Source organism: Zingiber officinale, chromosome 8B (genome assembly GCF_018446385.1).
Source record: "Zingiber officinale cultivar Zhangliang chromosome 8B, Zo_v1.1, whole genome shotgun sequence".
Taxonomy (NCBI): Eukaryota; Viridiplantae; Streptophyta; class Magnoliopsida; order Zingiberales; family Zingiberaceae; genus Zingiber; species Zingiber officinale.
This window is the reverse complement of record NC_056001.1, coordinates 67,851,002-67,923,090: the sequence shown is the minus strand read 5'-3', so window position 1 is coordinate 67,923,090 and position 72,089 is coordinate 67,851,002. Positions and strand designations below refer to the sequence as shown.

The 72,089-nt window shown below is 39.1% G+C and overlaps 2 protein-coding genes and 1 pseudogene across 3 annotated transcripts; 2 read left to right on the top strand and 1 right to left on the bottom strand.

Moving 5' to 3' along the window:
* Window positions 1-34,621: 34,621 nt before the first annotated feature.
* Window positions 34,622-37,223, top strand: LOC122017332 (protein TIFY 6a-like). 2 transcript variants are annotated; one of them, XM_042574915.1, is made up of 7 exons: window positions 34,622-34,836; window positions 35,244-35,410; window positions 35,502-35,719; window positions 35,820-35,910; window positions 36,000-36,369; window positions 36,586-36,640; window positions 36,776-37,223. In XM_042574915.1, the coding sequence occupies exons 1-7, from the start codon at window positions 34,764-34,766 to the stop codon at window positions 36,918-36,920; spliced, it is 1,119 nt and encodes a 372-aa protein (XP_042430849.1). In that variant the 5' UTR covers window positions 34,622-34,763; the 3' UTR covers window positions 36,921-37,223. The 2 variants fall into 2 exon arrangements, with proteins under 2 accessions (XP_042430849.1, XP_042430848.1); XM_042574914.1 differs by having other exon boundaries at window positions 34,623-34,836; window positions 36,583-36,640.
* Window positions 37,224-37,454: 231 nt separating this feature from the next.
* On the bottom strand, window positions 37,455-62,425 carry LOC122016678 (annotated as a pseudogene).
* A 174-nt stretch (window positions 62,426-62,599) lies between these two features.
* LOC122016677 (WD repeat-containing protein 75-like) lies at window positions 62,600-71,139 on the top strand. Its single transcript, XM_042574059.1, has 16 exons — window positions 62,600-62,838; window positions 62,939-63,127; window positions 63,652-63,822; window positions 63,993-64,401; window positions 64,645-64,763; window positions 65,947-66,024; window positions 66,133-66,273; window positions 66,379-66,423; window positions 67,364-67,530; window positions 68,376-68,454; window positions 68,533-68,618; window positions 69,055-69,184; window positions 69,278-69,410; window positions 69,826-69,971; window positions 70,335-70,527; window positions 70,648-71,139. Exons 1-16 carry the CDS (start codon window positions 62,719-62,721, stop codon window positions 70,875-70,877), a joined length of 2,436 nt encoding a protein of 811 aa, XP_042429993.1. The 5' UTR covers window positions 62,600-62,718; the 3' UTR covers window positions 70,878-71,139.
* Window positions 71,140-72,089: the final 950 nt, after the last annotated feature.

Here is a 72,089-nt window from a genome sequence, read left to right as displayed (position 1 = left end):
TTGAGAATAAGAATTGTTATCTCATGAGGCCTCTCCTCCCCTTCTTTTATATTACTTGCCCAAGGCAAATAAGGAAAAGATTTTTACAAAAAATTAAAATCTTCCTCTTATTTTTCCTTTTCCCCTTTTATTTTTCCTTTTCTTTCCTCTTGATTGATTCAATCACCAATCATTGATTGGTTTAATTGATTGAATCTTTTAAAGGATGATTGGCCGACCCCTTGCTTGGGCACCAAGCAAGGGTGGCCGACCACAATTAAAAGGAAAGAAATAATCCTTGTAAAATTTTATAAGCAAAGAAAAAAAATTCTTATAAAATTTTACAAGCTCTCTTTTAATTTTCTAAAGTGAATGTTAAAAAAAGGAAAGTTTTAAAAATTAAAACTATGTTTTAAAATTTAAAACTTCTCTTCTAAAAATTTCTTTTTTTAACATGGTTACAAAAATAGAAAATTTAAAATTTAAACTTCTCTTCCTTTTTTCTAAAACCATGAGGATGGTTAAAAAAGGAAAGTTTTAAAACTTTTAAAACTCTCTATTAAACCATGTGGCATAATTCAAATAAGGAAAGTTTTTCATTCTAAAATTTCTCTTTTAAAACTTTTAGTTTTCTACAAAGAGAAGATTTTAAAAATTCAAAACATCCCTTCACTTTTGAATTAATATGGTCAGCCCCTTCTTGCTTGGGCACCAAGCAAGGGGCCGGCCCCTTAAGAGAAGATGGTGGCCGGCCCTTGGCTTGGTCACCAAGCCTTGGGCCGACCCTCTCTTGGACACCAAGAAGGGCTTTTATTTGAATGGACTTGAGGCTTTAATGAGGCTACGACAGGGACCTAGAGGAGAAATTGGTTTTGGTCTTCCGATGAGCTTGAGTATCCCGTGTTCGCCCCGAACACACAACTCAAGTTCATCAATAATAACTCATTCCACTAGAGAGTTATTATTGCACTACCGCACCAATCCCAAATTACATTATGGGCTCCTTCATATATGAGTGTGTTAGTCTCCCTGTGTTTAAGATATCGAATGCCCACTAATTATGTAAGTTACTGACAACTCAATTAATATCTAACTCCAAGAGTAGTACCACTCAACCTCATTATCATGTCGAACTAAGTCCACCTGCAAGGTTTAACATGACAATCCTTATGAGCTCCTCTTGGGGATATTCTCAACCTAGATAACTAGGACACAGTTTCCTTCTATAATCAAGAACACACACTATAAGTAATATCATTTCCTAACTTATCGGGTCTATTGATTTATCGAACTAAATCTCACATTTTGATAAGTTAAAGAAATAAATACTAAATATATGTGCTTATTATTATATTAGGATTAAGAGAGCACACTTCCATAATAACTAAGGTCTAGTTCTTTTATTAAGTCAGTATAAAAAGAACTTACTTAAAATGATCCTACTCAATATACTTAGAGTGTACTAGTGTAATTTGTTAGTCAAGATAAACTAATACATAATTACACTACGACTATTCCAATGGTTTGTTCCTTTCCATCTTAGTCGTGAGCAACTGTTTATAATTTATAAAAAACTGATAACATGATCTTTTGTATGTGACACCACACACCATGTTATCTACAATATAAATTAATTGAACAACTACACTTAACAAATAAAATATAGACATTTGACCAATGTGATTCTTTTATTTCATAAATAAATGTTTACAAAAGCTAGGCTTTTAGTATACACTCTAACAATCTCCCACTTATACTAAAAGACTAAGTTATCATATCTGCTGCTATACATCTGATTCTCATCCCCTCCACATGTCGATCAAAAGCTTTCGCCGGAAAAGCCTTAGTGAAAGGATCTGCCAGGTTATCTGCTCATGATCTTGGCGACGACAACTTCTCCTCGCTTGACGATGTCTCGTATCAGGTGGTACTTGTAAATGTTTACTTGCCTTATGGGCTCGTGGTTCCTTCAAGTTTGCAACTGCACCGCTATTATCACAATAAATTGTGATAATTTTGGGCAAACTAGGAATCATATCCAAATCCATTAGGAAGTTCTTGAGCCATACAGTTTCTTTGGCTGCCTCAGAGGCTGCTATATACTCAGCTTCCATGGTTGAGTCTGAAACACATTTCTGCTTGACACTCCTCCATGCAATGGCTCCACCTCCTAAAGTAAACACATAGCCTGATGTAGACTTACTATTGTCCCTATCTGATTGGAAATCTGAATCCGTGTAACCCACAGGGAGCAAATCGTCTACTTGGTAAACTAGCATATAATCTCTAGTCCTTCTCAGGTACTTCAATATATGTTTTACAGCAGTCCAATGTCCTTGTCCAGGTTTACTCTGATATTTGCTAATCATGCTCACGGCAAAACAGATATCAGGTCTCGTACACAGCATTGCATACATTAGGCTTCCCATAACCGAAACATAAGGAATTGCCTTCATGTCCTCTTTCTCCTTTGATGTCTTTAGAGACATCTCTTTGGATAAAGCTACTCCATGCCTAAAAGGTAAGAAACCTTTCTTGGAGTTCTGCATGCTAAAACGAGCAAGGATTGTATCTATATATGAAGCTTGAGATATGCACAACATCATTTTCTTGCGATCCCTTATGACTTTGATCCCAAGAATGTGTGCACATTCTCCTAAGTCCTTTATATCAAATTGTTTGGTTAACCATACCCTTATGTCCGATAACACTTTGACATTGTTGTCAATTAACAAAATATCATCTACGTATTGTACAAGAAATACCACCATGTTTCTGTTACACTTCTTGTATACACAAGACTCATCCATACACTGAATAAGTCCATATGACTGGATTACTTCGTTAAACCGGATGTTCCAAGATCTTGAAGCTTGTTTCAGTCCATAAATAGGCTGATTCAGCTTGCACACTAGATGCTCTTTGCCCTTTTCAATGAACCCCTCTAGTTGCTTCATATGGATATTTTCTTCAAGACTTCCATTAAGGAAAGCTGTCTTGACATCCATTTGCCAAATCTCATAATCCATATGAGCAGCAATGGATAAGAGTATCCGGATAGACTTTAGCATAGCTACCGGTGAAAAAGTCTCCTCATAATCGATTCTCTCTTTCTGAGTATACCCTTTCGCAACAAACCTTGCTTTGAAGGTTTCTACCTTCCCGTCTATCCCTCTTTTCCTTTTGTAGATCCACTTACATCCAACGGCTTTTACACCATCTGGTGGTTCTACAAGCTCCCAGACCTTATTAGAATACATAGACTCTATTTCAGAATTCATTACCTTTTGCCAAGATACTACATCTATATCTTGGAGTGCTTCATCATATGTCCGGGGATCAAGTTCATGTTTACCCGGAATTAAGTTCGAAGACTCTCCCAAAAACATGAATCTCTCTGGTTGCCTCACAACTCTTCCACTACAACGAGGCATTGTCTGTGGTTGTGTATCATGTGTGACACGTGTTGCAGTCTCTTATGGTACTTCATCTTGTACTGTTGGTACTGAAGTAGATGTGTCCTCTCTCATTTCTTCTAAAATAATTTTACTTTTGGGCTTATGGTCCATTATATAGTCTTCTTCTAAAAACTAGGCATTGGTGCTAACAATGACCTTCTGGTCTTTAGGACTATAAAATAAACCACCTTTCATTTTTCTAGGATAACCTACAAACACGCGAACTTTTGTACGAGATTCTAACTTATCAGCATCTGCTTTCAGCACATGTGCTGGACTATCCCAAATCTGAATATGTCTTAGATTGGGCTTTCGCCCATTCCACAATTCTGTGGGAGTAGAGGGTACTGATTTAGAAGGTACTAAGTTTAGAATGTGCGCTGCTGTTTCCAAAGCGTATCCCTAAAACGAATTTGGTAATTCTGAATAACTCATCATCGATCTAACCATTTCCATAAGAGTCCTATTCTTTCGTTCTGCCACACCATTCTGTTGGGGTGTACCAGGTGCGGACAACTGGGATTCCATTATAGTCTTGCTCAATACACACATAGTGTACTAGTGTAATTTTATAGTCAAGATAAACTAGTACCAAATTATACTACAACCATTCCAATGGTTTGTCCCAATCCATCTTGATTGTGAGCTTCTATTTATAATTTATAAGGAACTGATAACATGATCTTCTGTGTAGCACCACACACCATGTTATCTACAATATAAATTAAATGGACAACTGCATTTTACTAAATGCAGACATTTGACCAATGTAATTCTCATTTCAAAATAAATGATCATACAAAAAGCTAGGCTTTTAGTATACATCCAAACAGCTGCAACATTTAGAAGCGAAGCAAAGGCGCTGCATCTTTACAAAATAATTTCAAATAATTTTTTACGAAGTTGATATACATGAAATTAACTATTTGTAGGGGTAATATCTGTTAGAAAATATAGCTACCAAATAAATGACTTACCAAGTGGCTACTTCAACATGTAGTAGCTAACCTGCAGCCCACTTGGCTGTAGCCTGCAGGAGTTTATAGTCGGTGTCGTCCCTGCACGTTATAGCATTAATCCTTCTAATATATGTAGGCTATAATGGTGTGGAATAATAAATTAAAATGAAATGAATTACCATTGGGAATAGAGAGAGGTGGACTGGCTCTCACAGCAGTTGTAAGGTTGAAGATGCCGATGAAACTTTCTCGACGGAAGCGTGAGGTCCAACGGACGACGGAGACGGAGAGAGAGAGAGAGAGAGAGAGAGAGAGAGAGAGAGAGAGAGAGAGCGAGGGAGAGAGAGAGTGGCGAGGGAGAGATTTTAATATTAAACTTTCCTAGCGGCTTGTGAGGTTGGTCAGACGACGGACGACGGAGACGGAGGGAGCGAGAGTGGGAGAGCGGCGCGGGAGATTTTAATTTTAATTTGGGTAATTTCCCACGACATGATTTTGAACTGCATCTGGGAGGAGAGAGAATAAATGGTATATTTTATTTGTAGGGAAATCGAGCTGGCAACGCCACGTCTGTGTGTCGCTCACAGTCGCGCACAAAACGTCGCCTAGCATATCAAATCTGTATATATATATATATATACACACACGTGTGTGTGTGTGTGTGTGTGTGTGTGTGATGTGGGGATGGATAAGAGTCATGTGGAGAGGAGAGATTTTTTCCCTTCCTCCCTTAAAGAGGAATACTTTTTAGACTTCTCTTCCTCCTTTAACAAACAACACCTCTTAGACTTTTTTTCCCTTTCCCCTTAATGACATCCTTTAATGGGATGCAACTCTTGGCTGGTCCCCTCTATATAAAGGTTAGGGAAGGGAAGAAATGGAAGGGGGAAAACCAAAAGGGATAACTGTTTATTCTATTTTATTCTAGTTTCTGACACACAAGCCATCTCCGGCCCATGAGTCGTCTTCAGCCTCCAGCGGTCGACGCTGCTTGTAGCTGGTCGGCGCTCACAGCCGGATGCCACGTCTTCAGTTGTCCTCTGGATCATCATCGTTACCATATGCCCTCAGATCCAGCCGACTGTACATGCCCGATGATGATCCAGCATTCACTCCTTTGATATAGCCTATCTCCGGCCTTTAAGCCACCAGTCTATTTCGGCCATCAAGCCGTTATTGTATTCCGGCCTTCAAGCTATTGTTGTATTTCGTCCTACAGGCTATTGTCATATTCTAGGGATCCAGATCACATCCAGCTCAGTGCCGACAAACCCCTGTTGCATCTGGCTCCATGTCATCAGGTCCAGTTCTATGCCATCAATCCGGCTCCTCCGGCTCACATTCATCTACTCTTCCAGATCACAACGACTCGATCAGCGTCGCGATCAGCTCACCAATCTATCCTAAGACGCCCTCTGAGTCAGGGTATGTCACTGTACTCATTCTTTATTCATTTTATAATTCTACCATTAGTATGTTCCTTGTATATCTGTGGGATCTGTCTCAAGCATCGGGGTGCTAGGGACCGGGGAATCTCAGGCCCTGCCTGCAGGTAGCGTTGATCAGAGATCTTCTGACGACTAGGTCAATATAGAAGACAGCTCATCACACTCTCCCTCTAGGTCATGGCGACTTGGTCCGTGTTCCAGCCACATCATTTCGACAGTTCCATCTTCTCAAATTTCCGACATGATAATATATATCTATATATATATATATATATATATGGGTAAAATATTTTCCATGATTTATCTCCATATATCTCAACATGGGACTAATAATACTGACCTCCTATAATGTGTCTCTTAAAATTAGAGCCTTTAATTTAGATTGAACGGTAGAGAATTCTAGAGTTGTCAGACGGGCCAATCCGTGGCGGGACGGGTCGGCCCGTGACGGACCAACCATTTGGTGGGGCAGGGCAGACCGACCCGTCAACATGGCAGGTTGGGAAATTTTCAACCCAACCCAATCAAAGGCGGGTGGCGGGTTGCGGGTTTGGCGGGTCAACCCGCGGGCCCATCAAAATTTTTTTAAAAAAATAAAAAAATATTTCACATCTTTAACGTTTTACTTCGGAAAGGTTTCATCAATTAAATGTATCCATAAATATACATTTTAAATATAAATGGACACAAATATATACTTATGTTGGATGAAAAATACTATTTTAATTTCAAAATTATAACAAAGAAAGATAATAAAATGACATAAAATTTAGTTTACATGTGTTTCTCAACCAGCGAGCCAACCCAAGCCCGTCGCGGGTCGACCCGCGTGGGTCGCGGGCCTAGGCGGGTCAGCTCACGGCGGGCTTGGGTTGATAAAGTTTCAACCCAACCCGCTTAAATTGTTTGGCGGGGTGGATCAACCCGACAAGCCCAACTCAAATTAACGGTTCTAGAGAATTCAATGATTGAATCATAATTATAGAAGAATCCACTAAATAGATAAATATTTGACCCACATAGGGTTAGTAGAGCCAAATTTTATTCAAATTTATTTGATAAACTAATTGAGTCATTCAAATCGAGCCTAAAATAAATTGAAATAATTATTGAAACTTGTTTTTTTTATGAGTTTAAATTTAATTCATTAAAATGTTATTCAGCTTCAGGCAAGCTTACTTGCTTGTTAAAATTTTATAATTTTAAATTTAACTTACTTGCTTGTTAAAATTTTATAATTTTAAATTTATTTGATTAGTTATTAAGGTTGATAATATAAATTTATTTATTTTACCATCTTTATACTTATTATATATACTAGTGTGATCATGCACACGCGTTGCGTGTGTAATATAATAATATATAAATTATTTCTAGTGTCACCCTTATGAACCAAGAAATCAAGAATTAATTATTTGGGTAAGATTCGTCAGACCCATGCAATAATGACACTAGAGAATCCGAGCAACAAATTACGAATCCGAGCAACAAATTACTATAACGGGCTTCCTTATGAAAAAAATTATTTTAATTTAATATTATACTTGTCTTAGTAAAAAAAACTAAGAAAAGTATATTTTTTAACATCATCAGCCTAATATATTTATAGAAGATTCTTTGATCATAGTGTTGTCAATTCTAAGATATGGGACTAAAGAGAACTATATTTTTTTTATATAAAACAATCAGAGAAAATTAATGATGAGAAAAATTTATAATAATACGCTATAGCTGAGTCTCGAACTCTAGATCACTGATTGTTTCGCTTGTGGAATTACTAATAAACCTTGGAATTATTTTTAGTGTGAATAGAAAAAAGGACATTAACGTAAATGCATTTTAGGCTTCACCAAAGTTAGTGAGTAAAGGGGGGAGATTTTTAATAAAATAATAAGATATAGATTATTTATTTAATTTAATAGTGTGATAACTTTTTAATTTAACTATTTTATGTGTATCGGACGACTATAAATAAATTTTTATTGGATTAAATTATGTGATCGGAGTAATCAACTACCTAGTTGATCATTTTTTTCTCTATCATCATTTCTCTTATTATTATTATTATTATTATTATTAAATTTTATTTTTGGTAAGATATTCAAGTTGTCATTCAGTCATCCATGATTCAATCTCTAGATATGACATATTTATTGAATAAGTACTTCTCAATTTATTTTAATGATTGATAAAAAAAATTTATAGATCTAAACCGATCACTTAGGATTAATCAAGATTCATCCTATTATTAAATTTCTTCTCGTGCATAATTGTGTGCTATCATTTATTTTTCCTCTTAACTTTAGTTCATTTTATCCCTTTTCATGTACTTATTTTGTACTTCCCCTATTACTATTTGAATGATAGGTACCAAACAAATTTAACTACTACTGTATAAATTGTTTCATTAATCGAAGCCCGATTAAGGCTCATGAGCCCTGATACACACGTGGAGGCCCTAAACTTTTATATTTAAAAAAATATTATCAAATCTAATTAGTTTCTCATCTTTAGATTGTTTTGGATACTTCTAAAATTTGATTGATAGACTTTTTAATATTTAACAAAATAATAAACAGATAATTATATATGTGAAGTACAAAAGGTCCGATCCTTTTATTACTTAACTATTCATCGTAAATGATCAGCACTGGCTTCATTTGATTTGATATAATGTAATCGAGTTTATAATATAATTAAATTTGTAATGTAATGTAATATAATTTTGATTATATTATTATATTTGATAATATAATATATGTAATCTTGATGATTAAATTCTTTTATTTGGTGTTCATTATTTTTTTATAAGGAATGTAATTCGTTTTATTATAAAATGATAAAAATATCTTGCGACTTCTACCGGCGACTGTTGCACCTCTGCTGAAGCTTGCGATCGTCGCTGCCGACAACCGTCGACTACCGTCGCTGGCAACTGTCGACCGCTGTCGGCAACGATCGACCGTCGCTAGTGGGTGATGACAACGGTCAGTGGCCGCCGCCGCCGGCAATCGTCGGCCGTCGCCAGCGGGCAACAACGACGGCTAGCGGCGGCTACAGGGGTGCCAACGATCGACAGGCGGTGGTGGCGACGAGCGGCAGTCGAACGACGACAAGCGACGGACTAGGGGTATATTCGATATTAAAATTTTGGTTAAACGATGACCTCGTAATGTAATCGAATTATATAGTATTTACTTTGTAATCCAGATTACAAAACTTCATTATCATTTTGTAATTAAGATTACATTACGTTACAAGTTTAAAAGTAAACTAAACAAAATAATCAACCTTGTAATATAATCCTGATTACATTACAAGACACATTACACCCTATCAAATACCACCTAAAGTCTTTGTCTAATCCGTAATTGATTCAAAATTGAACTGATTTTTTAAAAAAATAGTTTTTATTTTATTTTAGCGTTATGTAAAAATATCGAAATAATTGATTATATATAATTTCACAAGTTATAACTTCACTACTCAAAAAACAGTCTATTTTCAAGATTTAAATTTATAATCTTTTGGTCACAAAGTAAAAATTTTATCGTTGCACCAAGGCTTCCCTTCTCTTTAACTTCACTATTATTTATATTTATCAAAGTCTTTTGTATTGTATTACTCTATTTATGTGTAGTGTAGGAAGTAATTAATCATATTTTATTGCAACATAATTTTAATTGAATAAAATATTTTTCACCACTAAAATAAAATAAATATACTATAAATATCTACCAAATACAATCCAAAGTATATTCACAAAAGACATGTTTGACCTCTAAGTCCCTTGCGGCCGGTAAGGGGGAGGGGGGTGAATTACCCTGCACAATAAAAAACAACAATATCTTTCTCAATTCGATTGAATTTTAAAATAATTACACACTTAAAAAAAATATTACAGAATAAAAAATAAGTAAGAGACAATCAATTTACTTAGTTGGCAATGAGAGGATTACTATTCCAAGGCAAATGAGCTCACTATGAAAAAAAAAATTTCGAACAAAGCGTCGGAAGCGGGGAAGCCTTGTACACAGAAATTAAACTTGTAAACGAAAAATAGAAAAAGAATTAAAGTACAGAGTGTGTTGTTCGAAAAGGAGAAGACCAGAGCTCTATTTATATCCAACTGGTTGAAATGACTGTTTGTTGACGTGACACAGTCCGAGCACCCCTTGCATGACTAATCTTATCGTCATGTAAACGGTTATGCAATGGGCGTGGGATAAAATTTTATCCTGCTCGGGGCGCTCAGACTCTTGTAGATCTAATCCACAGCACCGAAGAGATCGAGGCACCCTAATTGGACCAAACTAATCTGGGCAACCATACCAGAGTTAACTCCATGTTGACTTTGTGTCCGGGTCTTCCGCCCCGGCTATGCTCGCTTGTGTGATTTCGGTCATCCGAAATAGGGCTCACCTGAACCTATTTTCCGGCCTTCTCAAGTAAGCTTCCGCTCCAGCTTCTCGTCCCTCAGAAACATCGTATGTTGCCTTCTCGTCTGTTAGTGTACTTTTCTGCAGCACCTCGTCCCTCGAACTTACCGAGCCCGTCAACTATCTCCCATGCGATCCTTCTGACTAGTCGCGTCTTTCGCTCGACTTCTTGTGCTCCTAAGTTCCTACACACTTAGGCACAATGATCAAACCATAGCAGGACCTAACTTGACTTGGTTGATCACATCAAAACTACCACGGGGTACTTACAATCTACCCCTTTTTTATGTGAACAAACCAAGTTAAGTTAGGATAAATTAAAAATTAATAACAGAAAAAATAACAAGTATATAATTTGCAATTAATAATATTTAATGCAAAAAGAATGCACCTCCCCTAAACTTAATTTCTAATTCTCCCCTTTGAAAAATAGAGGAAATATTAGAAAATAACTTTGAAACAAATCTGAAATAATCTATACAAATCTAATATTCAAAAAACTTAGAATTTTCAAAATTTTAACTTTTGTAATTTATAAAGTATTTTTAGCTAAATAATTTTAAAATTAATGTTATGTGTTGAAAATTTTTGAAAATTTATATAACAGCATATCCAAAGTAGTAATAAAATTTTCATAAAAATTTAAAAATGATTTGAACAGTAATAAATTATTTTTTATAGAAAGATATAGTTTTATAAAAAAAATACTTTAAAATAATTTTTAAGCTTGAAAAATCAAATTTTATGAGAATGTAATTGAATAAGTATTTTTTCATAAAAAAATAAATTTTCAAAAATTAACTCTTAGAGAATTTTTTAAATTTTAAAAGTTAGCATTTAAATAAATAATTTATATAAAATTTAATAACAGTCAAAAAAAAAATTTAAAATTTTTTTTCATGGATATAGAACATAATAAATTTTTATAGAAAAATAAAATTTATAAACATAACTCTAGGAAATATTATTTAATTGAAAATTATAATTTTTGTTAAAAATGCATAAAAAATAATTAAACAGTACAAAATTTTAAAATTTTTCCTACAGATAAATAATGAAATCCTCTTTCTCAGAAAAATTAAAGATAAAATGAATTTTAAATAGAAATTATACGAAACAATTTATTTAGATAATTCTAAGAAAAGAAAACATTAAATCAAATTGAAAGTACAACATATATAAAAATTTAATTTAAACATGATTTTGAAACTCAATATAGGTTCCTTCCAACCAGATTAATCAAAAAAATTTCGAGACATATTTTGGTGATAGTTTTCTAATTTGATCCTTATGATATTTAAAATGACAATTAAGTCCTTGATAATTTCTAAAATTTGAAGTAATAAAATTTGAATATGCAGGATTCTTCAAATTTTCTATCTTTTCTTTTAATTTTCTATTTTTTCTTTTTATTTTTATTTTTTCTTTTTATTTTGTCGAAATTTTCTAGTCGACATGCTAAAGTTCCTTTTAGTTCTTTATTTTCCATTAATAATTTTTATTATCCTTTTCTAATTGACCATTATTTTTTGATAATATTTTAATAAATTTAAATAACTGGTTAGGAGGTAGAGATTGTATCTGGCTTACCTTATCGATCTCATTATCTGAAGCTCCCCTTGTATTGCTACTTCCTTCTGAAGTGGCTCTCCCTTCATCGATGCTCTTTATGCTTATTTCGGATGAGCTTGCTTCTTCATCCTCTTGGTGACTTGCCATCAGTGCAAGTCCAGCATAGTCTACGACTTCCGAATTTGATGACAACGTTTTGTCCCACGCCGTCTTTCTATTCTTGTGCTTCTTCTGGGTCAGTCTTTTGTCCTTATCCTTGTTTTTGTCCATGTTCTTCAGTTTTGGACAGTTGTCTTTGGCATACCCTTCTTCATTGCAATGATAGTGTTGGTGCAGTTAGCACTGACGGTCTAACTCAGGTTTTAATGAATGATAAAGTAGGTTAAGTTAGTTTCGTTGTGATCTAACACTTTGACTAAGTGTGCAGGAGAAGCCCAGCTAGGTTGATGGGCCGACCGGATAGCTGGCACGAAGCCCAGCTAGGTCGACGGGCCAACTAAATAGTTGGTACGAAGTCCAATTAGGTCGACGAGCTGACCTGAAAACTGGCACAAAGTCCAAACTGGTCGATAGGTTGACCAGATGTCCGACACGAAACCCAACTAGGTCGACGGGCCGACCGGATGTCTGGCACGAAGTCCAGACAAGTCGACGGGCTGACCGGATGTCTGGCACGAAGTCTAGCTAGGTCGACGGGCTGACCTGATATCTAGCACGAAGTCCAAACAGGTCGACGGGCTGACCTGATGTTTGGCAGGTCTAGAAAGGTCGACGGGCTGACTGAATGTCTGGCAGGTAAGTTAAGATAAGTCACTGGAGGGGGGTGACTTGGTGAGGACACGTTCCCCGTTAGAGGGAACAGTATGGGTCGATCTAACTTAGAACCATTTTGGGAATCTAAGTTGAGATGGTGACTAGATTCCGGTCTTGGTGAGATGGAATCTAATTACTACCCTTTTACTATAATTGTACTAACACTTTGGTTTGCAGGGTAGTATAAATTTACATTTGCCTCGGATTAAGATTTTCTTGCAGGAAATGGATTGCTAAAAAATGGTGGTCCGGGTGCCCAGAAGGGATCCGGGCGCCTGGAGTGCAATTCCTATCTCGACAACTAGGCGAGAGCTGATTGGCTGGCCGACGTCACGGTCCAGGTGCTCAAAAGGGATCCGAGCGCCCGGAGCATGCCTATAAAAGAAGGCCTCCACGGAGCATCAGAACAACAACTTCTTCTACGACTGCTCCATTGCGCTTTGCTCCTGCGACGCCGCGAAGCCTCTCCGACAACCTGTGCTCGATTTTCTTTCTCTGTTGTCGGTATTGTTTTGATTATTCTTGTACTTACATTTGTAACATCTTGCGAATTATTAGTGATTGCCCAACGAAAGCACTCGACGAGTGCGGACCTTGGAGTAGGAGTCGACGAAGGCTATGAACCAAGTAAAAATAGTTTGTGTTAGCATTGTCATTCGTATTTTTGCTGCATACTTAATTTGAAATTTTAAATCGCTATTCCCCCCCCCCCCCTCGAGCGAGCTCTACGATCTAACATATAGCACCTCACTTTCCTTTTTATTCTTTTAGCTTACACTTGATTGAATTTATTAGTTTTAACAAACTTTTTAAACTTTCTTACCATACACATCATTTCGTCATCATCGAGATATATTTAAGAATCTGGTTCGTCAATCTTTCCCTTCAAGGCAATGTTGCGCTTCGAATTCTTTAGATTTGCACATTTAGGCTCATGAATTTTAAAAGTACAAAATAGTTCTTCTAAATTACTTACCTCTAAATCTCTAGAGATGTAATATACATCTACTAGAGATGACCATTCAAGAGTTTTAAGAAAAGCGTTAAGTGCATACCTTAGCAAATCTTGATTGGTTACCTTTTCTCCAAGATTCATGAGTTTGGTGACTAGCTCCTTTAGCTTGGCGTGCAGTTGAGGAACTATTTCACCTTCCTTTAGTTGTAGATTCGTTAGTCGGTTCCAAAGTTGGTCTCTCCTTGCAAGCTTGGCTTCGATGATCCTTCGTGAAGCTCTAGGAATTTTTCCCAGATATCTTTTACAGACTCATAGACTTCGATTCGGTTTATCTCTTGTGGTGGCGGCGCGCTTAGCAAATGGAATTCTGCTTTTCCATTTGCCACAAATTCAGCTTATTCCTTCTTCATCCAGTGTTCTTCTTTCTTCAACTTGCCGTTGCTATCGGTAGGTACTACAAAACCAATTTTTAAGATAGGAAATATATCAAAATCAATTTTGAAATAAACCTCCATCTTCTTCTAATGTGCAAAGTCTCCCTCGAACGTTGGCGGGTGGATGCTTGTTCTGGCCATCATCTTTTGTGCTTCGTTCGACGGCTAGTCCTTCTGAAGCGATTGGGCTCTGATACCAATTGTAGATCCCTTGCGGCTGGCAAGAGGAGTGAATTCCCCTGCACAATAAAAAATAACAATACCTTTCTCAACTCAATCGAACTTTAAAATAATTACACACTTAAAGAAATATTACAGAATAAAAAAAAGTATGAGACAATCAATTTACTTGGTTGGCAATCAGAGGATTGTTATTCCAAGGCAAATGAGCCCACTATGAAGATCTCCTTCTCGAACAAAACGTCAGAGGTGGAGAAGCCTTGTACACAAAAATTAAGCTCGTAAACGAAAAACAAAAAGAGAAATGAAGTACAGAGTGTGTTGTTCAAAAAGGAGAAGACTAGAGATTTATTTATAGCTCACTGGTCGAAAATGACCGTTTATTGATGTGGCACGATCTGGGCTCCCCCAGCATGGCAAATCTTATTATCGCGCAAACGGCTACGCAATGGGTGCGAGATAAAATTTTATCCTACTCCGAGCCCTCGGACCCGCTCCTAGCCCTCGGACCTGCTCCGGGCACCTGGACCTGATCCGAGCACCCGGACCCGTTCTGGGGGTCGAGACCCTCGTAGATCTGATCCACAACGCTGAAGATTGGTCCAGGTGTTCAGACCAGAGTCAACTCCATGTTGACTTTCTGCTCCAGCTCTACTCGCTTGGGGTGATTTCGGCCATCCGAAATAGGGATCACCCGAATCCATTTTTCAGCCTTCTCGAGTAAGCTTTCGCTCTAGCTTATCTTTCCTCGAAAATGTCACGCACTTCCTTCTCATCCACCAGCGTACTCTTTCGTAGCACCTCATTCCTCAAACGCACTGAGCCCGTTGACTCTCTCCCGTGTGATCCTTCTTGCTGGCTACGTCTTTCACTCGACTTCTTGTACTCCTAAGTTTTTGCACACTTAGACATAAGGATCAAACTACAACAGGACCCAACTTGACTTAGTTGATTATATCAAAACTACCACGAGGTACTTACAAATTTCTAAATACAATACAAAAATTTATATCACAACGTATACAACCCTTAGGCACCCACATAGAAGTAGACGAATTTGTTCTATTCACTTCTTACTTCATTATACTGAAATTGATTGTAATAGTGATTCTTGATTGATGTTGCAAACTGAAACATTAATTGAAGTCAAAGAAAGCAAATCGATATAAATTTTGATAAATAACATGAATATAATATCTTAACACCGACAACAAAAATCCAAAATGAAATTGAAAGAAACATGATTTATGACAACTATTTAGTACCATTGTTTAGGATTGAACTATGACAATTAAAATTTATTTTATTATTATTATAGTGGAGGTCTCCATGTGGCAGTATGAGGGTCAAGAGTCAAGGGGTTAGTCATAAGTCAAGCTAGGGGGGACATCGAGGGGATCTGTGGCACATTGCGCCAATATGGTCTCAAACTAAATCTGAACAAGTGCATGTTCGGAGTCAAGCATGGTTGTTTCCTAAGTTACATCATAACCGAGCAAGGAATTGAGGTCAATCTAGAGAAAGTCCAAGCATTGCAAGATATGCCCTCACTAAAAGCCTCAAGCAGACTCAGAGATTAGTTGGGTGAATAACCACACTCTCCTGATTCATATATAGATTAGCCAACAAGAGCTTGCCCTTCTTCAAGGTTCTCTAAAAGTTAGCTCAGCTTGAGTGGGATGACAAGTGTGAGCAATCCTTCATGGAGCTCAAAGCATACCTGACCAAACTTCCTCTACACTCTAAGCCTATCATAAAGGAGACACTCTGGTTGTATTTGGCAGTGGCCGAAGGAACATTTAGCTCGGTTCTATTTCAGTAGGAGGATGACACCCAACACCCCATCTATTTCACCGCTCACCTTCTAAAGGATGTGGAGACTAGATATTCCACTTTAGAGAAGTTGGCTCTGGCCACAACAGCACGCAAATTGCGATCGTATTTTCTATCCTATCTTATCCTATCCTATCCTATCCTATCATCGTGCTTACCAACAACACCTTGAATCAGACATTGACTAACACCAAGACCTTAGGATGACTCATCAAATGGAGCACTGAACTCAATGAGTACGACATTCAATACCAGCCCCAAATAGCTATCAAGGTGCAAGTGTTAGCAGACTTCTTGACCAAAACTCCATGTCTGAAGTCAAAGGAGACTTAGAGGATCTTCGTCGACGAGTTAGCTATGAAGCAAGGTAGTGGGATGGCATGTTATTGATCTCACTCCATGAAGAAGTGTTACAGGTTGTCATACAATTGAAATTCCGAATCTCTAATAATGAGACTGAGTATGAGGCATTGTTAGTTGGTCTTTGAGCTACCAAACAAGTTGAGGCTTCCCATGTGATCATTCACTCGGATTCCCAATTAGCTATACAGTAGCTCGAAGGGACTATCGAAACCAAGAACGATCAACTTCGAGGTTATGCGCAGGCTTTCAGAAAATTGAAAGTGGGATTCCTTGAATTGTCATCTAGAAAATATCTAGAGTTGAAAACCAAAAGGCAGACGAGCTAACCAAAATAGTAAGTGTCTTGGCCATATAAACCCTGAATGACTTGGTTGTCTGAATTATGTTAGTTTCACAAATAGAACAATGCCCTACACTCAGCGAGTTAGTTGATTGCAAGCATCCTTCATCTCATTTCTGAAGGAAGGGACCTTACCCAATCACTCGAATTAGGTTGACTTCTCAAAAGATTGGCAACTCAGTTCATTCTAGTTGACGATTCTCTATACAAAAAGGTTGTCTCTCACCCTCTACTCATATGCCTCGACCCTAAAGATGTTGAATATATTATACAAGAGCTCTATCAAGGCAGTTGTGGTAATCACAGGTGGTCAGACACTGGTCATAAATGTCTTGCTTACAGGATACTTCTGGCCCACTTTGCAGGCAGGTGTAGCTCAACTAGTTCTCACTTGTGTCAACTATCAAAGGCATCAAAGCCTCTTTTGAGCCTTACCAAATTACTAAAGGCATCCATTGCAGCCCCTTTGATCATTGGGAAATGAACATCATGTAAGTATCCCGGATTAGTTATGATGTGATCAATCGGGTTAAGTTAGGCTCTACGTATTTGATGTCTTATGTCTAAATATGCAGGGACTTAGAAATATAAAAAGTCAAGCAAAAAATGCAGCGAGAAAGAAGGATGACACGGGAAGCAAGTCGACGGATTTGGTACATCCGAGGGACAAAGAGTTGCGAAAAAGTACACTAGCAAATGAGAAGGACGCACACGGCGCGTCCGAGGGATGAGATGCCGGAAGAAAATCTGCTTGAGGAGAAGGCCGAAGTTGGGTTTGAGTGAGTTCAACTCTGGATGACCGAAGAATCACCTAAGCAACCGGAGCAACAGCGGGACAAGTCAACACAAAGTTTACTTATCCAAGCATCTGGACCAATTCCAGGCGCCGGAACTCCAAGCTCTCGGGCTAGTTCAGGTTCTTGAACCAACTTGGGTCAACAAAGGCATCCTTTTGGAGACATTGCAGCGGGGATAGAATTTAGGTCCACGTTGGTAACATTCCAAGCACCTGGATCGATCCAGGCACACGGGCATGGATAAGAGACTTATCATAAAACTATTGTGGAGCCGTTGCAGAGCGAATAAGGTGCCATAGTGGAAGCACCCGAAATCCGCCACATCATCAATGGCTATATTTTGACCAGTGAGCTATAAATAGAGCCCTAGTCCTCTTCATTCAAGATAAGACACTGTATTCGAATTTTGTTCGAGTGTTAACGTCTATAAGAGTCTACTCTATCTTCACCGAAGAAGATCTTCTAGTTAATCTTCCATTGTCTAGGATTAGCAGTCTCTCCAGTTGCAAACCAAGTAAATTCTTTTGTGCCTATACTTTTTAATTAATGTTTATGTTTTATTGTTAAACTAATGTGTTTTCCTTACTAAGTTTTGAAAGTGAAAGAAGTGCTAACTTTTTTTCAAGGCAATTCACCCCCCCCCCCCTCCTAGTCGACCTCATCGGGACCTACACATCGTTGTTCCTTTCCCGATAGGACCCGGCCAAAAGAAGTTTCTATTAGTAGTGTTTGATTATTTCTCCAAGTGGATGGAGGCTGTGTTGGTTGCTACTCGGAAAACCCAATGGCTCCACTGTACAAAAATTTTGTACGTGATCTGAACATTTCCTAGCTACCATGTGTTTTTTTAAGTTAAACTTGTATCTCCTGCGGAACTTAACACGTTTGATTCCAAGTTTAACTTATATGTTCTTTTAGGTTTAGATTTGGATCTCCTGCGGAACTTAACACGTTTGATCCAAATCACCTAGGTTATAAATTTAATTAAATATTAGTTTCCAAAATTGACTTCCAGTACTGAATGACGAGACACTTGGCCTTCTTGAATATGGGAGCAACCACCACCGACTAGACAAAGACTTTTAAGGAAAGTTAATATTTAATTTCCTTATATAACTCTAGGTTAACCAAAAGGAACAATCAAATCACAAGGAAAAAAGAAAAAGAACACAACATCGAAATTAAATTAGAAAATAAGAATCGAATGCATCTTGTATTTGGTATTTATACAAAGAAAAATTAACTAGTATGATGCGGAAATTAAATACTAGTTATACCTCTTCCTTGTATGCTAAAAACATCGAGATCTTCTGTCGTATCCCTCGCCTCCTCTTAGACGTCATGTGGGCGACGACCCTCCAAGACGAACACCACCTGGAAAGCTTCTCCTCCTCCTCTAGAATTCGGCCACCACCACCACAAAGGAGCAAAAGAGAGCAAAGGGAAGAGAGGGAGAGGGGTCGGCCACTTGATGATCTCCAACACCACAATATCAATTGTTGTATTTTTCAAGGCCTCCCCTTCCCCCCTTTTTATATTAGTTTCCCAACAGAAAATTATGGAAAGAGTTTTATAAAAAATTAGACTTATTCCTATTTCCTTTTAATTTTTTTCTTTTCTTTTCTTTTAATTAATCAATCCTAGATTGATTTATTAATTAAATAACTATTTGTTGATGTTTAATTATTTGACCGGCCTCTTGCTTGGGCACCAAGCAAGGTGGTCGGCCACTTATTAAAAGGGAAAGAAAGAAAAAAAAAATTTATAAAAGAAGAAAACTTCTAATAAAATTTTACAAACTTTTTTTTTTTCTAATGTGGATATTAAAAGGAAAGTTTCAAAATTTAAAACCAAGTATTAAAATTTAAAACATCTCTAATAATATTTCTTTTTAAAAGAAAGTTTTATAAATTTTACAACTCCCTTTTAAAACCTTGTGGCCTAATTTAAATTAGAAAAATTTTATAAATTTTTTAAAATCTCTCTTTTTACAAATTGTAAATATCTGAGGAAATTTAAAAATTCAAAAACAACCTTCCTAATTTAAATATTGCGGCCGGCCCCCTTGCCCAAGGCAAGGGCCGACCACTTCTAGAGAATATGTGGTCGGCCATTGCTTGGTCACCAAGTAATGAATCGGCCCCTTCTTGGACACCAAGATAGGCTTTTCTTTGGATGAACTTGAGGCTTTATTGAGGCTACAACAGGGACCTAGAGGAGAAATTGGTTTTGGCCTTCCGATGAGCTTGAGTATCCCGTGCTCGCCCTGAACACACAACTCAAGTTCATCGATAATAACTCATTCCACTAGAGAGTTATTACCGCACGACCGCACCAATCCCAAATTACATTATGGGCTCCTTCTTATCATGAGTGTGTTAGTCTCCCTGTGTTTAAGATTACGAATGTCCACTAATTAAGTGAGTTACTGACACTTCATTTAATTAATATCTAGCTCCAAGAGTAGTACCACTCAACTTTATTGTCATGTTGGAGTAGGTCCACCTGCAAGGTTTAACATGACAATCCTTATGAGCTCCTCTTGGGGACATTCTCAACCTAGATAACTAGGACACAGATTCCTTCTATAATCAACAACACATACTATAAATAGTAGCATTTCCCGACTTATCGGGCATATTGATTTATCAAGCTAAACCTCACCCTTTGATAAGTCAAAAAAATAAATATTAAATATACATGCTTGTTATTATATTAGGATTAAGAGCACACACTTCCATAATAACTAAGGTCTAGTTCTTTTACTAAGTCAGTACAAAAAGAACTTACCTAAATGATCCTACTCAATACACTTAAAGTGTATCAGTGTAATTTATTAGTCAAGATAAATTAATACTTAATTACACTACGTCTATTCTGATGGTTTGTTCCTTTCCATCTTAGTCGTGAGCAACTATTTATAATTTATAGAGAACCGACAACATGATCTTCTAAGTGTGACTCCACACTCCATGTTATCTACTATATAAATTAATTGAACAATTACATTTAACAAATAAATATAAACATTTGACCAATGTGATTCTTTATTTCAAAATAAATGTGTACAAAAGCTAAACTTTTAAGTATACGCTCCAACAGGCTGAGCCCTTAGCGTTGATCATAGAAGAAATCATTCTAAAATTCCTATGGAAGAATACCATCTATTAGTATGACCTCCCTCATAAGTTGGTATTTGACAATGGTCAGCATTTCCAAGGGCACAAACTCAAGGAGTGTTACGAAGACTTTGGTATTTAACAAGCCTTCACTTCTATCGCTCACCTCTAAAGTAATAGGCAGGCGGAGGTAACTAATCGGAGGTTCTTGTAAGGCCTCAAGATCAAGCTTGACCAGGTCAGTGGCGGCTAGGTAGAAGAGCTACCAAATAACCTTTGGGCTTACAAGACTACCCCTTGGGAAAATATGAGAATGACTCCTTTTCATCTGGTTTGTCTAGATACATGTTCAGGTAAAAGGAGGGGTACTCGTCCCTTTGAAATTGATGTGAAATCTACTCGGGTACAAGCCAACGATTCTAATAATATCGATAAATGACTACTAGAGCTCAATCTCATCACTAAAACTTGGGAGAGGCAACAATGTGACTAATAGCCTACCAACAATGAATGTGCCAAACATACAACAAGAGAGTCATCTCTCGTATTTTCTGTGTCAGTGACTTTGTATGGAAGAAAGTCAAGCCCGTTGGTGATATGGGAAAGCTAGTGTTGGTGCAGTCAATGCTGATAATCAAACTTAGGTTTTGATGTATGACAAAAGATTAAAGTTAGATATTATGTATTCTAACCTATTTACCAAGTCTACAGGACTGGAAGACTTGATGGAACTTGATACCAAACTAAAATCAAATTAGGTCTGGAGGACCTGATAACTGGTAGGAAACCCAGATAGGTTGACATCTGGCAAGAAGTCCAGTTTAGTAAATGGGGATCTGACAACTGACTAAAATCCAGATGGGGCATCTGACAGAAAGACCTGGTGGGTTAATAAGGTAAGCATTGGAAGAGAGAGATCCTGTGAGAATGCATTCCCTGTTGAGGGAGCAGTAAGTGTTGGTTTGACCTAGGGTTTCATTAAAATCTAAAGTCAAGACCAGACAGTTCCGAGACTGTCTAAATATTTTAATACTTATATTTCTTATTATGTCTATTTTGTTAACTCTAGAAAATCAAAGTTGGAGTTAGGGCATTCCAAGCGCCCGGAAGGGATCCAGGCACCTAGATGTCCAAGCGACTAGATAAGTGATGTGTGCCCGCAAGTGCACATTGTCATCAAGTAATAAAAGATTATCGATCCCACGAGGACTGATTATAAGTGTTGGTGTGGTTCGCACTAACGGTCTAACTCAGATTTTGATAAATGACAAGTAAGTTAAGTTAGGTTTTGTCGTGATCTAACCACTTGATTGAGTTTGTAGGAAATCCAGCTAGGTCGACTGGCCGATCGGATAACTAGTACGAAATCCAGCTAGGTCGACGGACCGACCGGATAGCTGGTACGAAATCTAGCTAGTTCGACAGGTCGACCAGATAGCTGGTATGAAGTCCGGCTAGGTCGACGGATCGACCGAATAGTTGGCAAGAAGTCCAGATAAGTTGACGGGTTGACCGGATGTCTGGCAAACTGATAAGTTAAGGTAAGTCACTAGAGGAGAGTACCCAGTGAGGACGCATCCCTGTTAGAGGGGCAGTTAACGTTGGTTCAGTTTGGGTCCATTTGGAATCCCTAAACTGAGATTTTGACTAGTTCCTAGTCCTAAGAGGATAGGAACTAATTACTAGCCTTTATTATCATTTATTATTTGTCCTAATACTTGTTTTGCAGGCTATTTGGACTAACGTGGTTTTGCAGGATAAAAGGAGCTGATATACCTTCGGATGAACACGAAATTATTTGGACTAACGTGGTTTTGTAGGCTATTTGAACTAACGTGGTCTTAGGTTTCCTTAAGGAGCATGTTAGTTTATTTTTCAGATTTAGATAATTTTTTATTTAAACACGAAATTATTCTAAAGAACATTGCATTTTAAATGGATATTACCTCATTGGAACCTTCGGAAATGAGTATGGACTCGTGACTTGATTTATATTCTGACTCGTCTTCTTGATCTGAGTCACTCTCTGACTCGAGTGTGGTTGCCATTAGTGCGAGGTGGCTTACTTGCTTCCGATCTTCTATGTCCGACTCTTCTGAGGAAGATCCGTCCCAAGTGGCTTGGAGTGTCTTCTTCGTCATCCTCTTGGATTTGTCTTCCTTTCAATTTGGACATTCATGGTTAAAATAACCTTTTTTGTTGCATCCGAAGCACGTAATTTTTGTCTTCGCGTTGTTAGATACTGATTTGATCACTTTTTGTAGGTCCTTCTTTGTAAAGTTGTTCTTTCTTCTAGTGAATATTTTTCTGACCATGTTCACTAGTTGCTCTTCTTCATCTAATTTTGAGTCAAATTCATCTTCAAACTCGGGCGTGGTTCAGGTTCTTATTTTCAACTCCTTTGATGAGCCTACAAGAAAAGTTACACCTTTCTCGACCTGATTTGAGTTAGTCCATTCATGGACTTAAAGTTCATAAAAAAAACTCATCTAATTTTAGTTTATTTAAATTTCTAGAAACTTTATAGGCATCTATTATAGATGCCCACAATGCATTTCAAGGAAAAGAGTTTAAGGCATACGTTATGACATCCCTACATTCCAGTTGATGGCCAATCAAATGAAGTCCATTCAAGATGTCTTTGATCCTCGCATATAGCTGAGTTGCTATCTCTCCATCGTAACATTAAATAAATTATTTAACAACAGATCATGTTTCGTTACCTTAGCATCGCTTGTGACTTCGTAACTTTGATTAGCTTGTCCCAAGCTCCTTTGCATTTTTGAATGGTCTGACCTAGTTGAGTTCTTCCTTTGTCAATCCACACTAAAGGGTGTTCAGTACTTTTGAATCAATTTGGACCTTCTTCTTGTCTTCTGGATTCCATTTCTTTGGGGGGTCGAGAGGTTAGTTGCATCATCAATTGGCGCGCACCTTATATCCTCGTCGAATTGAAAACCATCGGTCAATATCTATTTTCAGGTATACCTCCTTTCTTTTATTCCAGTAAGGGAAATTATCCCCGTTAAAGAATGGAGGGCGAGCAGTATTGTAGCCTTCGCCTTGAATCATTTGGATCAACATTTGCACAAGAGAAAATGCAAGAAAAGACTTGTCAATATTAGGTCTTAGATTAGTAGTGTGGAAGGAATATAATGCGAAAACTAAATTAGCTCGAGTGGTGTTGCACCAACTTCGAGCAAGACGAAGAAATCAAAATGACGAAACTTATCCGAAGAGGTGATAACACCAATTTAGATTAATTCGAAAAGGCTCAAAAACTAAAACAAAAAAAGAAACTCTTGCTCTAATGGTGGTTGCACCAATTCAGAGCGAACCCACTCTGATACCAATTATAGGGTCATAGACACATGAGAGAGGGGGTGAATCATACGATTTTAAAATTTGTTTCTTTTTTGAAAGCTTTTAAAAATAGTGCGAGTGAGCAGTAAAATAAAATGAACTAAGAAAGAGTAGAAATGAAAAATCGAAAATAAGGACAAGTTCAATTTTGCTTGGTTCAGAACTTTCGGTAACTCCTACTCTAAGACCCAGACCCCTTGGATATATTGATGGGAAATCTACTAAAATCCTCTACTGGTAAACTCCCGATAGAATAATCGAGTACAAAGAATAATAATAAGAGGACAGTATTGTTAGTGTAGGACCTAAGAGCCAATTATGAGATGATTAACAAAGAAATTTTTATATCATATTTCATTAATAAAAGATAATAGTTATTATATTTACTTCAAATTTATACCCGATAAATAAGTATAATAATATCCTAGGGTAGTAGGTTCTAGTCTATAATATATCAATTAGTTGAATTGATAATGAGAAGTTGTATATATATATAGAATACTACTCTTAACAATTTCTAGTCAAACATTAATGATCCGGATATGTGAGGGGGCCAAAGGCAATTAAGGGAAAGAGGAAGGGCATTTTGGAGATTTACCCTCAATTAGGTTTTGGGTTTTTAAGTGGAGGCACTGTAGCAACCAAGGGGTGGGGGTGTTTTCCGCCGTCGCCAGGGAGAAACGGAGGAGAGGTTTTTGGTTCATCGCCGCCGCCAAGCACATTGGGCACTTGGTGTTCTTCGAGCCGCGACCACCGCGAAACAGGAGGGTGGCGTTCGTGTTCTTCTCTTCTGCCGCCGGCACCCTCATGAGCTCTCCCCTTTTCCCCCCTCGCCGGAAGCCATGATCTCATGCACTGTTGAAGTCGCCGCCTCTCCTCTCCTCTCTGATCTTCTCCGCTGCCTTGCGCACAGGGAGCGCTTTTGTTGTCCGCGACCACCATTAGGGAGAGAAGCAAAGGATTCTTCTTGATCCCTCGCTATCGCTGCCGGAGAGATCCGCCGGTGACAGAGGGCCACCTCCTCCCTTCTCCTCTTCACAACGCCGGAGACTCCTCTACTGCTCCTCATAGTGCCAGCAAAAGCCACCACATCCTCCGGTCGTCAGCCACTACCGTCGAGTCCAGCGATCACCGCTGAGTCCAGCAGTCACCATCGCCGGGCCCAACAGGCGCCATTGCCTCCTCCCGCGACCACAGCCGCTGCCGGCATCCGGTGTCATCTCCCCCAATGGCCAGTGGCATCTCCCACCACCACTGTCGCTTCCAACGGCTATGGGTGTCGCCTCTTCCTCCCTTAGCAGCCTCTGTTACTCTCTGGACAGCCGCAATATGGCGAGCTCAGGTTTGTTTACTCCGGCCTTCAGGCCAAGATGATGTTCAGCCTGCGAGCCGATGTGATTCCGGCCATCAAGCCGTGGTATTTCATTCTTCGCACCATTATTATGCTTGTGAGTTATCTGTACTATCCGTCCTGCGTGTCGCGTATCGACCTACAAGCCCTTGTTATGTCCCATCCTACATGCCGCTTTCCGGATCCAGGCTGCACTAGATTCCGTGCCGTCACCCTCAGATTTGGTTCCTCAGTGGGTTCACATCCATCCACTCGTTAGGGCCGTGACGACTCAATCAGCAGCGCGATCAGCTCACCGATCTATCCGAGGGTGCCCCCCCAGGGCCAGGGTACGTCACCGTGCATATCTTGCATTTATGTTGCTATTATATTATTATTCGACTGCTTACATATTCGTGGGATCCACTTCGAGCACCGGGGTACCAGAGACCGGGGCAACCCGGTCCCTGGCTACAGGTACTGTTGACCAGAGGACTCCGGGCGACTTGGTCAACACAGAAGACAACTCATCAGCCGAGTCATGGGGATGCAGTCAACCTTCCAGACACGTCACTCCGGCAGGTTCGTCTTCTCAGCTTCCCGACATGATCAAATTGGCGCCATCTGTGGGAATGCACCTGGTCTGGAATGTGAAGACGGACGACCCGGAAAGTTCCGACATCCTCATGGCCTTGAGGGGTTTCGATGAGTATATCGTATCCTCCTCACTCCACGGGTATTCGAGAGTCGACAAATTGAGTCAGATCCTCTGTTGGTCGGCAGGTTAGTTTTTCAGCTATATTCTCTTTCGGTCATAGAATTTATCATAATTCTCGAGCTAAGACCCCATGCCGGTCGGCAGGGCGTATAATATCCGAGCCACCGGCTCGATGTCGAAGACCCCGTGTCGATCGGCCGGGTGTATATTATCCGAGTCATCGACTCGATGTCGAAGACCCCGTGCCGGTCGGCCGGGTGTATATTATCCGAGCTATCGGCTCGATGTCGAAGACCCTGTGCCGATCGGCCGGGCGTATATTATCCAAGTCATCGGCTCGATGTCGAAGACCTCGTGCTGATTGGCCGGGCGTATATTATCAGAGCCACTGGCTCGATGTCGAAGACCCCGTGCCGATCGGCCGGGCATATATTATCCGAGCCATCGGCTCGATGTCGAAGACCCCGTGCCGATCAGTCGGGCGTATATTATCCGAGCCATCGGCTTGATGTCGAAGACCCCGTGCCGATCGGCCGGGCGTATATTATCCGAGCCATCGGCTCGATGCCGAAGACCCAATGCCGGTCGGTCGGGCGTATATTATCCGAGTCATCGGCTCGATGTCGAAGACCCCGTTCCGATCGGCCGGGCGTATATTATCCGAGCCATCGGCTCGATGTCGAAGACCCCGTGCTGATCGGCCTGGCGTATATTATCCGAGCCACCGGCTTGATGTCGAAGACCCCGTGCCGATCGGCCGGGCGTATATTATCCGAGCCATCGGCTTGATGTCGAAGACCCTGTGCCGATCGGCCAGGCGTATATTATCTGAGACATCGGCTCGATGTTGAAGACCCCGTGTCGATCGGCCGGACGTATATTATCCGAGCCACCTGCTCGATGTCGAAGACCCCGTGCCGGTCGGCCGGGCGTATATTATCCGAGCCACTGGCTCGATGTCGAAGACCCCGTGCCGATCGGCCGGGCGTATATTATCGGAGCCATCGGCTCGATGTCGAAGACCCCGTGCCAATCGGCCGGGCGTATATTATCCGAGCCATCGGCTCGATGTCGAAGACCCTGTGCCGATCGGCCGGGCGTATATTATCCGAGCCACCGGCTCGATGCCGAAGACCTCGTGCCGGTCAGCGGTGCGTATATTATCCGAGCCACCGGCTATATGTCGAAGACCCCGTACCAGTCGGCCGGGCGTATATTATCCGAGCCATCGGCTCGATGTCGAAGACCCCGTGCCGATCGGCCGGGCGTATATTATCCGAGCCATCGGCTCGATGTCGAAGACCCCGTGCCGATCGGTCGGACGTATATTATCTGAGCCATCGGCTTGATGTGGAAGACCCCGTGCCGATCGATCGGGCGTATATTATCCGAGCTATCGGCTCGATGTCGAAGACCCCATGCCAATCGGTCAGGCGTATATTATCCGAGCCATCGGCTCGATGTCGAAGACCTCGTGTCAATCGGCCGGGCGTATATTATCCGAGTCATCGGCTCGATGTCGAAGACCCCGTGCCGATCGGCCGGGCGTATATTATCCGAGTCATCGGCTCGATGTCGAAGACCCCGAGCCAGTCGGCCAGGCGTATATTATCCGAGTCATCGGCTCGATGTCGAAGACCCTGTGCCGATCGACCGGGTGTATATTATCTGAGTTGCAAGCTCATTGTTGAAGACCGTCGAGCGGCGACGTTAAAATCTAGAGTCGAACCGGCGACTATAAAAACCCCGGCTTGAAGACCGTCGAGCGGCGACGTTAAACTCCAGAGTCGAACCAGCGACTATAAAAACCCCGGCTTGAAGACCGTTGAGCGGCGACGTTAAACTCCAGAGTCGAACCAGCGACTATAAAACCCCGGCTTGAAGACCGTCGAGCGGCGACGTTAAACTCCAAAGTCGAACCGGCGACTATAAAATCCCCGGCTTGTAGACCGTCGAGTGGCAACGTTAGACTCTAGAGTCGAACCGGCGACTATAAAAACCCCGATATTCACAGATCAGCTTATCAGTTATTTCATCTCCCCCGTTCGGGGCCGAGTGGTCTTCACTGGTCTCGGACCAGCTTCAGTTTTTTCATCTCCCCCGTTCGGGGTGGAGCGACTATTACTAGTCTCGGACCAGCTTATTAGTTATTTCATCTCCCCCGTTCGGGGTCGAGTGGTCTTCACTGGTCTCGGACCAACTTCAGTTATTTCTCATCTCCCCCGTTTGGGGTCGAGCGCTTTTCATTGGTCATAGACCAGATTATAAGGGCATCTTATCTCCCCCATTCAGGGTAGAGCTATCTCCGATGGTCACGAACGAAGAGTATCTCTATTGGTTTCGGACCAGAATATAGGGTATGTGCCCGTTCGGCTCACGACTTTCACTTCCACGCGCCTTCGATTCACGGGCTACGTCCCAGTTCAGTTCACATACAACGCGCCCGTTCGGCTCGCGACTTTCGCTTCCATGCGCCTTCGATTCACGGGCTACGCTCCAGTTTAGTCCACGTGCGATGCGCCCGTTGGGCTCACGACTTGCGTCTCTGCGCGCACTCGATTTCACGGGCAATGCTCCCGCTTAGTTTTCGGACCCCACTCCTACCCAGCGCTACTTCGTCTCTGGCTCGGTATTTATCCAGGTGCTCACTGGTCGTTCGCCCGATAGCTTGCCTGGCAGCCGCGCGACACCATTTTTCGTCACTCGGTTGACACTTTGAGAGCCACCTGATCCTACGCCCGATCCTCCCACTCAACGCTACTTGATTGCCGCCCGATTGACTATTCTCTGAGTCGCTCCGTCAGCACTCTCGTAGTCGTTCGACCGATATCGCTCGACACCGATTATCGACTTGATCCGCTCGGCATCGTTGCTATCTCATGTGACACCGTTATTATAGCGACCGCTCGCGTGACAGTGTACATTGTGTTCAGCAATTTGACTTTGGTATCGAGAGCGGTTCAGCCCTTTGCGATGGATTGTCCAGTCAGTCGGACTTGCGCCTCCTTCGACTAGACTTGAGGGGGAGGCTTGTGATCTGGATATGTGAGGGGGCCAAAGGCAATTAAGGGAAAGAGGAATGGCATTTTGGAGATTTGCCCTCAATTAGGTTTTGGGTTTTTAAGTGGAGGCACTGTATCAACCAAGGGGTGGGGGCGTTTTCCGCCGTTGCCAGGGAGAAACGGAGGAGAGGTTTTTGGTTCATCGCCGCCGCCAAGCACATTGGGCACTTGGTGTTCTTCGAGCCGCGACCACCGCAAAACAGGAGGGTGGCGTTCGTGTTCTACTCTTCCACCGTCGGCACCCTCATGAGCTCTCCCCTTTTCCCCCCTCGCCGGAAGCCATGATCTCATGCACTGTTGAAGTCGCAGCCGCTCCTCTCCTCTATGATCTTCTCCGCCGCCTTGCGCACAGGGAGCGCTTTTGTTGTCCGCGGCCACCATTAGGGAGAGAAGCAAAGGCTTCTTCTTGATCCCTCGCTATCGCTGCCGGAGAGATCCGCCGGTGACAGAGGGCCACCTCCTCCCTTCTCCTCTTCACAACGCCGGAGACTCCTCTACTGCTCCTCACAGTGCCAGCAAAAGCCACCACCTCCTCCGGTCGTCGGCCACTACCGTCGAGTCCGCGATCACCGCTGAGTCCAGCAGTCACCATCGCCGGGCCCAGCAACCGCCATTACCTCCTCCCGCGGCCATAGTTGCCGTCGGCATCCAGCGTCGTCTCCCCCAGTGGCCAGTGACATCTCCCACCACCACTGTCGCTTCCAACGGCTGTGGGTGTCGCCTCTGCCTCCCTTAGCAGCCTCTATTACTCTCTGGACAGCTGCCATCTGGCGAGCTCAGGTTTGTTTACTCCGGCCTTCGGGCCAAGATGATGTTCAGCTTGTGAGCCGATGTGATTCTGGCCATCGAGCCGTGGTATTTCATTCTTCGCACCATTATTATGCTTGTGAGTTATCTGTACTATCCGGCCTGCGTACCGCGTATCGGCCTGCGAGCCCTTGTTATATCCCGGCCTACATGCCGCTTTCCAGATCCAGGCTGCACTGGATTCCGTGCCATCACCCTCAGATCTAGTTCCTCAGCGGGTTCACATCTATCCACTCGTCAGGGTCGCGATGACTCGATCAGCAGCGCGATCAGCTCACCGATCGATCCGAGGCACTGTGCATATCTTGCATTTATGTTGATCAGTGGCAGCCCCCCCCCCCCCCCCCGGGCCAGGGTACGTCACTGTGCATATCTTGCATTTATGTTGTTATTCTATTATTATTAGGCTGCTTACATATTCGTGGAATCCACTTCGAGCACCGGGGTACCAGAGACCGAGGCAACCTGGTCCCTGGCTACAGGTACTGTTGACCAGAGGACTCCGGGCGACTTGGTCAACACAGAAGACAACTCATCAGCCGGGTCATGGGGATGCAGTCAACCTTCCAGACACGTCACTCCGGCAGGTTCGTCTTCTCAGCTTCCCGACATGATCAATTAATATACAAGGGCAATATTAATACATTGAGACTAGTATGTAGGTCAATTGATGACTTAATCTCACAAGTCATGGATATAAGATATCAAGTTAATATATGTGTACATATTAAAGAATATGTACTAAATTGATCCACCATGAAAATGTTTCATAGATTGCTATATGAGTGTCATAAACATTCTCATAGTGACTATTGGTATGAATAGTCCTTAGACCTGAAGTCACTACGGTTCTTTACATAAGGAGTTGTGTGCTTTGGTATCGGGAAACGTCATATGTAACAAGGTGTACTATAAAGTCAATTACTAGATATGCAATAAGTTATGCGGAGGGATGCTAGTGATGTAGATGGGATTTATCCCTTCCATATGACGGAAGTGATATCTATGGGCACGTTGATTAAGTGGAACTACTAAAATGCATGGTCATGCTCAAATAATTCATATATGAGATATTGAGCTTATTTGGTTAAGTAAGTCTACTTGAAGATCAAGAAATATAAAGATTGATAAGAGAATGACATAGTCTATGCCTCATTGATCAATCAAGATATCAAGAATAGAAAGACTGAATTATCCAATATAATAGGCACAAAAAGATTATGTCAGATCTTGACATTTTCGTCACTTGGGTAGTAATAATGTATTGCTAGATACTACATATTGCTTATGCATTTAAAATGTTGTTTTAGAGACATTACCAATACTATGAGAATCTATTATGTCACACACAAAGAACATATTGATTTGGATATGAGTTTATTTTAATTTGACTAAAATATGATGGAGCCTAAGATTATGGGGTTAAGTCTAATCCGAATTAGACTCATTGAGTTAAACTCAAATGAATTCAGATTAGACTCATTGGATTAATGAGTTAGACTCATTGGATTAATGGATAAGACTCATAGGCTTATTGAGTTAATGGTTAATCCAATATACTAAAATTCAACCCATTAAGAAGATTAATGTAGATTAATGAGGATTAATTGGTATCATTAATGAAAGAACACCAAAAAGCAAACTTTTGGTATTCTTTGAAAAATATAAAAGGTCTTTTGAATAAGAATTTTATGTGAGACTTTTCATCTTCTTATTCCTCTTCTTCTTCCCTTGGACGAACATCCTCTTGTTGCTAGCACAACAAGGTTATTCTTCTCCGAATCTAAGTTCGTGTAACAAACGTGGAACGTATTCGTGTGGATACCGAAGAGACGCAACCACTCTGATCACATTGAGATCCAACGAATCAAAGTTGTTGTCGGGATCGTATCATTCACACAACAAAGGTAACTATTCTATCTTGATAGAATAAAATAACATGTATATTGTATTCGCATGTATCTCTGGAGGGATCGTTTTTTCGCTACGTATTTTATTATTTTTCTCAAAAGATTCCTACAAGTGCAAAACCCTACACTTTCTTTAAACAGTAATATAAATGACTTAAATTAAATATAATTACCAACATAAGGATGATGAAATCGTTAGCTCCGAAGTTGGAGTTGGTCTGTCTATAGTGGTTGGGTGAAGCAACTTTATAGGACAGCAGCAGAACGAGGTTGGAGCAGCAAGATGATCGAGAATAAGCGTACAAGAGTTGTGTGTTGAGGGCTGCCAATGACCTCCTTATAAGCAATGTTGGAGGCGCCTCCAATAGCCCGAGGCACCTCCGACAACGCCTATCCGATCCGTAATCGTCGGTTTCTATCCGTGCTAGGGCACCTCCAATGCGCTCCAGGGTGCCTCCCAGTAGCGAAACTCTATCCTCAAACTTTATTTGCACGAGAGTGCCTCCGCCCCTATACAAGGCACTTCATTCAGCTCTGAGGTGCCTCCCTACAGCTCTTAGGCACCTCGGACACTATTCATCCGAGGCTGATTTTTACACTTAACTCCTGTAAAAGCTTGTTAGTCCAAATAACAAATGTACTCTACAAAATAAAGTTAGTACAATAAAAATAACACAATATTATTAATTAGATCCTATTTTGCTAAGACCAGGATCTAATCATGGTCTCAGCTTAGATTTTCAAAATGCATCTAAATTAGATCAGCGCCTACAGTCCCACTGAGACTCGTCCTCACTGGTTTAATCTCCTCAAGTACTTACCTTATTTACCATTGCAGGCTTACTTGACCTTGACCCACTAGGATTTCATGTCAGATGCCCCATCTAGACTTCAATCAATTGTCAAGTCTCGTGGACCTAATTGGACTTCCTACTAAATATCAACCTATCTGGTCTTCTCGTATCAATTATCAACTTAATTGGACTTTAGTCTGGTATCATCTCATCAAGTCTTTCAGTCTTATATGGACACGTGATAAATAATTGATTAAAAAATATAATATCTAATTTTAATTCATTTGTTATTCATCAGAATATGAGTTTGATTATTAATACTAATTACATTAATAATCTGCTCTCGCACACGGGCACAGGTATACACACATACAACCATATGAAGTTTTTAACTGCTTTATTATTTTCATCTTCTCTTAGCCTTGAGTTAATTTGAATATCAGAATGGTCATCTCGAATTCAACTTCAGTGTCTATTATAATCTCTTAAGTACCTGCAGAATCTTCGTGCAATCCTCTAACATCATGTCACCTGCAATCTTTTCCATAATTTCTTTTCACTAACTCACCAGATCTCAGTCTTTACAGGAATAGTAGCTATGACCCTAATTTATATTAATTAATTTGGATAAGTTTAAATAATTTTAAATAAGTTTATTGAATAATTTTAAGTAAATTGGCATGCACTAAACTAAACGTCATGTTGCACCCGTACTAATTGCACAAAACTTTGTTTAATTAATTCCCAAAGATGACTAAAAAAACCCAATTACCATTTAAATAATCCCTTCTAATTAAGGTTGTTACCTCACCTGAAACCCAAATCGCCTATCATTATTTACACGAGTCATTTTATTAGAGAATTGTGGTGCACATGTAGTATACATGAACACAAGAGGATAATTAATAATAAAAAAAAGCCATTGGAACATAAAAAATATTTGAGAAAAAGATGGGTGGTAATTAAAAAATATTTAAGTTTAATTATATTTGTGTGGAGTTGCACTTAATGGAGGTGTGCCTTCCATCTTTGACTATTTGCAAAATTTGATGATAAATTAATTAACCATTATCATTAATTGTATTATGATTGGATCCCTTGTGATGTGATCTTTTTTTATAAAAAAAATATTCATTTAGAATATTGTGCAATTGCATACTTATTTGCATGATGGTGCATGAATGTATATCACTATCCAAATTTAATTAAAATTTTGATAATCTCCTATGCATTCTTTAATCTTCAAATAAGAAAATTAAGAAAAAAGAGTATTATAAATTCGAAATCATTAATTTTGGCATGTCCAACAAAATTAAAATTTAAAAAATTAAGGCAAGTGGTTGTTGATCATTCATGCAACACATTGGATGTTGAGTCTCCGTGCTTATCCTTGGGCTTTCATGAATGTCACATGATTACAAAAACAATTGTAAAAAAAGAAAAATATACACAATTGTTTTTCTAAAATGAATTATATTTAAAAAAAAATCATCGAAAATAATAAAAAAAATTGTATATATATATATATATATACTTCCCCATTCTGTACGCCACGATTATTAACAAAATTAAAAGCGTGGAGGGGCACGTGTTGGTCTTGGACTGCTCACAGTAGCAGGGGCCCACTTTCTGTTTGGCTTTTCGATCCCCGAAACACTACCTTATTTCTGATTGGACCTAACTTTCCGTGACGCGATAAACAAAAAGGTGAACCCGCGGGTGACTGAATGCCCTCCGATATTCGGCTTTCGTGGGAATCTATCTGATGGGCACGAGCCCGTGGGCCCATGGCTCACTGGGCCCACCTCTTTTTCTTTTTATTTTTTCTTCTCATAATTATTAATTTTGGGGGCTATTTATTAATCACGGCATGCGAATTTTGCCTCTTTATTATTATATAATTATTATCAATTATATATATTAATTATAATTTTGATGAAGCTCCGTTGTCATCCTCCAGGGATGAGGGCGGCGAGGGGAGAGAGTAGTATTAATAGGGAGGAGGAGGAGGAGGAGAAGAAGAGGCGGTGCGAAGCTATCGAGGTCTCTGTGAGAGTGGGTGCTTTGGGAAGGGATTCTTTGTATTTGTGATGGAGAGGGACTTCTTGAGCATCACCGGAGGTGGGGCGGAGGAGGAAGCGAAAGGCAGCCGCCATGATTCAGGTGAGTCTTTTTAGCTGATTTCTTTGGTGGTTTTCTTTTTTTTTTAAGCACAAAAATGACATTTTTAATCTTATATTTGTATTTGGCACTCCTAGGAGGTATTTTCCCCTCTTGTTTCATGTGATTTTACATATTTTGCTTTGGATTTATCACCCTGCTCTTGCTCAAGATGAAGGGAAGTGTCTTAATGAAATTGGAGATAGGTTGATTAAACTGTGTAGTGGTGAGGAAAGGTAGTATGGCAGCATGCTGTTCTTTTACTTTTCATGTTTTGATTCATCTATGCATCTAATCTGTTCTTTTATAATAATTCTCCTTTTAGAAAGAATTTGATTAATTGCAAGTTGAGATCGATGGTATTAGATTTTGTTCAGTTGAGTAATTGGTTTGCACATACAACTGAATAGGTTGGTCCAGGCAGTGGCCTTCGACAAAGAATGCATCTTCTTTGCAGCAGTTCATTCCCCTAAAGGTTGCACAAGAGGATAGAACAAACAGTTTCAGTTTTGATCTAGTATCCTCACCCATGTTTCAGCCTATGAAAGTTGCTAATTCTCCTGCGTCTACACAGCAGGTTTGTAAACTTACTAGTACTATGGATCAGATCATAATCTTCCGAGTGATTTGCCAAATTTATAGACCTGACACATTCACATTTCTTCTAGAAATCATTCAGTCTGCATGATCTTCCACTTCAGATCACTGCTGGCCTTAGTGCTTCCTCTTGCCGTGCAAGTGGAACCAGAAGTTTTCCAATGACCTCATCTAATTCCGATGTGAATAGCGACCCTTTCTTCAAGTTCCATAATGAACAGCATCAATTTGGAGGAGCTACGTTAAACAACCCTTTTGTTAATATGAACATTGGAACCCTTGCACCCAGGTAAACTGGATGCAAAATTTTGCAGAATGCATTGGTTTAATTGACGAATATTCTGGTTTTTAACTATTATTGTTATAATTTATAACTAATTTTCTTGCAGCAATGTGCCGGTGGTGACAAAAATGATGGCACAGTTAACTATATTTTATGCTGGTACAGTCCATGTATACGATGATGTTTCCTTTGATAAGGTACTGTTTTGGATGATTTTCCTTAAGGTCAATGTTGAAGTGATGATTCCATGGTTGTGAAGCTATTTTCTAAGAACCTTCACTTTTAGGCCGAAGCAATCATTGCATTAGTGAGCGAAGGATCAAATTCAAAAGGAACTTTAAATGCTTCAAGATCCAAAGCACCTTTCAAGGTCACAGCTCCGGTTCCAACCAACTTTCCTGCATCCGATAGTTTAAGTACAAAACAGATCCTATGCCCTACTCCACTTCGGGTGGTATCACCCTGCTCAGGCTTCTCGAACCCTATGTTAGTGACTCCTGTGGCAGGGGCTAACTCAAGAAGTAGTTTTAGCACGCCAAGTGATATAGTTGGTGCCAATATTATGAGCTCATTGTCTCCGTCAATAAAGCAAGAGCCTTCCAGAACTTTGCCTTCAGCTTTTGGCTCTACAGTTTCTGTGGCCACTTCTTCTCGAGGTATACTTGCTTTCCTGATCCAAAACTTTTATTTGACTGATTGTTACAGATTGCATGTAGAACTATTTCACTTGTTGGAGCAATAGGGAGAACTTAGTTCCGCTCCACAAGAAGCATCACGATTCTTCATACTTTTACTTTGAAGAACTCGTATATTAATTAGTTTGTTAATTGTTTTAAGTAACTAATTAGATTGGTGATATTTGTCTTCAGCAGTACCTCAAGCTCGGAAAGCATCACTGGCACGATTCCTTGAAAAACGGAAGGAAAGGTAGGTTAATCATGGTTGACGAATCGAAGAACTAGTAATGTTTTGATATACGATACTGTCAATCAAGCAATTCTTTGCCTGCTTGTCAGTACTGATTATCCTTTGATAGCTTGCTGAATGGTGTCTGCTTTACAGGGCGAATAATGCCATGCCCTACTCCACCTCCAAGAAAAACCATGATACAAATGGTGATCTTGAGAGTGCTAATGCATCGAACATCTCTTGGTCACCTGATGTCAATCTTTCAAGTAATTGGTCAAGGATACCAAATTGTCCTTAATTGGTCAGATTTATGAAATGGTTGTATGAGTAAATGTGATTGGAGCTGCTCAATCACAAAAGGAAGGAAGCCCTGCTGCAAAACTAAAATTTGTTCCCCTATCCAGCTTCATGATTGTGTAGTCTGGATAAGCAGCTTACTGCTATAAAAAAGCTGATCGATTTTGGTTTCTGTTTTCGTGTAATTCACCATCTTGTCACTATCATTAATGTTCTTGTCACCATTCTCCTAATTCTGCTTGGCCGAGTAGTATTGTAATAAATGGTACGAGCTTATTATATCATTGTTCTTTTTTTTGCTGAATCTTTAGCCAAGTAGATTGAACTCTAGATATATTCTATGAACCTGAGTAGATTCAATCTGCATAATTGTTCTTCGAATTTCCAGGATTAATCCTACATTTACCAAGAACTATTCATCATCATCATTGAGATTACATAAGAAGTTCTCGCCCTCCTTTAAGTATTTGGTGTTTGATGAGCAGAGAAATCTTTCTTTTTCTCAACCATAAATCATTAAGAATCTTATTTTTTTTTAAAGAAAAATTTGTGCAAATTTACGCTCGAACTATAAGCACATTACATCAGTTGCAATTTACAAAAGTCACTCCACCTGAACTACAAAATTTTTAGAATATTTCCGATGTATACAAGGCATTTACCGTGAGCAGATAAATTTTAATGCACTGTTCTTCCATACAAAGTCCTCTAAGCTCATAAAATACTCTAACACCACTCAAATCTATAATGCGCTTTCGTTAAAACCTAGTGCGTATTTACATGCACAGCGATCAGACTTCATGCAATTTTGTGCATATTCAAAGATCTGCATCTATTATCATCTCATTGCTGTTCTCCAGCCTTTTCTCCATCAAGGATTCGAAAAATGAGGTGCAGAGCTTGGTCAGCGGAGGTAGAACATGGGAAGATCCACTGAATATGGTTTCCCATGGTCTTTCACTCGGGACAAATGGAACTTCTTGGAAATGGTTGTGCTTTGCATTTGAATTAGACAGATCTCCATAAATTGATGTATACCCAAGCCTCTCTGCAAAGTAACCAACACAATCCAAATAATTAGATCTTTGTTGTTCCTACAACTAAATTAGCATGTAACAAGAAACAAAGCAAAGTCTTCCAAGAAAGATGAGTCTGATATTATTTTACCTGCTTCATCCTGTGCACCTTGACTTTTCCGAGAATTCTTGCTAATTATGTCCTCTTCCTTGTGTGGATTGAAGATGGTGTATTCATGCTCGCCGTTCATAAAAACAAGCAAAAGTTGATTTACGCCATTTCTAGCTGAGCTTTCGTGAAGCGAAGGATTGGCAAGTAGAAAGGCTAGGCTACCGCCTTTTGCCTGAATTGAAGGAAACAATAAGGCCACATTGAACTCTTCAATCCACACATCAAAGGAGTCGTAGTTTAACAACAAATCTAATTCTAAAACTTAGTAATGTTAATAGAGAAGTCAACATGAAACTAACCAAAAGGAGGAACCAAAGTTATTATAACTAAATGGTTTGTTTACATGGATATACAAGTAAAACAAAATTATGGGAAACAAAAAAATGCTGTGTGGAACTTCTGTTAGGTTGCAGTGATTTGATATCTAACAAGAAAACGCTCACACCATTTGACAAAAAAAAAAAAGTTTGCTGAATGCAGGCAAGTGGCATCAACAACCTCATCGGAATTTAGTTACAAAGCAAAGAAAGGGATGTAGACACGCTACCTTTGTCACTGTCCAAGTTGCCACAGGAACAGGAGCTTCCACATGGAAGAAAAATATTACCCCATTTCCTTTTGCATCAGCATCACCTGGTGAACTGAGAAGAGCTAAGACGGCGAATTGAGATTCATCATGGGAACAGCTTACGGCTGTAGAAAAAAGGGAACCATCAACAAGGCAAAAGATTTCAATCTTCTAACTACTCAAAGAGAAAATAGTATAAAGTTAAAGAAATATAAAAAATTCTATAAATATTTGACGAAATGTGAGCTTTGTTTGTAATCACACACCATTCGCAAAGCCACGGTAAGTTTACACTGGTCCAACAATGGACTGGTTCTTGCTGCCTATTTTGGACATTTGCAATTTCTTAATATTAGTGCCGGTATGCTAGAGACACTTGCAAAATAAAAGCTTTAGGACTCAAGATTGTCGTTGTATGAAACTGTTGACATGACATCTAAATTGCCAAAAATGAACTGGTCCTTTTTATTTCATTTTAATTTTCTTGTTATTTTAGTCTTGGATTTATAGTACGATCATTTAAGAGCCAAAAAAATGCACACCTTCTGTAACGATCCCATGAGACCAGTACAATGCCAAATTTGAAGTACTCCAAACTGAAAGTTGTGGCTTTAAACCGTGTGTATAGGACACCAGATATTCTGATTTCCCAACAAATGAAAGCTTTGTAATTGGCTGTACAAGAAAAAGGAAAAAAAAACAGATGTAAGAGCATTCGTTGCCATTTCGATTTGCCAGATGACAATATAGACAAAATGATGATTACCGAAAATGTATCTCCAATCATAGCCACAAGAATATTGGAATCCGGATCCCATAATGTAATCATAGTCTCAGCTGCAATAGCAAGGACCGATCCATCGTCAGAAAAAACAGCAGCTGTTAATGGTTTACCCCTGCCATCAATTCAAAGAAATTAATTGCATGGGAGTTCCACTGTGTAGCAACAGCGTATGATGGGAAAAGAAATATATGTAAGCAAATAATTTCAAAAAATAGTTTAAAGGTTTTGCCAATAATTCAATTAAAAAACAGGGCATCCTTTAAATTAAGAAACAGTAATTTTTTTTTGTAATTAATGTATATACAAAATTGCAAGTTCCATACGCCCAATCAACTGGTTCAGCTCTAAAGTAGCATCAAATACAAGTATACTTTAAATATCTCTGCTTGATTCGAAAGCTGTCTGCTTCCACAAATTATTTCAATTTCATTCAATACAAATAATTTTTTATGTTAAAATAAATCATAAAAAATAAAAGGCATCATATGGGTAATGATATTAATATACTAAAGGAAAAAACATTTCATTGGCAGAAAAATTTAATACTTGTATGAACCAACAGATTGGCATCTCCAACCAGTTCTCTGCATTGATTCATTATTTCTATCGTCATACGAGTAACTGAAGCATTTTCAATAAAGATAGGGTTACATCAAGGATCAGCTCTAAGTCCCTATCTTTTTACACTAATTATGGACGAACTCACTGCGCACATTCAAGACACAGTACCGTGGTGCATGTTGTTTGCAGATGATATTATTTTGGTAGATGAGACACGTGAAGGAGTAAATGTTAAGTTAGAAGCTTGGAGGGAAACACTAGAAGGGAAAGATTTTAAACTTAGTAGATTAAAGACGGAATATATGGAATTTAAGTTTAGTAATATTAGAAGTAATGAAACAATTGTTAAGATAGGAGAGGACGAGTTGCCCGGAACCGAGAGATTTAAATATTTAGGATCATTTTTACAAAATGATGGAGGGATTGAGAGAGATGTCTTACATAGAATACAAGCAGGATGGGTGAAATGGAGGGGAGCGTCGAGTGTTTTATGTGACCGTAAAGTACCTCTTAAACTTAAAGGTAAGCTCTATAAAATCGCAGTTAGCCCTGCTATGTTATATGAAGCTGAATGTTGAGCTATGACTCGAGCACATGAGCAGAAGATGAGAGTTGCAGAGATGAGGATGTTAAGATGGATGTGTGGACATACGAAGATGGACAAAGCATCTATTGAGGAAAAACTCCGAGAGACGCATTTAAGATGGTACGGACATGTACTTAGACGACCAATAAATGCTCCAATTAGGCGATGTGAAACTATAATAAATATGCATATCAAACGAGGAAGACCAAAAAAGACTTGGTTAGCAACAATAAAACAAGATAAAATTTATTTAAATATAGATAATAATATAATAGGAGATAGAGCTCAATGGCGTAAAAGGATTCATACAGCCGACCCCACCTAGTGGGAAAATGCTTGGTTGTTGTTGTTGTTATGAGAACCATGAACCCAAACCTGCAAAATAGATTACTCGTTTAGTCATTATATACATACAACGGGGCAACAGAAAGAAAAGAGCCTAATAGACACTACCTTGAAATCACCACCATAAGATGATGTGACAGCCATGTTGTGTCCAGGGCGAAATGCAAGAGATGAAACTTGAGCATCACTACATCAGAAAGTAAAGAACATATAAAAAGGTGTTTTATTTTTTCTGTTCCAAATTGTATTGAAGTACTACCATCATAGTTAGTTGAAGATAATAAAGATGATGGTTGCATGGGGAGAATTACCCTTGAAGGTCGTAAGTTCCACTGACTGCCTTGGAACTTAGTGGCTGAATGTTTAGTTGCATCAATTGCTTTGACCCCCTTTGACCGGAGGTATTCCGCAACCTTTTCAACTCGAAATGCAAATCCCACGTTTGGAGTATTTGATAGTCTTGCGGTGATACTTCTTGTCACAAGCAAATTAGCTTCCGCTCCTTCCCATGACTCATATCCATGGGTTTGAATGGAAATCTGAATATGCCTAAAGAAATCTTTAATCGTTAACATAATGTCAGGCATAACATATATAAGCTGGTGTCCCTCAGCAAGATCAATCTCCATTGCAGCAATAATGCTTCTATCATCAGTATTCCATCGAGTGTCCCTGAATACTATGAGAGCCATAGTCCCCGCATAGCGTCTATGGAGGATTTGGAAGCGTACCTGTAATATCCCAAGATGGATATATTCTAACTCTGCTTGAGCCAGGCGTTCATAAGAATCTTCCATTATGAAAGTACGGTCTTGCTGGTCTGAGCCAGTGATCAACATTCTTTCTTCAGATCTATAATGATACACCCTGTGATGTATATTATCTCTTCGGGTCATGTAGAGAACTTCCGCAGGTACCGTTCTTGCACGTTCATGCATAGATCGCCTAAGTTCAATTTCAGGGTTCATTAGTAGGGCTAGGGTGTGTTCCCTAGGTTGCCTTCCTACTATAGATCTTCCAAGGTTGGCGATACTTCGACCCATTCTCTCGGCTTCATATCTGGCACGGGCAGTACGTCTATAGTCTCGAATTTGTTCTTCCACAAGGGGAACACCGGGTCTTTGTGATGTAGTTGCTACTTCAGTTCCGGTGATAGGAGGAAGATGTGCTTGCCTGGTATTCATTTTATATTTTTCAAAAGATCAAATGGATTTTTGAATACCTTGATTTTACCTTTCTCCTTGATAAAGGCTGCACCTTGAGAACTAAGATGTGTTCTTCTAAGTTGTTCCGTAAGCTCTGCTACGCCGGTTGTATCAGAGACTTTGTCAATCTGGATTTTCAGTTGACGTACTTCTCTTCTTAGCTGAATAACAGAATAAAGAACAGAATTAAGCTGCCTAGATAATGAAACTAGGCTTTGTGAAGTTTCTTTTTCAGAAAATCCAACACCAATATCAGGCCACCCTGTAGAAGTAGAGATGATAGCTTCTTTATATTCTTCCGAATCTTTTGGTAAGTTCATCCAACAATCACTTGCTTTAGGTGGTTGATCAATTCTTCTACTTTGTCCACCTTCTTTGATAACTCTTCAGTAAGAGTTTCAGTCTGCTTTTCAATATGCTTTGGATGTTCACTGAGCTTGATAACTAATTCTTCAACGTCCTTTTTGGAGAGGGGACGTCTCTTCAAATAGTCTTGCCTCAGTTGTAATATTTCTTCTTTCAGTTGATTTTGTTGTTCCAACAACTGCAGTAAATCTTCTCGTTGTTGTCTAACAATCTTTGAAAGACGGCTGATTTCTTCTAGCTGTGAGCCTTGTTCCTGGATTTTAGTTCTCACGTCTAGAGTATGAATATTATTTTGCTTGCTTAAAGCAAATAAAGCCTTATTACCAAGATCAACCCTATAGGCAGTAATTTTCAGATTATGAGCTAAATCTGTTTGCGAAGAAGAATCTAGATTTAAGTAGTCTAGATCTTTTCTATTTTGCCAAGAGTTTTTCCACAAAAGAAATTGATTTTCAAATTCTTTCAGATCAGTGTTCATATGCTAATCAGAGCTAATTGTAAACGATGATGATTAAACAAGATAGGGTTTTGCCTTTCTAGGGTACTTACTTTTCACCTAGTTTAACCTTTTGAGTTTGTACGTCTTACCAGGTACGTGGTCTCTTTAAGAATTAACCTTACTCTTTCTCATGCTTCTTCTTACTTTGTAAATACTTCACGCAGCTTCATCACCTCAGGAGGATATTAGAAGGTCCTTGAGTCTGACACGGTCTTCACGCCACCTAGGCTTCAAACGACCTTTAGCAACGACTCCCTTAGCCTTCCCAGCTCCACTTTAGGTTTTCGGTGAAGAATCATTTTTCTTTACTTCATAAGACAGAAGCATGATTCAAGCGTAAAGCAATCCCTTCGAGAACTAATACCTGTTCGACTTATAAAACAATCAAGGTTAAACATAGGTTTATGTAAGCAGAGCCTAATTAGGCCCCTATCTTAAGGTTTTTACCCCATGTATTCCATAACCTTGCTCTAATACCAAGAGGAGGAAAAGAAAGAGGAAAAGGAAAAGGAAATTTATTCCAAACTTTCACACAAACTTACAAACACGAAGAAACAACAATCTCATCACAAAGAAGCCGATACAACATCAATACTACTCTTGATGATTATCCTGAGCTCCAAAATATTGAAAGGATTCTATCCACTGGGGAATCAGCAATAAGTAATTATAGACCACCTCAAGATGAGGAGATGGATATTCCAGGATATGCTCCAGCAGGAAGTTCGAGAGGTTGGGCAGGCATTGAAGAAGCCAACCTAGCTGGAAAAAGGCCAAAGAAGTGGGAGAACAACTCCGAATGGTTCCAACTACCATCAGCTAACGCAAAAAGAGGTTCGGTATTTGTAATGCCTTATGATTTTGATCCAAAGGTTTTTGACAGATGGGAAAGCTCTACCCTTATCCACCTGGCGGACAAAAATTTTGAGCTCCCAGAAGACAAAATTCTATATATTGAAAACCTTCTTGGAGAATCAGAAAAGAAAGCATTCGTGACATGGCGAATGAAATACCAAGAAGAATTTGAAGATCTAAAGAAACAAGCCATGGGCAATAACGGTACGCAAAATGTCCTTAATCAAATGAGACTAATCTTCTACCTTGAAAATCCAAAGGTAGGAACAACTGGTGAACAAGACAGCGCCTACAAAACCCTGAAGAGTCTGGTATGTAATGAGATGACAGATAAGGCGGTGTACCGATACATGAATGACTATTTTCACTTAGCATCTAAAAGTGGAAGAATGTGGGTTAATGAAGAATTATCAACGGAATTCTTTACAAAGCTACCAAGACCCCTGGGAGATAGGGTTGAGAAGGCATTCAAAGAAAGGCACCCTACTAACACAATAGGGGTGGTACCAAGAATAGCCTTCACCAGGCAATTCTTGAAAGATATGTGTCAAGAGGCCCTTTTTCAAAGCCAGCTCAAGAAGATGAACTTCTGTGGCAATACACCTGTTCATGGTGTATATGGGAAGAATAAGGAGAAAGCAGGAAAGAAGTTTGGTGCTAGAAAAAGCACGACTTACAAGGGAAAGCCTCATGATTCCCATGTAAGAATTGGTAAAGCAAAACACCTTGCTTTGCGTAAAAAGAATTGCAAGTGCTATGCATGTGGTGAAACAGGCCATTATGCATCTGAATGCACAAACCCTAGAAAAATAATAAAAAGGGTTGCAATCTTGGACTCCTTGGAGTTACAGGAAGGAATGGAAGTGGTCTCCGTAGGAATGAATGAATCAGATTTATCTGATATTTACTCTGTTTCTGAAGGAGAAGATTTACCTTATCAGCCTGAAGAATTTGATATTTTTATGCTTCGACAGACTGACATTTCACAGGAAACCTTGAAGATAAGAAGAACGCATCCTCTGGCATTTCTACCTCAAAGAAAGACTGAAGGAGCGGCTGGTTATGACCTAGCAACATGTGAAGGTTGTGTTCTAACTCCACACTCTCATGCTATACTGAACACTGGCATTAGTATCAAACTACCAGAAGGAACTTATGGACGGATAGCTCCTAGATCTGGTTTATCAGCAAAAGGTATATTTATTAATGGGGGAGTTATTGACGCCGATTTTAGAGGAAGCATTCAGGTGATCCTATTCAATTTCTCATTTGAAAACATATTATTCAATATCGGTGATAATATAGCACAGCTTATTATTGAGAAAATAGCACTCCCAGAAGTAGAAGAAGTACAATTTCTAGATCAAACTCCGAGAGGATCTCGAAGTTTCGGATCAACAGACAAACAAGAAGAAAAGAAGGTATCAGCAGCATTTAAACCAGTACCTATTCCTATTAATATGCTTCAGGTTATAGAAGATGAACCTTCTGAATATCTAATTGGAGAATCGGAATGGCGATCTCAAATGAGGGTCTCAAGAAAAGAATACCTATGTCAACATGACTGGAGTTATGATGAAACTACTGCAGCTGATTGTAGAGACTGCAAACTTGAAGCAAGGGCAGGTAATAGAATTGACTGTCGAAAGTGCAAATTAATCATCTGTTCTTTATGCACATATCATTGTTTCAAAATTTCATGGCCAAGTACAATTAGAACACAGATGAAGAAAACAGACTGGAAGTCACTTTCAGCCCTGCAAAGTAATTTGATACAAAAGTTCATTAGAAGAGAAAATGAACTTGAAGAGGAAGTCAAAAATTTGAGACAGCAAATCTCAGGTATGGAAGAATTAGCAATTATACAGGAAGCCCCCTCAGAATATGAAAGAGAGTTAACAGAAGTCCAGCAAGAAAATGCTTTCCTCAAGTTAATAAACGAAAAACAGCAAAAGGAGATTGAAGCATTAAAGCAAGAGAAGCAACTCCTACTGGAACTTGGGGAGATAAACAAGAAGGAATTGATTGACCTCAAAACCAGGTTACTTGTTCCCTCATCTCTTCCTGTACTAACGTTTGATGAATACTATGTTAATGCTGCACCACAGAGAAATAATCTTCTAAACATTAAGGTGAGAGTAGAAATTAATAATCAAGATTGTGTCCTAAATGCAATATTGGACACTGGAGCCGCAACTTGTGTCTGTGACGGAACAAAGATTCCCAAGGAATTCAGACAACAAGCATCTGTAGACGCTCTCATTCAAGGTGTCAATGGTGCAACAAAAGTAAGTGAAATTCTGAAGGAAGGAAAGATTTGGGTAGGCGAACAGTACTTCAGGCTACCTAGAACTTTTGTTATGCCCTCCTTAGCAGAAGGATTAAACTTTATCCTTGGAATGAACTTTATTCGTGCAATGGAAGGAGGACTGAGAATAGAAAAAGGGGAGGTGACTTTTTACAAATTGGTTACCACAGTTTCAACCCCTCCCACTGCACATCAGGTAACTCTACTTGAAGAACTGGATCTTGAGTTAACTGAATATTATGATATTTGTGCAGCTATGCCACAAAAGGGCATCATTAATCAAGAGTTGATTGATCCCCGAGAACTTGAAAGGCTAAGAAAGCTTGGCGTTATTGGAGAAGAACCATTAAAGTTCTGGGAAAAGAATCAAGTAAAATGCCGAATAGAGGTCAAGAATCCAGATTTGATCATAGAAGATAGACCTCTCAAACATGTGACCGCCAAGATGAAGGAGACAATGGCCAGACATGTCAAAAGGTTACTAGATCTTAAAGTAATCAGACCATCATCCAGTAAACATAGAACCACAGCCATAATGGTGGAATCAGGTACGGAAGTTGATCCTGTTACTGGCCTAGAGAAACGAGGTAAAGAACGTTTGGTTTTTAATTACAAACGTCTTAATGATAATACTGAAAAAGACCAGTATTCTTTGCCCGGTATTAACACAATTATTGCACGGATTGGTAATTCAAAGATATACTCAAAATTTGATCTAAAGAGCGGTTTTCACCAAGTTATGATGGAACCAGAGTCAATTCCGTGGACGGCATTCTGGGCGATTGATGGATTGTATGAATGGCTTGTTATGCCATTCGGCCTTAAGAACGCGCCTGCAATCTTTCAGAGGAAGATGGACAATTGTTTCCGAGGTACTGAAGAATTTATTGCTATTTATATTGACGACATACTTGTGTTTTCAGATACCTATGAGGCGCATAAAAGGCATTTAAAGGCCTTTATCACAATTTGTGAGCAGAACGGGCTGATACTTAGCCCAACCAAGTATAAAATCGGAGTTAAACAAGTGGATTTCTTGGGAGCCACTATTGGGGATTCTAAAATCAGGCTACAGCCGCATATTATCCAAAAAATCCTAGAGACAAAATCTGAAAGCCTGACTGAAATACGAGCATTAAGAAGGTGGCTAGGAATTTTGAACTATGCAAGAGCGTACATCCCTAATCTGGGAAAAACGCTAGGACCACTTTACTCCAAGACGTCTGTCAAAGGTGAAAGACGTATGAATACACAGGACTGGAAAATCATAGAACAGATCAAACAGCAAGTTCAGAACCTGCCAGATCTGGAAATTCCCCCGCCAGATGCAATTATCCTCCTTGAAACTGATGGATGTATGGAGGGATGGGGCGGTATATGTAAATGGAAGACTTCAAAAGGAGAACCAAGGACTTCTGAGAAAATTTGTGCATATGCTTCAGGGCGATTCTTGTCGGTAAAAAGCACTATAGATGCAGAAGTTCAGGCCGTGATCAACAGCTTGGAAAAATTTAAAATTTATTATCTTGACAAATCTGAGTTGATTATCAGAACGGATAGCCATGCTATAGTCAAATTCTATGAAAAGGCTTCTGATCACAAACCATCCCGGGTACGTTGGCTTACCCTTTCTGATTATATTTCAGGGATTGGCATAAAAGTCTCCTTTGAACATATAAGTGGGAAGGACAATGTCTTAGCTGATGAACTTTCTCGGCTGATAACTACAATTCTGGTTGACAAATGGGAGCACACCTTACTGCGTCCACTAACAAAGGCTATTAATGAGGTTTTACAAAAACCTAATCCTGTTATGGAAGCAAGAATGGCATCCCATATCTCGAACGCATTGAAGACCAGCAAAAAGGGTAACGAGCTTATTAATGTAATTATAAATAACCAAATCTCTTTGCAGTGTGCATGCGGAAGAGATGCAGCCTTGCTAGTTTCTCACACTAGTAGGAATCCTGGACGACATTTCTATAAGTGCAGCACCGATACATGCCACTCCTGGTATTGGGCTGACCTGATAGAAAACTATGTGCAACAAAGGCTTAACATGGAAGCACCTTTGGCCCAAGAACCAATTAATTGGGTCAACATAGAGCAGCACGGCTACTGGGACAACGATCCAGTATGGGAAGAACCAGGGTTAGGAGAACCCGAAGTTATCAATAATGATGATGAAGCCAACTCAGAGATTGATGACCCGACGGAAGATTCTTCACTCTTCCACCAGCACTTGGACTGAAGCGGACGTGGTGGACCCCCCCACAAACAAATATCGAAGCAATAATTCAGGAATCTTATCCTGACTTTTTCTTTTGTAGCAAAGGACTTACGTGTCCTCTTTACTTTTAGAACGTGCACCGAAAGTAGATTGTCGTGTACTAAGTATGTCAGAGCTGAGTCATGGAGCATTTGCTGTTTTTCGTTTATTAACTTGAGGAAAGCATTTTCTTGCTAGACTTCTGTTAACTCTCTTTCATATTCTGAGGGGGCTTCCTGTATAATTGCTAATTCTTCCATACCTGAGATTTGCTGTCTCAAATTTTTGACTTCCTCTTCAAGTTCATTTTCTCTTCTAATGAACTTTTGTATCAAATTACTTTGCAGGGCTGAAAGTGACTTCCAGTCTGTTTTCTTCATCTGTGTTCTAATTGTACTTGGCCATGAAATTTTGAAACAATGATATGTGCATAAAGAACAGATGATTAATTTGCACTTTCGACAGTCAATTCTATTACCTGCCCTTGCTTCAAGTTTGCAGTCTCTACAATCAGCTGCAGTAGTTTCATCATAACTCCAGTCATGTTGACATAGGTATTCTTTTCTTGAGACCCTCATTTGAGATCGCCATTCCGATTCTCCAATTAGATATTCAGAAGGTTCATCTTCTATAACCTGAAGCATATTAATAGGAATAGGTACTGGTTTAAATGCTGCTGATACCTTCTTTTCTTCTTGTTTGTCTGTTGATCCGAAACTTCGAGATCCTCTCGGAGTTTGATCTAGAAATTGTACTTCTTCTACTTCTGGGAGTGCTATTTTCTCAATAATAAGCTGTGCTATATTATCACCGATATTGAATAATATGTTTTCAAATGAGAAATTGAATAGGATCACCTGAATGCTTCCTCTAAAATCGGCGTCAATAACTCCCCCATTAATAAATATACCTTTTGCTGATAAACCAGATCTAGGAGCTATCCGTCCATAAGTTCCTTCTGGTAGTTTGATACTAATGCCAGTGTTCAGTATAGCATGAGAGTGTGGAGTTAGAACACAACCTTCACATGTTGCTAGGTCATAACCAGCCGCTCCTTCAGTCTTTCTTTGAGGTAGAAATGCCAGAGGATGCGTTCTTCTTATCTTCAAGGTTTCCTGTGAAATGTCAGTCTGTCGAAGCATAAAAATATCAAATTCTTCAGGCTGATAAGGTAAATCTTCTCCTTCAGAAACAGAGTAAATATCAGATAAATCTGATTCATTCATTCCTACGGAGACCACTTCCATTCCTTCCTGTAACTCCAAGGAGTCCAAGATTGCAACCCTTTTTATTATTTTTCTAGGGTTTGTGCATTCAGATGCATAATGGCCTGTTTCACCACATGCATAGCACTTGCAATTCTTTTTACGCAAAGCAAGGTGTTTTGCTTTACCAATTCTTACATGGGAATCATGAGGCTTTCCCTTGTAAGTCGTGCTTTTTCTAGCACCAAACTTCTTTCCTGCTTTCTCCTTATTCTTCCCATATACACCATGAACAGGTGTATTGCCACAAAAGTTCATCTTCTTGAGCTGGCTTTGAAAAAGGGCCTCTTGACACATATCTTTCAAGAATTGCCTGGTGAAGGCTATTCTTGGTACCACCCCTATTGTGTTAGTAGGGTGCCTTTCTTTGAATGCCTTCTCAACCCTATCTCCCAGGGGTCTTGGTAGCTTTGTAAAGAATTCCGTTGATAATTCTTCATTTACCCACATTCTTCCACTTTTAGATGCTAAGTGGAAATAGTCATTCATGTATCGGTACACCGCCTTGTCTGTCATCTCATTACATACCAGACTCTTCAGGGTTTTGTAGGCGCTGTCTTGTTCACCAGTTGTTCCTACCTTTGGATTTTCAAGGTAGAAGATTAGTCTCATTTGATTAAGGACATTTTGCGTACCGTTATTGCCCATGGCTTGTTTCTTTAGATCTTCAAATTCTTCTTGGTATTTCATTCGCCATGTCACGAATGCTTTCTTTTCTGATTCTCCAAGAAGGTTTTCGATATATAGAATTTTGTCTTTTGGGAGCTCAAAATTTTTGTCCGCCAGGTGGATAAGGGTAGAGCTTTCCCATCTGTCAAAAACCTTTGGATCAAAATCATAAGGCATTACAAATACCGAACCTCTTTTTGCGTTAGCTGATGGTAGTTGGAACCATTCGGAGTTGTTCTCCCACTTCTTTGGCCTTTTTCCAGCTAGGTTGGCTTCTTCAATGCCTGCCCAACCTCTCGAACTTCCTGCTGGAGCATATCCTGGAATATCCATCTCCTCATCTTGAGGTGGTCTATAATTACTTATTGCTGATTCCCCAGTGGATAGAATCCTTTCAATATTTTGGAGCTCAGGATAATCATCAAGAGTAGTATTGATGTTGTATCGGCTTCTTTGTGATGAGATTGTTGTTTCTTCAAGAATTTTTGAGAGTGCTTCTTCTTCACTTTCTTCATCTTCACTTTCTTCATCTTCACCCACCATGCTTTGGAGAAGAGAATCTTCGAAGGCTGCGAGTGCTGGGTAATCTTGAAGTAAAGCATTAGGGGCTATAAGAACTGGGTAATCATCCAGCGAATCATCAATAATAGTAATAACACTAACTATATGTTCTTCATCAGTCTCATCATCTTCCTTAGTGTACAGAGGTGCTTTAGATGAAACAGCTGGTTGATATCCTCCAAATTGTATTGAAGTACTACCATCATAGTTAGTTGAAGATAATAAAGATGATGGTTGCATGGGGAGAATTACCCTTGAAGGTCGTAAGTTCCACTGACTGCCTTGGAACTTAGTGGCTGAATGTTTGGTTGCATCAATTGCTTTGACCCCCTTTGACCGGAGGTATTCCGCAACCTTTTCAACTCGAAATGCAAATCCCACGTTTGGAGTATTTGATAGTCTTGCGGTGATACTTCTTGTCACAAGCAAATTAGCTTCCGCTCCTTCCCATGACTCATATCCATGGGTTTGAATGGAAATCTGAATATGCCTAAAGAAATCTTTAATCGTTAACATAATGTCAGGCATAACATATATAAGCTGGTGTCCCTCAGCAAGATCAATCTCCATTGCAGCAATAATGCTTTGGATGTTCACTGAGCTTGATAACTAATTCTTCAACGTCCTTTTTGGAGAGGGGACGTCTCTTCAAATAGTCTTGCCTCAGTTGTAATATTTCTTCTTTCAGTTGATTTTGTTGTTCCAACAACTGCAGTAAACCTTCTCGTTGTTGTCTAACAATCTTTGAAAGACGGCTGATTTCTTCTAGCTGTGAGCCTTGTTCCTGGATTTTAGTTCTCACGTCTAGAGTATGAATATTATTTTGCTTGCTTAAAGCAAATAAAGCCTTATTACCAAGATCAACCCTATAGGTAGTAATTTTCAGATTATGAGCTAAATCTGTTTGCGAAGAAGAATCTAGATTTAAGTAGTCTAGATCTTTTCTATTTTGCCAAGAGTTTTTCCACAAAAGAAATTGATTTTCAAATTCTTTCAGATCAGTGTTCATATGCTAATCAGAGCTAATTGTAAACGATGATGATTAAACAAGATAGGGTTTTGCCTTTCTAGGGTACTTACTTTTCACCTAGTTTAACCTTTTGAGTTTGTACGTCTTACCAGGTACGTGGTCTCTTTAAGAATTAACCTTACTCTTTCTCATGCTTCTTCTTACTTTGTAAATACTTCACGCAGCTTCATCACCTCAGGAGGATATTAGAAGGTCCTTGAGTCTGACACGGTCTTCACGCCACCTAGGCTTCAAACGACCTTTAGCAACGACTCCCTTAGCCTTCCCAGCTCCACTTTAGGTTTTCGGTGAAGAATCATTTTTCTTTACTTCATAAGACAGAAGCATGATTCAAGCGTAAAGCAATCCCTTCGAGAACTAATACCTGTTCGACTTATAAAACAATCAAGGTTAAACATAGGTTTATGTAAGCAGAGCCTAATTAGGCCCCTATCTTAAGGTTTTTACCCCATGTATTCCATAACCTTGCTCTGATACCAAGAGGAGGAAAAGAAAGAGGAAAAGGAAAAGGAAATTTATTCCAAACTTTCACATAAACTTACAAACACAAACTTACAAACTGCTAGCGGAAATCTTACAGGATCTTGTTTCTTACTCACAAAGCTGAAACTGATTCAGTTGCTTTCTGAAACTAAGGAGTGAATAGGCAGATAGAGATCTTCTTCGATGCCTGTTACACTTCAAGAGCTACTCCTTATATACACCAAGGAGCAGAGGTCTTACTTCGCTAGTAAGTAAGGAATCATTAGCTAGCAAATGCTCCATGACTCAGCTCTGACATACTTAGTACACGACAATCTACTTTCGGTGCACGTTCTAAAAGTAAAGAGGACACGTAAGTCCTTTGCTACAAAAGAAAAAGTCAGGATAAGATTCCTGAATTATTGCTTCGATATTTGTTTGTGGGGGGGGTCCACCACGTCCGCTTCAGTCCAAGTGCTGGTGGAAGAGTGAAGAATCTTCCGTCGGGTCATCAATCTCTGAGTTGGCTTGATAACTTCGGGTTCTCCTAACCCTGGTTCTTCCCATATTGGATCGTTGTCCCAGTAGCCGTGCTGCTCTATGTTGACCCAATTAATTGGTTCTTGGGCCAAAGGTGCTTCCATGTTAAGCCTTTGTTGCACATAGTTTTCTATCAGGTCAGCCCAATACCAGGAGTGGCATGTATCGGTGCTGCACTTATAGAAATGTCGTCCAGGATTCCTACTAGTGTGAGAAACTAGCAAGGCTGCATCTCTTCCGCATGCACACTGCAAAGAGATTTGGTTATTTATAATTACATTAATAAGCTCGTTACCCTTTTTGCTGGTCTTCAATGCGTTCGAGATATGGGATGCCATTCTTGCTTCCATAACAGGATTAGGTTTTTGTAAAACCTCATTAATAGCCTTTGTTAGTGGACGCAGTAAGGTGTGCTCCCATTTGTCAACCAGAATTGTAGTTATCAGCCGAGAAAGTTCATCAGCTAAGACATTGTCCTTCCCACTTATATGTTCAAAGGAGACTTTTATGCCAATCCCTGAAATATAATCAGAAAGGGTAAGCCAACGTATCTGGGATGGTTTGTGATCAGAAGCCTTTTCATAGAATTTGACTATAGCATGGCTATCCGTTCTGATAATCAACTCAGATTTGTCAAGATAATAAATTTTAAATTTTTCCAAGCTGTTGATCACGGCCTGAACTTCTGCATCTATAGTGCTTTTTACCGGCAAGAATCGCCCTGAAGCATATGCACAAATTTTCTCAGAAGTCCTTGGTTCTCCTTTTGAAGTCTTCCATTTACATATACCGCCCCATCCCTCCATACATCCATCAGTTTCAAGGAGGATAATTGCATCTGGCGGGGGAATTTCCAGATCTGGCAGGTTCTGAACTTGCTGTTTGATCTGTTCTATGATTTTCCAGTCCTGTGTATTCATACGTCTTTCACCTTTGACAGACGTCTTGGAGTAAAGTGGTCCTAGCGTTTTTCCCAGATTAGGGATGTACGCTCTTGCATAGTTCAAAATTCCTAGCCACCTTCTTAATGCTCGTATTTCAGTCAGGCTTTCAGATTTTGTCTCTAGGATTTTTTTGGATAATATGCGGCTGTAGCCTGATTTTAGAATCCCCAATAGTGGCTCCCAAGAAATCCACTTGTTTAACTCCGATTTTATACTTGGTTGGGCTAAGTATCAGCCCGTTCTGCTCACAAATTGTGATAAAGGCCTTTAAATGCCTTTTATGCGCCTCATAGGTATCTGAAAACACAAGTATGTCGTCAATATAAATAGCAATAAATTCTTCAGTACCTCGGAAACAATTGTCCATCTTCCTCTGAAAGATTGCAGGCGCGTTCTTAAGGCCGAATGGCATAACAAGTCATTCATACAATCCATCAATCGCCCAGAATGCCGTCCACGGAATTGACTCTGGTTCCATCATAACTTGGTGAAAACCGCTCTTTAGATCAAATTTTGAGTATATCTTTGAATTACCAATCCGTGCAATAATTGTGTTAATACCGGGCAAAGAATACTGGTCTTTTTCAGTATTATCATTAAGACGTTTGTAATTAAAAACCAAACGTTCTTTACCTCGTTTCTCTAGGCCAGTAACAGGATCAACTTCCGTACCTGATTCCACCATTATGGCTGTGGTTCTATGTTTACTGGATGATGGTCTGATTACTTTAAGATCTAGTAACCTTTTGACATGTCTGGCCATTGTCTCCTTCATCTTGGCGGTCACATGTTTGAGAGGTCTATCTTCTATGATCAAATCTGGATTCTTGACCTCTATTCGGCATTTTACTTGATTCTTTTCCCAGAACTTTAATGGTTCTTCTCCAATAACGCCAAGCTTTCTTAGCCTTTCAAGTTCTCGGGGATCAATCAACTCTTGATTAATGATGCCCTTTTGTGGCATAGCTGCACAAATATCATAATATTCAGTTAACTCAAGATCCAGTTCTTCAAGTAGAGTTACCTGATGTGCAGTGGGAGGGGTTGAAACTGTGGTAACCAATTTGTAGAATTTCTCTAACATGAATAATGGTAACAATCAAACTAATCACTCTTTTCCAACAATTCAAAAAGTTCAATATGCTGGAATAAGATATGTATAATTCAATCTGATCATTCAATGATGCTTTTCAACATATTGCAAAAGAAATGCTTGAATGTGCGGATATGATAATCAAATCATAAGCACCAAACTATATAGAAATTTAAAACCAATGAAACTTCTGTTACATGAAACAAGTATCTAGAAAATTGAAAAGGAAATATGTTTGTCTCACTGATATGAAAGACCACATTGGTGTGCCAAATTAAAAACTTCTGCAATTCATATATGCATATATGAATTCCAATTGGCATCATAGAAAATTAAAAGATTGATGGTCCCTATTCACAAAGTTATGAAAGATTTATAAAATAAATAAACAAAAAAATAAAGAACAATACATGAAGCTCTGTTTGTAGTCTTACGTGTGAGGCTCATATATGACAGTGGATAATAAGTACTCTGCCACTAGGGAACCACGACTCCAGTATTTTAGACAAACCAAACCCCCTAATTTTTCTTCTACATCAATGGTAGCCATTAAGGAGCCATCAAGAGAAATGGCTACAAGAGCCACATATAGCTGCAACCATTGAAGTACAAGTACATCCACAAAGCATTAGCCAAAAATTCAAAGATCTAATTCATCATCTACAAGAATTATGATAGCTATCTATGTTGTCATGCAAAAGTAATTACATGCTTAAAACAAATATAGATAGCAACCAAACAGATTTTAATATTGACTCTCTCAAAATGCATCCCCAAGACATTATTTAATGAGGTGCAAATTTGTGATCTCGCTCTATAGAAACACAAACTACACCAATACTACTAGCACGGTAGTTTAGCATGAATCTTAGAAATTATTGAGCTTTAAGCTAAATTAAATCTCTATCTTGTCCCAGACAATCCATGACTGATTGCCCCAGCAATAGAAACATATAATTCAATACCCCACAACCAGCACAAAGAGAGCTTGTGTGAGTTATGTCACATGCATTTCCAGTTTCCAGCAAATAGGAACCAATTGTAATACTTTCTAGCTTATACCTCTGGCTATCTATGTGGCTGGCTAATCAGAATCAAAATGGATATTTCTGTACCCCATAACTGAGTTGTATCAAATATACTTGTTTCTAGTTAACGGAACCCAACAGTAACAATGATATTTACAGAGCTAATTCCTGGAAGCAATAATGTCCTAACAAAAAATGACCTTAGAATCCATTAAAATGCAACTCCAATCAAGCTGTTTACAGAAATTTGGCAGTTGGTACAAATAATGCATTCTTTCCCAATGTCAAACTATTCTCCAACAGCAAATAAGAGGCTCCACAAATTAGAATTGCTGCTAAACTAACAGCCTATTTATGCATGGACAATTGACTCAAAGAGCTACGGATACAACCATGATTTAAAGTGCCGTGCCAAGACAGTCGAAACGGGCGAAATATCTCGTTCCGCTCGGCGACCGGCACCGGCACGACCTCGGCACCAGACCCGCGACAGGTGCGATGTGTTGCACAATCCAGTAGTCACAGCAGAGGGGTCGCTAGACCCTGCAACAATAGCAGAAGGGTCGCATAACCCTTCTGCTGCCACCGCGGAGGCATCGTGCGACCCTACGGTCGCTGTAAAGGGGTGGCACGGTTAACGTGGTCGTGCCAAAAGAGTCACGCAATCCCCGCGGCTATGGCTGGTCACGCAACCCCGTGACAGCGCCAAAGTTATGCGAGCTCGCGAATGGTGTCGAATTTCAGATTTTTTTTAATTAAACTTAGGTTAATTATTTTAATCAACTCTTAGCTATGATGGAAATAATCTAAAGAGACCTTATTAAATCCTAATAAAATTATCTAATTAATTTTATATTTCATTTATTTTAATTTAAAAATTATAATAAAATTTTTTTTTATTTATTTATCTATTTTCATATCTTTTCCTTTTTTTAAAGATTATCTTTTATATTGTTTATTTTTAAAATATTTATGTTAAATATTTTATATTTAAAAAATACCGAAACTATATCGACACGTCACGATACAGTACTAAAACCGAATCGTTCCGATCCAGGACCGAAACCTCAACACGGGTCAAAATTTTAAACCTTGGATACAACAATAGAAAAAAAATGTTAAGGTAATAGCCATAGCAGACAATACAGCACAGCAAATATATCTTGATGAGTTAATGCCTTACCATAACATCATCTGCAGGCTGAAAAATTCTTTTGCACACTTGGACCTAAGCAATAAAATAAATATCATGAGAACTTGCTTTTTCTTTAAAGGAAAAAAGAGATGTCAAATGATCATATCAGAATGCAAAAATAGACCCATCACCTCTGAAACCTCATGATTGTCAAACAAGCTATAGAATTGTACACAATAATCTTCAGTGGAAACAGCAACTAATCCAGTTGTCTGTTCAAATGCAACTTGTGTGCAGGAGCCTTCGTGTTTGAGAGGAAATGAAAAAGGAGGCTGAAGATATACTAGAATATATCAACATACAGAAGTTTATCAAGGAAAGGTTTTCAGTAAAATAAGCCAACAAAGAATTAATGTCTAAACCGTATGGTATGACAAACCTTGATTCCCGATACAGATTTTGAGATATCCATTGTAGGCATTTTTAGCAGATGAATGTGATTATTATCCAAACAAAATACCTGGAAAAAAAATGAATTAACATTGGCTTCCAAATTTCAATTAAATCAAAATGAACATCATGCAAAGCACTACAAAGCAATAAAAAGTAGTGTGAGAAGTAGAAATATAGAGGATCATCAATTCTGTATAGGATCAGCAGTTGCCAATAATATGCAGAATGCCTGTAGATTTATTAAACATATAATAAAAAATGGGAAATAATAAGTCTCCTTACTTAAGTTGGATTCCCATTTTGAGTTGGGCTTCCTCTTTGGTGTTCAAATTATCATCACAGTCACTCATAGTCCCACATGATTGAGAACAAGGAATCCCAATTAAAGTGTTTTGGTATGTTAGTCACATTGAGCCTCACCTTGACTTCAACAACTCTAAATATATAGTGCCTAGCACAGACGTCATCAGATTATGTACTCATCTATGCAAACCATATTTTTAATCAGTCTTCATTGGCACACTTAAATTAGTAATTTCAAGTCGAGGATATGTTTAGATGAGAACACCAAGCATACCACTCAACAAGCAAACAACTGCAGCCTCAAGGCACAGCAATAAGATCTTCTCCTGAAATTATCATGCTAAACTATCTTGAACAACTAGAGCTGAGAATATTTGCTCAGAGAGGTGAACAGTAGCACAAGAACACAGATAAGAAATCAGAAGTATACAGGTTCCAGGAATTCCTTAACCAGTTGGCTTAGCTTTCAATCTATTTACCAATTACCAGCATACATTTGCAAGGGAATTACTTTTGCATATACCTAATTGAAACGAATTACATCATGCTAATTTTGATGAAAAAAGTAGCATTATTGTATATTCTTTAACATTATGAAAGTTTATAATGATTTTTCTTTGTCACATTTACAACTTCTGATTGTATTTTGACATATTATGATCCTGTTTATTCAATCAATCATCCAGACAACATTAAGTTTGAATATTAGAGATGTCAATGCTAGTTTCTAAATAATGCAAACTTACAAGCATCCAGAACCAAGACAGAATAAAATTGTCATATGCTAAAAAAGTAGAAACAGTCAATTAAAGTAAAAGGGCATCCAATACACTAAACCTTGACCAATTAAAAGTAGCAAACAAAATGACTGATAGTTAGAAGCAAGTTAAAAAAGAAGACTCACACATGAAAGGGAAGGATCGGGAGATTCAGTGAAATATAAAAGAGGTGATCCTAGTCGTGGCTTAAATTTTTTCTTTCTAGTGTCAATATGCCAAACCACAATAACTCCTTCGTTCCCACCTGATAAATATTCATCAAAGGGTATACTTTTAGAACAAGGATGGATCATTCATAACTATGCAAAAGGAAAATTGAAAGATCAAGAAATTAAGCAAATAAAAGTCACTCGTATTCTTTCTAAGAGTAGATGTATATTAACTACAGCCAATCAACCATCAATGAACTAATGCTAATATAATAATCCACAAAAAAACTTATAAAAGATCATAGGCAAATAAACATTAGGTATGAAGTATGCACAACCTGAATACAAACAAGTGTCATTAGAGGAGAAGTGAAGAAACTTTACTTCACTAGGGTGCCAATGTCATGTTGTGCAGGAATCCGCATCATCATTATTTCTCACCCGAGGCTTTTCTTCATCATAAGGATTCTTTGTGCGCTTGAGATTTTGTAAATTTTGAGCAAATTTCTCTCTCCCAAAATTGCACCACATCAAGATCCTTCTTGTATCATCACCTCCAGCCACCATTCTCAGAGTTGCATGGAATGCAAGACACGTCATCTTTTTTGTGTGGTGTAGTTTGATCTTTTTTATTTCGTCAAACCTAAAATTCTTTGCAGGAATTCTCCAAATATGAAGCTTTCTTTTGTTTGAGATGCCTAAGAACTCCCCATTTTTACTTTGCATATAATATCTCTGGATTTCTTGTCTGCGAGAATTAGATACCAATTTCATATAGTATTCTTGACCTGATCTATTAGCTCAAATTGATAATTGTGATTCTTACAATCTAATAGGACAGAATAGTAGCCATTAAATGGCGACAACTCAAATAAAAAAATAAGCACATGAGCAGCAAGCTAAAGTTCTATTATCAACCTCAGTCAGTAGTCCTTCAACAGGCTTCTGGTTTTTTAAATTGTAAATTTGGACTTGCCCACGTAATGCTTCTTTTCACCAGCTGGTTTGTTTATGTCTTCAACTGAGAAACATGCATAAAGATTAGATCCCTCTTCAGTGCTTCCAATGGTTGATAAACTTGGAATTACCTGCACGAATATGATATCATACTAAGAATGCCTATTTAAAGGGCATAAGAAGAAAATTCATAAGTCCCAACCCAGAAATTCACATAAGACAAGAAAATAAAGGATGAAAAATCATCAACGTTATACTTATGATTCCATTCTAATTTTGTTATGTGTATAGCTAAGAAATACGAATAAATTCCATGTAAAATTAGCTCACTGCTTTTGTCATTAAAATAAAAGCAGAACATAATCTAAACTAACTCCAAACTGATATACATATGACTCTATTACACTTTTAGTATAACGAAGAAACTAAAAAAAGCACACAAAATTAGCCCATCGTCATCCCTTTAAAAACAAAAGCAACATATTTTGCAAACTCTGCTAGATTGTTAGGACTGAGTTTCAAACCAATATTCAAAAAATTCTCGACCGCACTTTATTTTGTAGAAGACTAGAAGAAACGCACTACATGAAACGAAATTCCTACTTACCATAGAATGGACTGAAACTGGATCTTCACCTTCTTTATCAACTCAGCTGAGGCAAAAACCCAATAACAGTTAGTCCCATCCAATGAGGAAGTCCAGCAGTAGCTCACGAACTTACTTGAAGGTGCGGCCACTCACACTACAACGACAGAAGTGACGCAGTCAGTGTGTCCACCCTCCAATTCCGTAATCTGAGGCACGAAAGATCGAATTTTGAACACCAAGTAGTATTTCCTTCCGCAAAAGAGATACAGAAAATACAAAAAATTGAAATTGGTCTAGTAACCTACATTCCGGTAGACACTAAAGATGGATACAGTGCATCCGGTGCAGACCAAGAGCCTCTTGCCATCTAGGAGAAGGCAGGAGGCGAGGTAACGAATCTTCGGCCGCCAGTGATCATTGGATCACTCGTCGGTGATGTTGGAACCTAGGAATGGTGAGTACAAGAAGTCAGACAAAAGCGGGAGCGACAGCTGCTGTCGGATTTTAGGTCAGTCTCGTGCGGTACAAAAGCAGAAGCAGCAAGTTTTAGGTTTCAGGTTATAATGAGTCATGAGACGCGGAGTTGGAGGTACTGACCCGGAGTGGTGGAGGATGCAGCGAGATCGGAAGCGTCGGAGACGTCCACGGTGACGTGGAATAGGGAGGGGCGACGAAGCTAAAGGGCACCTGGGTCTAGGTCGACGTCTTGACGGATGCAGCTAGGACACCCATTATATATATATATATATATATATATATATATATATATATATTGGCTCCAATTCCATCAGGACGTCAACCTGGACACGGGCGCCCCTCAGTTTCGTCGCCCCTCCCTGTTCCACGTCACCGTGGAAGTCCCCGACGCTCCTAATCTCGCCGCATCCTTCATCGCCCCGGGCCAATACCTCCAACTTCGCACCCCTAGCTCATTATAACCCGAAACTTAAAATTCACCGATCTCGCTTTTATCCCGTGCGAGGCCGACCTAAAATTCAACAGCAGCCGCCGCTCCCACCTTTATCCGACTTCTTATATTTCTCATTCCTAGGTTCAACATCATCGGCGAGGTCCAATGATAACTGATGGCCGGAGAGTCATTGTCTTGACTACTATCTTCCCCAGGATGGCAAGAAGTTATTGGTCTGTATGCACTATCTCCATCTTATGGTATGTTTACTCGGAGGGGTGGATTGAGGAAGGAAAGAAATCAATGAAGGAAACAAATCCCTACGGTGAGAGAAGAGAAAAGATAAAGAATGGGAAGGAAGAGAAAAGAATGTCTCGGGAAGGAAGAGAGAAGAAAGAGAAAACTAAATTAGAAATAGTTTGGCGAAGGTCTTCGACGCCAACGAGCTGTTCGGACATGATCTAATCCCCTGACGGGAACCACGCGATGGGCTTCCTGCCCAAATCCATCACCACCTCAATGAGCTTCTGAATCTCCTAGTGCCGCACGAGATCTCTCCTCATCCGAGGCGGGACCAACTCGAGGAGCAAATCCAACTCCTTGTGAACCGCCGGAGCTGCGGGGGAAGCGCGCTCGTCGTCGGGTCGCAGCCCTGAGGAGGAGGCCGAGTCGTGGTAGTGGCCCCATAAAGAGCAGCGATCGGCGTCGAGGCGGCAGAAGGACGGGACGACAACCTTGCGTCGGCGAGGGGAGCGGCGGGAGGCGGAGGACGATCGGACGATGAGGCTCCGGCACAACATCTGCAGCTAAGGGAAAATATGAGCGGGAGACAAAGCTTTCAGCATGTTCTCTGCGCCCAAAGCGGGCGGCCGATCGCTGTGCTGTTCTCCTACTTCGACCTTTTGCCTCTCTTCTACTGCCTCAGAAGGTTCAAGCGAGCGGCAGCGGCGGGGGAGGGCGCGGAGAAGCAGAGGCGGAGCGTGAAGGCGATGATCTGGGCAGTGGTTGAGGGAAGACAGCCCGCGCGCGGTGATCTGGTTGTCGCACAGTGCAGCCGAGGCGCGTGACGAGGGAAGAAAGAGGCGTTCCGTCCGATTTTGGAGGATAAAATATCATTTATAAATCTATCCGTCCTTTATTTCAGATGAAGTACATGAAATAAACGGAGGAAAATTTTCTGCGCCTTCGTTTTCAAATCCGTCCTCCTAAGTAAACAAGTTATTAGTGCTTCCACCTTAACTATAAATATATAAGGGATTTCTTTACCTGGCTCATTATAATCAACCTAACGCCCTGCCGCCGCTCACGCTTTTTGTCCCGAGCACTGACCTAAAATCCCACGGCGGCGCCATTCCCGCCTCGTACTCGCCGTTCCTAGATTCCAAAGCAAGCGGCCCGATGATCACCGGCGGCCAGAGATTCGTTGCCTCGCCTCCTGCCTTCTCCCAGGATGGAAAGAAGCTCTTGGTCTGCACCGGATGCACTGTCTCCATCTATAGTGTCTCCACTGGAATGCAGGTTACTCGACCAATTTCAACTTTTTTTTGTGTATTTTCCGTATCTCTTTTGCGGAAGGGAATACTACTTGGTGTTCAAAATTCGATCTTTTGTGCCTCAGATTACGGAATTGGAGGGTGGGCACACTGACCGAGTCACTTCTGTCGTTGTAGTGCCAGTTGGCGCGCCTTCAAGTAAGTTCATGAGCTACTGCTGGACTTCCTCATTGGATGGGACTATCTGTTACTGGGATTTTGCCTCAGCTGAGTTGATAAAGAAGGTGAAGATCCAGTTTCCAGTCCATTCTATGGTAAGTAGGAATTTCGTTTTATGTTGTGTGTTTCTTCTAGTCTTCCTTCTACCATGATTCAAAATAAGGGCTTCATCCGTCGTGTTGCACGTCAAGGTGGATCTGCATTCGAGAATTTTTTGAATATTGGTTTGAAACTCGGTCCTAACAATCTAGCAGAGTTTGCAGAATATGCTGCTTTTGTTTTAAAGGGGATGATAGTGGGCTAATTTTGTGTGCTTTTTTTAGTTTCTTGGTTATACTAAAAGTGTAATAGAGTCATATGTATATCAGTCTGGAGTTGGTTTAGATTATGTTCTGCTTTTGTTTTAATGACGAAAGCAGTGAGCTAATTTTACATGAAATTTATTTGTATTTCTTAGCTATACACATATACCAAAATTAGAATGGAATCATAAGTATAACGTTGATGATTTTTCATCCTTTATTCTCTTGTCTTACATGAATTTCTGGGTTGGGCCTTATGACTTTCCTTCTTATGCCCTTTAAATTGGCATTCTTAGCATGATATCACATTCGTGCAGGTAATTCCAAGTTTATCAACCATTGGAAGCACCGAAGAGGGATCTAATCTTTATGCATTTCTCTCAGTTGAAGACATAAACAAACCAGCTAGTGAAAAGAAAGCATTACATGGGCAAGTCCGAATTTACAATTTAAAAAACCAGAAGCCTGTTGGAGGACTGCTGACTGAGGTTGATAATAGAACTTTAGCTTGCTGCTCATGTGCCTATTTTTTTATTTGAGTTGTCGCCATTTAATGGCTACTATTCTGTCCTATTAGATTGTCAGAATCATAATTATCAATTTGACCTAATAGATCAGGTCAAGAATACTATATGAAATTGGTATCTAATTCTCGCAGACAAGAAATCCAGAGATATTATATGCAAGTAAAAATGGGGAGTTCTTAGGCATCTCAAACAAAAGAAAGCTTCATATTTGGAGAATTCCTGCAAACAATTTTAGGTTTGACGAAATAAAAAAGATCAAACTACATCACACAAAAAAGTTGACATGTCTTGCATTCCATTCAACTCTGAGAATGGTGGCTGGAGGTGATGATACAGGAAGGATCTTGATATGGTACAATTTTGGGAGAGAGAAATTTGCTCAAAATTTACAAAATCTCAAGGGCACAAAGAATCCTTCTGATGAAGCAAAGCCTGGGGTGAGAAATAATGATGATGTGGATTCCTGCACAACATGGCATTGGCACCCTAGTGAAGTAAAGTTTCTTCACTTCTCTTCTGACGGCGCTTATTTGTATTCAGGTTGTGCATACTTCATACCTAATGTTTATTTGCCTATGATCTTTTAGAAGTTTTTTTGTGGATTATTATATTATCATTAGTTCATTGATGGTTGATTGGCTGTAGTTAATACACATCTACTCTTAGAAAGAATACGAGTGACTTTTATTTGCTTAATTTCCTGATCTTTCAATTTTCCTTTTACATAGTTCTGAATGATCCATCCTTGTTCTGAAAGTATACCCTTTGATGAATATTTATCAGGTGGGAACGAAGGAGTTATTGTGGTTTGGCAGATTGACACTGGAAAGAAAAAATTTAAGCCACGACTAGGATCACCGCTTTTATATTTCACTGAATCTCCAGATCCGTCCCTTTCATGTGTGAGTCTGCCTTTTTAACATGCTTCTAACTATCAGTCATTTCGTTTGCTGCTTTTAATTGGTCAAGGTTTAGTGTATTGGATGCCCTTTTACTTTAATTGACTGTTTCAACTTTTTTAGCATATGACAATTTTATTCTGTCTTGGTTCTGGATGCTTGTAAGTTTGCATTGTTTAGAAACTAGCATTGACATCTCTAATGTTCAAACTTAATGTTGGCTGGATGATGGATTGAACAAACAAGTTCATAATATGTCAACATACAATCAGAAGTTGTAAATGTGACAAAGAAAAATCATTATAAACTTTCATAATGTTAAAGAATATACAATAATGCTACTTTTTTCATCAAAATTAGCATGATGGAATTCATTTCAATTAGGTATATGCAAAAGTAATTCCCTTGCAAATGTATGCTGGTAATTGGTAAATAGCTTGAAAGCTAAGAAGGAATTCCTGGAACCTGTATACTTCTGATTGCTTATTTGTGTTCTTGTGTTACTATTCACCTCTCTGAGCAAATATTCTCAGCTTTAGTTGTTCAAGATAGTTTAGCATGATAATTTCCGAGGAAGAGCTTATTGCTGTGCCTTAAGGCTGCAGTTGTTTTCTTGTTGAGTGGTATGCATGGTCTTCTCATCTAAACATATCCTCGACTTAAAATTGCTAATTTAAGTGTGCCAATGAAGACTGATTAAAAATATGGTTTGCATAGATGAGTACATAATCTGATGAAGTTTGTGCTAGGCACTATATATTTAGAGTTGTTGAAGTCAAAGTGAGGCTCAATCTGACTAAAATACCAAAACACTTTAATTGGGATTCCTTGTTCTCAATCATGTGGGACTATGAGAGACTGTTATGATAATTTGAACACCAAAGAGGAAGTCCAACTCAAAATGGGAATCCAACTTAACTAAGGAGACTTCTTATATATCAATACATTATTTTTTCATTGAAAATGAGGTTTTTTTCCCATTTTTTATTATATGTTTAATAAGGAGGTCCTGTTTAGTAAATCTACAGGCATTTTGCATATTATTGGCAACTGATGATCCTATACAGAATTGATAAACCTCTATAGTTCTACTTGTCACACTACTTTTTATTGCTTTGTACGGCTTTTGATGTTTTGATTTAATTGAAATTTGGAAGCCAATGTTAATTCATATTTTTTTTTCCAGGTATCTTGTTCAGATAATCACATTCATCTGCTAAAAATGCCTACAATGGATATCTCAAAATCCATATCGGGAATCAAGGTTTGTCATACCATATGGTTTAGACATCAATGCTTTGTTGGCTTAGTTTTACTGAAAACCTTTCCCGGATAAACTTTCGTATGTTGATATATTCTAGTATATCTTCAGCCTCCTTTTTCGTTTCCTCTCAAACATGAAGGATCCTGCACACAAGTTGCATTTGAGCAGACAACTGGATTAGTTGCTGTTTCCACTGAAGATTATTGTGTACAATTCTATAGCTTGTTTGACAACCATGAGGTTTCAGAGGTGATGGCTCTATTTTTGCATTCTGATATTATCATCTAGAGCTTGACATCTCTTTTTTCCTTTAAAGAAAAAGCAAGTTCTCATGATATTTATTTTATTGCTTAGGTCCAAGTGTGCAAAAGAAATTTTCAGCCTGCGGATGACGTTATGGTACGTCATTAACTAATCAAGATATATTTGTGGTGCTGTATTGTCTGTTATGGCTATTACCTTAACTTTTGTTCTGTTGTTGTATCCGTAACTCTTTGAGTCAGTCGTCCATGCATTAGTAGGCTGTTAGTTTAGAAGCAATTCTAATTTGTAGTTTGACATTTGGAAAGAATGCATTATTTGTACCAACTGCCAAATTTCTGTAAACAGCTTGATTGGAGTTGCATTTTTATGGATTCTATGGGTCATTTTTTGCTAAGACATTATTGCTTCCAGATTGGAGTTGCATTTTTATGGATTCTATGGGTCATTTTTTGCTAAGACATTCTTGCTTCCAGGAATTAGCTCTGTAAATATCACTGTTACTGTTGGGTTCCATTAACTAGAAACAAGTATATTTGATACAACTCAGTTATGGGGTACAGAAATATCCATTTTGATTCTGATTAGCTGGCCACATAGATAGTCAGGGATATAAGCTAGAAAGTACCACAATTGGTTCCTATTTGCTGGAAACTGGAAATGCACGTGTCATAACTCACACAGGCTCTCTTTGTGGCAGTTTTGGGGTATTCAATTATATGTTTCTATTGCTGGAGTAATCAGTCATGGATTGTCTGGGACAAGATAGAGATTTAATTTAGTTTAAAGCTCAATAATTTCTGAGATTCATGCTAAACTACCATGCTAGGATTGGTGTGTAGTGTGTGTTTCAATAGAGCGAGATCACAAATTGCACCTAATTAAATAATGTCTTGGGGATGCATTTTGAGAGAGTCAATCTTAAAATCTGCTTGGTTGCTGTTATAGTTTGTTTTAAGCATGTAATTACTTTTGCATGACAACATAGATAGCTATCATAATTCTTGTAGATGATGAATTAGATCTTTGAATTTTTGGCTAACTCTTTGTGGATGTACTTGTACTTCGATGGTTGCAGCTATATGTGGCTCTTGTAGCCATTTCTCTTGATGGCTCCTTAATGGCTACCATTGATGTGACAATTCCTGAAGAAAAATTAGGGGGTTTGGTTTGTCTAAAATACTGGACTCGTGGTTCCCTAGTGGCAGAGTACTTATTATCCACTGTCATATATGAGCCTCACAGGTACGAAGACTACAAAAAGTGCTTCATCTATTGTTCTTTATTTTTTTGTTTATTTATTCTATAAATCTTTCATAACTTTGTGAATAGGGACCATCAATCTTTTAATTTTCTATGATGTCAATTGGAGAAGTATTTAATTTGGCACACCAATGTTGTCTTTCATATCAGTGAGACAAACATATTTCCTTTTCAATTTTCTAGATACTTTAGTTTTATGTAACAGAAGTTTCATAGGTTTTTAATTTCTATATAGTTTTGGTGCTTATGATTTGGTTATTATATCCGCACATTCAAGCATTTCTTTTGCAATATGTTGAAAAGCATCCTTGAATGATCAGATTGTATTATACATGTCTTATTCCAGCATATTGAACCTTTTGATTGTTGGAAAAGAGAGATAAGTTTGATTGTTACCATTACTCATTTTAGAGAAATTCTTCATGTTGACAATCTTGAATTAGTTAAATGTTGATCAATTTTATATTGAAACTTCATTGCTGGTCTATATGGTTATGGGCTGACGTTGCTTATCCTTGAGTAATCCATATGGTTGTGGGCTGACATAGCTCTTCTTTGAGTGATTGGTTGCCAAGTTGTTCTCTGCTGCTTAACGATTCTTGGTTCTGAGTTGTTACTGCTGCCGTTATCATTACTACCATTCCATGTTTGTCCCAACTGTTGGGAATCAGTTACAGGAATCTTATCCTTCGTTGAGCTCCAAGACAAATTATAATATTTTCACTACTTGACTAATGTTTTCTTTGCACTTCTTTTACCATTTACACCTTCCACTCTAACAGATAAAATAAAACACCTTTTTATATTTTCTTTACTTTCTGATGTAGTGATGCTCAAGTTTCATCTCTTGCATTTCGCCCTGGACACAACATGGCTGTCACATCATCTTATGGTGGTGACTTTAAGGTAGTGTCTATGAGGCTCTTTTCTTTTTGTTGCCCTGCTGTATGTATATAATGACTAAACGAGTAATCTATTTTGTAGGTTTGGGTTCATGGCTCTCATGCCGGCAGAAATAATGAATCAATGCAGAGAACTGGTTGGAGATGCCAATCTGTTGGTTCATACAAGTATTAAATTTTGCTGCCAATGAAATGTTTTTTCCTTTATTATATTAAATATCATTGCCCATTTGATGCCTTTTATTTTTTATGATTTATTTTAACATAAAAAATTATTTGTATTGAATTAAATTGAAATAATTTGTGGAAGCAGACAGCTTTCAAATCAAGCAGAAATATTTAAAAGTATACTTGTATTTGATGCTACTTCAGAGCTGAACCAGTTGATTGGGCGTATGGAACTTGCAATTTTGTATATACATTAATTACATAAAAAAGATACTAGTTCTTAATTTAAAGGATGCCTTGTTTTTTAATTGAATTATTGGCAAAACCTTTAAACTATTTTTTGAAATTATTTGCTTACATTTCTTTCTTTTCCCATCACACACTGTTACTGCACAGTGGAACTCCCATGCAATTAATTTCTTTGAATTGATGACAGGGGAAAACCATTAACAGCTGCTGTTTTTTCTGCCGATGGATCGATCCTTGCTATTGCAGCTGAGACTATGATTACATTATGGGATCCGGATTCCAATATTCTTGTGGCTATGATTGGAGATACACTTTCGGTAATCATCATTTTGTCTATATTGTCATCTGGCAAATCGAAATGGCAACGAATGCTCTTACATCTGTCCTTTTTTTTCCTTTTTCTTGTACAGCCAATTACAAAACTTTCATTTGTTGGGAAATCAGAATATCTGGTGTCCTATACACACAGTTTAAAGCCACAACTTTCAGTTTGGAGTACTTCAAATTTGGCATTGTACTGGTCTCATGGGATCGTTACAGAAGGTGTGCATTTTCTTGGCTCTTAAATGATCGTACTATAAATCCAAGACTAAAATAACAAGAAAATTAAAATGAAATAAAAAGGACCATTTCATTTTTGGCAATTTAGATGTTCATGTCAACAGTTTCATACAACAACAATCTTGAGTCCTAAAGCTTTTATTTTGCAAGTGTCTCTAGCATACCGGCACTAATATTAAGAAATTGCAAATGTCCAAAATAGGCAGCAAGAACCAGTCCATTGTTGGACCAGTGTAAACTTACCGTGGCTTTGTGAATGGGGTGTAATTACAAACAAAGCTCACATTTTGTCAAATATTTATAGAATTTTTTATATTTCTTTAACTTTATATTTTCTCTTTGAGTATTTAGAAGATTGAAATCTTTTGCCTTGTTGATGGTTCCCTTTTTTTTACAGCCGTAAGCTGTTCCCATGATGAATCTCAATTCGCCGTCTTAGCTCTTCTCAGTTCACCAGGTGATGCTGATGCAAAAGGAAATGGGGTAATATTTTTCTTCCATGTGGAAGATCCTGTTCCTGTGGCAACTTGGACAGTGACAAAGGTAGCGTGTCTACATCCCATTCTTTGCTTTGCAACTAAATTCCGATGAGGTTGTTGATGCCACTTGCCTGCATTCAGCAAACCATTTTTTTTTTCCAAATGGTGTGAGCGTTTTCTTGTTAGATATCAAATCACTGCAACCTAACAGAAGTTCCACACAACATTTTTTTGTTACCCATAATTTTGTTTTACTTGTATATCTATGTAAACAAACCATTGAGTTATAATAACTTTGGTTAGTTTTATGTTGACTTCTCTATTAACATTTACTAAGTATTAGAATTGGATTTTGTTGTTAAACTACGACTCCTTCGATGTGTCTATCAAAGAGTTCAATGTGGCCTTATTGTTGCCTTCAATCCAGGCAAAAGGTGGTAGCCTAGCCTTTCTACCTGCCAATCCTTCGCTTCACGAAAGCTCAGCTACAAATGGCGTAAATCAACTTTTGCTTGTTTTTATGAACGGCAAGCATGAATACACCATCTTCAATCCACACAAGGAAGAGAACATAATTAGCAAGAATTCTCGGAAAAGTCAAGCTGCACAGGATGAAGCAGGTAAAATAATATCAGACTCATCTTTCTTGGAAGACTTTGCTTTGTTTCTTGTTATATGCAAATTTAGTTGTAGGAACAACAAAGATCTAATTATTTGGATTGTGTTTGGTTACTTTGCAGAGAGGCTTGGGTATACATCAATTTATGGAGATCTGTCTAATTCAAATGCAAAGCACAACCATTTCCAAGAAGTTCCATTTGCCCCGAGTGAAAGACCATGGGAAACCATATTCAGTGGATCTTCCCATGCTCTACCTCCGCTGACCAAGCTCTGCACCTCATTTTTCGAATCGTTGTTGGAGAAAAGGCTGGAGAACAGCAATGAGATGATAATAGATGCAGATCTTTGAATATGCACAAAATTGCATGAAGTCTGATCGCTGTGCATGTAATACGCACTAGGTTTTAACGAAAGCGCATTATAGACTTGAGTGGTGTTAAGAGTATTTTATGAGCTTAGAGGACTTTGTACGGAAGAACAGTGCATTAAAATTTATCTGCTCACGGTAAATGCCTTGTATACATTGGAAATATTCTAAAAATTTTGTAGTTCAGGTGGAGTGACTTTTGTAAATTGCAACTGATGTAATGTGCTTATAGTTCAAGCGTTAATTTGCACAAATTTTTCTTTCAAAAAAAAATAAAAATCTTAATGATTTATGGTTGAGAAAAAGAAAGATTTCTCTGCTCATCAAACACCAAATACTTAAAGGAGGGCGAGAACTTCTTATGTAATCTCAATGATGATGATGAATAGTTCTTGTTAAATGTAGGATTACTCCTGGAAATTCGAAGAACAGTTATGCAGATTGAATCTACTCAGGTTCATAGAATATATCTACAGTTGAATCTACTTAGGCTAAAGATTCAGCTAAAAAAGAACAATGATATAATAAGCTCGTACCATTTATTACAATACTACTCGGCCAAGCAGAATTAGGAGAATGGTGACAAGAACATTAATGATAGTGACAAGATGGCGAATTACACGAAAACAAGCTTTGTTATAGCAGTAAGCTACTTTTCAGACTACACAATCATGAAGCTGGATAGGGGAACAAATTCGTGATGGCCTTGGGTCGGGTGCGGCGGGGACGCTAGAGGCGAGCTATTTCACCTTTTTACCACATAGATAGGGGAACAAATTTTATTTTTGCAGCAGGGCTTCCTTCCTTTTGTGATTGAGCAGCTCCAATCACATTTGCTCATACAACCATTTCATAAATCTGACCAATTAAGGACAGTTTGGTATCCTTGACCAGTTACTTGATAGATTGACATCATTGACAAAGCCGAGATAAATATCTCTCTTATGTATTAATCATTATTCCAAAGGTTAGTAGCCGTCTGTGATTTACCTCCTCCGTGTTAGTCCTGGGACGAGTTGGCGGGGGCGCTGGGGGCGAGCGTATTCGCCTTTTGCCACAATTGAAAGATTGACATCAGAGCACCTTAATAGGGTGTTAAATAGACATTCCTTTCCATTATAACTGGACATTATAACACTCACTCATGAGAGAGAGAGAGAGGAGTGTTAATATGTATTCACTAAAAAAAACAAT

What these genes read in the sequence shown, in the direction of transcription:
- LOC122017332 (XM_042574914.1), top strand. Translation starts at nt 34,764, where the DNA reads ATGGAGAGGGACTTCTTGAGCATCACCGGAGGTGGGGCGGAGGAGGAA. An exon ending in CTCCTGCGTCTACACAGCAG is followed by an intron (nt 35,411 to 35,501) that starts GTTTGTAAACTT and finishes CATTTCTTCTAG; the next exon opens with AAATCATTCAGTCTGCATGA. An exon ending in CTTGAAAAACGGAAGGAAAG is followed by an intron (nt 36,641 to 36,775) that starts GTAGGTTAATCA and finishes TCTGCTTTACAG; the next exon opens with GGCGAATAATGCCATGCCCT.
- LOC122016677 (XM_042574059.1), top strand. Translation starts at nt 62,719, where the DNA reads ATGATCACCGGCGGCCAGAGATTCGTTGCCTCGCCTCCTGCCTTCTCC. An exon ending in AATCCATATCGGGAATCAAG is followed by an intron (nt 66,025 to 66,132) that starts GTTTGTCATACC and finishes GTATATCTTCAG; the next exon opens with CCTCCTTTTTCGTTTCCTCT. An exon ending in CTTATGGTGGTGACTTTAAG is followed by an intron (nt 68,455 to 68,532) that starts GTAGTGTCTATG and finishes TCTATTTTGTAG; the next exon opens with GTTTGGGTTCATGGCTCTCA.